The sequence below is a fragment of the Cyphomyrmex costatus genome, unplaced genomic scaffold (assembly GCF_001594065.2).
Source record: "Cyphomyrmex costatus isolate MS0001 unplaced genomic scaffold, Ccosl1.0 scaffold449, whole genome shotgun sequence".
NCBI lineage: Eukaryota > Metazoa > Arthropoda > Insecta > Hymenoptera > Formicidae > Cyphomyrmex > Cyphomyrmex costatus.
In genome coordinates, this window is record NW_017278737.1 from 79,603 (window position 1) to 130,159 (window position 50,557).

The 50,557-nt window shown below is 33.2% G+C and overlaps 4 protein-coding genes across 6 annotated transcripts; 2 read left to right on the forward strand and 2 right to left on the reverse strand.

The window, feature by feature from the left end:
- Positions 1-10,357: 10,357 nt before the first annotated feature.
- RhoBTB (Rho-related BTB domain containing) lies at positions 10,358-18,418 on the forward strand. The gene is made up of 13 exons (XM_018544527.1): positions 10,358-10,633; positions 11,174-11,277; positions 11,341-11,538; positions 12,814-13,021; positions 13,416-13,658; positions 13,738-13,823; positions 14,242-14,368; positions 15,033-15,167; positions 16,317-16,470; positions 16,544-16,674; positions 17,265-17,507; positions 17,596-17,744; positions 18,021-18,418. The coding sequence occupies exons 1-13, from the start codon at positions 10,454-10,456 to the stop codon at positions 18,259-18,261; spliced, it is 2,199 nt and encodes a 732-aa protein (XP_018400029.1). The 5' UTR covers positions 10,358-10,453; the 3' UTR covers positions 18,262-18,418.
- Positions 18,419-27,967: 9,549 nt separating this feature from the next.
- Positions 27,968-28,935, reverse strand: NHP2 (NHP2 ribonucleoprotein). Of its 2 annotated transcripts, none has more exons than XM_018544540.1 (4): positions 28,812-28,935; positions 28,558-28,717; positions 28,293-28,365; positions 27,968-28,227 (listed from the first exon to the last, which is right to left on the reverse strand). In XM_018544540.1, exons 1-4 carry the CDS (start codon positions 28,830-28,832, stop codon positions 27,996-27,998), a joined length of 486 nt encoding a protein of 161 aa, XP_018400042.1. In that variant the 5' UTR covers positions 28,833-28,935; the 3' UTR covers positions 27,968-27,995. The 2 variants fall into 2 exon arrangements, with proteins under 2 accessions (XP_018400042.1, XP_018400043.1); XM_018544541.1 differs by having other exon boundaries at positions 28,777-28,848.
- Positions 28,936-29,340: 405 nt separating this feature from the next.
- On the forward strand, positions 29,341-31,468 carry LOC108777603 (RING finger protein 37). Of its 2 annotated transcripts, none has more exons than XM_018544533.1 (3): positions 29,341-29,388; positions 29,634-30,302; positions 30,601-31,468. In XM_018544533.1, the coding sequence occupies exons 2-3, from the start codon at positions 29,665-29,667 to the stop codon at positions 31,448-31,450; spliced, it is 1,488 nt and encodes a 495-aa protein (XP_018400035.1). In that variant the 5' UTR covers positions 29,341-29,388; positions 29,634-29,664; the 3' UTR covers positions 31,451-31,468. The 2 variants fall into 2 exon arrangements, with proteins under 2 accessions (XP_018400035.1, XP_018400036.1); XM_018544534.1 differs by lacking the exon at positions 29,341-29,388 and adding an exon at positions 29,537-29,564.
- A 1,468-nt stretch (positions 31,469-32,936) lies between these two features.
- Vps13B (vacuolar protein sorting 13B) lies at positions 32,937-48,395 on the reverse strand. The gene is made up of 38 exons (XM_018544518.1): positions 48,309-48,395; positions 47,827-48,004; positions 47,667-47,745; positions 47,317-47,492; positions 47,121-47,224; positions 46,753-46,933; positions 46,500-46,687; positions 46,207-46,416; positions 45,993-46,131; positions 45,801-45,918; positions 45,585-45,727; positions 45,304-45,476; positions 45,058-45,234; positions 44,702-44,990; positions 44,430-44,592; positions 43,962-44,346; positions 43,687-43,813; positions 43,390-43,557; positions 43,096-43,313; positions 42,790-43,003; positions 42,523-42,727; positions 42,214-42,391; positions 41,757-42,080; positions 41,481-41,684; positions 41,225-41,340; positions 40,795-41,146; positions 40,591-40,710; positions 40,346-40,465; positions 39,977-40,240; positions 39,280-39,909; positions 39,110-39,205; positions 35,147-38,717; positions 34,492-34,896; positions 34,239-34,415; positions 33,982-34,152; positions 33,724-33,917; positions 33,287-33,628; positions 32,937-33,208 (listed from the first exon to the last, which is right to left on the reverse strand). Exons 1-38 carry the CDS (start codon positions 48,393-48,395, stop codon positions 32,978-32,980), a joined length of 11,217 nt encoding a protein of 3,738 aa, XP_018400020.1. The 3' UTR covers positions 32,937-32,977.
- Between the last annotated feature and the right edge of the window lie 2,162 nt (positions 48,396-50,557).

The following is a 50,557-nucleotide window of genomic DNA, read 5'->3' on the forward strand; positions in this document are numbered from 1 at the left end:
TCATTCGACGGAAACATACGTTGGAGAGAAATGTCATCAGCGCAAGAGTGTCGGGAAGACACACTTAATGCAAATTGATCACGCTTAGATATCCACCGTACTCCGACAGAACGAAGCCGTGTAATCGTTGTCTTCCAGCTGCACTTCGCGCGACATACGATATTCGCGCCGAGTCGAAGATCACTCGTTGTCTCGACGAAAACTCTCCCGCGACGTCCCGCATCCCACGCTGATATTCGAGAGGCAAAACGATCGCAACGGGATTTAGGTGGTCAATTGAGCGTCACCGTGCTTGGCGTCGCGTCGTCGGTGCGCGTTACGCGCCTCGTGGTCTCGTTGACTATTATTCCACCTATTTATCTCTAACTTCTCTATTTCTCTCTCTTCAGCTATCTGTCCGTTTCGCTTTTGACTTATATAAGAGAGCACTGTCTGCAATGTGAGTGCGAACGTCCCCGCCGCGATACAGAGGCGAGCCTCGGACTTGCGGCGCCCCGGCCTCCCGATCGTTAATGTTGCTGTGAACGTTAGGATCGTTAACGTTGCGGCTAGAATTAACATTAGCGCGTGTTAGTTAATATGCCGCACACACGTGCCACGCGAAACGTGGGCATATACAACGTGTCATTTCGTTATATACACATATCATGTACGTTCTACATCATATATACACAGAAAGAACGATATTATTGAAGTATTTAAAAATTTAGATATTGTTCTGAAAATAACTTGGACTCCAAAATAATTTCTTAAGCAGAACAAGTCACGATAATGTCAAACTGATATTAAAATGAAACGTTATTGATTGAAAAGTAATTTTTAGTAATGAAGGTTTTAACATTCTAGCAACTTCTACATAATTATTTTTATAATCCCATAAAATAATTTTCACATTTGTGCCTATAAGTTAAATTTTTAGTTATTAGTTGACAATTGAAAGTAACATAACATAGATGTTATAATTGCAAAATCCAAAATATTCTTTAAACTTTTAGAGACTTATTTTAAAAAATTCTATACTGTCAAAAAATTTGAAAAAATTTAGAAATATTTACATATTATATTTACAAATTTATTCTCAGTATTAAAATTTTTATATTATGTAAAAAGACTAGAGAACTTGCTTAAAAAATTTGACAATTGCAAATTAAAAGGTGATGCTATTTTTGCCAAACGCAGTTAATATAACTATTTCGTTAAATATGTAATACCTAAATAGGTACGTAATACTTTTCGCGTACATTATTTCATCGAACGATTTGCTACCTTTATTCTCGCCATTGTGAATGGCTAATATATTTTGTTCTCATCGTAATAATCTTGTTATTGCTCCAACAACCTTATTGTACCTGCCTTTCCTCTTCGCCACGGTCATTTCCTCAAACAATTGTATATATAATGCGTTTATTTCCTCATAATTGGTTATTCGCGACGATACATGGAACCGATTATGCTCCGAGTAACCGTCCGCTGCAACGCACGGCGTACCAATGGAGATCGGAACTCGACCGTCGACCCACAGCCGCGGCACAGTTAAAAATTGATTTATGCCTCCCTCTAACATTATATGAGACGCGTCGTATCGCTCGGCGTTGCGGCATATTCGTGATCATTTGCCCTAACGACCGCCACCGATTGTTGCGTGTATCGCGATTTAAGCGGCGCGTGCCAATGCCGTTTGCGATTGTATCGCCTGCGTCGCGAGAGGAGTGTTTCGGTTTCTCTCGATTGACAGCGATATTGGAGAGACAGGCACAGATAGGGACGTCGGAAATGTGATAGACGCCACGCGACGTACTGGTGGATGCAAGACGTTATCGACAGGTACACGTGATATTATACACGACACGCGATATGCAATACGATTTCCGGGTATATATAACATGACACCGATCTCGATGCGGTGATATACCATGTAGAGGAGCTGCGTGCGAGTCCACCGTCGCAGAGAGAGAGAGAGTTGTTCCGTGATTAATCGTTGAAAGAGGTCGGCAATAAGAACACCGTTTACCTAATTAATACGGCCGACGGACGCGGCTCGACCGTTGCGCGGCTCATTGACCCCGCGTGCAATTCTTAGGGTGCATCCCGTTTCACGCATGATGCGCATGTCGCGTCTTTTTGATATTCGATGAATAAAACAAAGTCCACTCTTCTACTTGGATCGTCCTTCGACCGCATTGATTTACACTAGAGACCTGTAATAGAATCTAGCCGCGAGATGACAGACTCTTGATTGGCTCGTCGTTTTTGCCAACTTTCAGTAAGTTAGAATGACTAAGATAGCACACTGAGAGAAAAATGTACTAAATGTTAATAAATATTTGATCAAACAATACTAGCTAAATATTTATACTAAATGCGAATATATTTATTTAGCATAGGAACCATTAATTTGAGTCAACACACACACTATCATTTTTTATTCAGTAAATATTTTTTCTAAATTCTTCGAAGAGTGGAATCTCTCTAAAGAGTAAAGAATGAAAATTGAGCCAGTCTTGAAAAGAGTGGCTCAATTTTTATTCTTTATATGGGTAAGATTTCACTCTTCGGAGAGTGACAATAATTTATTCTAAAAATTTGAGAGAGTCTATACCATAAATAAATGTTAAATTAATATTATTTAAACAAATATTTATTCAAATTTATTACATTTTTTCAGTATATAAGTTAAAATGTGATAGCACATACAAAGAGACAGTACACTCTTCTTTCTCGTTTTGACAAAATTGTTCGTGGCCAGACTCTGTTATAGAATCTCTAATTTATAACACGTCGTTCGACGTGGCGCGATATAATGCGACGGTTTGAAAGTAAAGAAAGCGAGTAAAGCGGAGTGAGACCAGGCGAAGAAGAAGAATGGAAGAAAGTATAGTGGAGAATAGTACGCCGACCCGAGCTACCGCCTACTCGATTTTTCCCATTATACTTGGCAGCGACAGCCCAGTCTTCTACTCGTTCGCGATTGACCTCCCTGCGACCCGTTCTGCAATGCGTCAGCAACGGCTTCTACCGCCGCCGCTGGCGCGCGGTATCTACAGTTTGCTCCCGCACGTTCTACATCCGTTCACCGCTCCTCTCGTGGCTAGCCAACTACAATGTGGGTATATTAGGCGTCATATATACCTCACCGCTCACTGATGCTCGCTGAATCGTTTTCTAAAGGCATTTCCGGAAAGAACGCGTCGCACCTATAGTTACCATAAATCGCAAATACCTGTGATAAAAAAAAAAGCAGGCAGGAAAGTAGCAACGTAAAAGGGTACAATCCCTTATGGAAATATAATATTGGAAAGCAGATGATTGTGATACTTATATATATATATATATATTAATAAGTTATATATTAATAAGTTCTTACTAAAACTTTTAAATACTTGTATATATAATTAGTAAGTATCACAAAACTTCAAAAGTTTTGTATATTTATTAATAAATATTAAATAATAATGATAAATACTAAAATCACACAGTATTATTTATAGTGCTTTTAATACACAAAATGAATAATTTCCACATCCTGATATTAAATTAGTCAATATTAAATGGGATTTCTATAAGGGATAAAATTAACAGCTCTTAAAATCTTATATACCGCAAGCTAATTAATTAATGACTGTAAATAAATGTTGACATATTCAATATTTAATATTAAGCGATAAAAGAAATGTTACTGAACATTATTAATGAATTAATAAGGAAATTATTGACAAGGTTAGGGATATCCGAAAGCGACTTCGGAATCACAAATCCGTTGAATTTGCTATTCATTGCGAATCTACGAAAATATCCACCAAAGCTATTAGGATTTGACTATTTAAAGCGGACTAATAGTCGTTTCTGCTATGTATATCGATGACGTCAGGACGATATTTCTCTGACTAAATACGCTCTTGTAAATGCATACATAGGACAGTGAAATAGAAACTAAAATCAATTTAAAACCTTGGAAATAGCTTGTCTGGCGCGTCATTGATTAAAGTTTCAGGATGCGTAAAAACAGGGTAATCACATTGAGGCATCAGCTATACGTCGCACTGATTGCGTATTAATTTTTTTGTGTTCTACAGCAGGCAGTAAATAAATATCGCGGTATATTTTTCTAAAACTTTAATCTTATTTCACATTATTTTGCGTGATTCTGCATTATTTTTAAATGCGGAAACTTTCAGTATAGGTTTTCTGTTTTCTGAAGTAATTGGTATAATTATACTGATTATATTTCATCATTTTAATAGCATAACAGTAATTTCCGAATAGAAAGTAATTATTAGGCTATTTTCGAGATTAATAAACTATAGCTGTGTAATATATAAAAATTTACAATTATATTGATAAAATTTATGAAATATTACAAATTTTTTAATTACTTCAGAGAGGTGTATCATAAAAACACTTGCTTAAATATCTAGCCTTTTGTATATTATATTGCATATTGATTTTTTTATAATAAATAGAATATTAATAGCATTAACTAATTTCGAATGAAATATTATTAGCTATTTCCGAATTCATAACACAATAATATTGATTTTAATAACAACGTGTACGATATTCGATCGAAAATTCAGAAATAGAATTTATTATTATATGATTTACGTTCTTGAAAAAACAGAGGGAGACATATGTATATTATTTATAATTAATGTTTTAAAAAGAATTATAGCATTTATTATTACTTTTAATGCTTAAACATGTTATTGAATTTGTACTTTTCATCATGTTCATTTTAATGTCTGTCGCAATTGGTGCATAGCATAGCAAGAAGTATGAAAACAACTTAACGCCATATTAGTAAAGATCGATAGACCTTGCTAAAGTCGATGACGACTTTTGTTACTGATTTTAACTGACATAACATTCGCTACATTAGCCTGTTTTGTCATGCAACTGCATTACTATATAACTGCATAATAATAACTGTATTATTATATACTTGGTTTACTGCATATTGCTTGAAACACTGTTGTAGTAATTCGTTCATATACATTATAGGTACTGTGTTCACAAGCGTATTAAAGCCATAAGGTGTTCGCAAGAGAGATGACGAAAAATGTTGCGTTTAAAAATTTCAAAAGAAATCATCATAAGCCACTTTTAGAACACTACATAAACTCTTCTCGACGTAACATTCGGCAATTTAAACAAATTAAAGCCGATTTTAGCTCGAAGATTGGCTATTTACGACTCATAATGGATCAAAAGAATTGCGCTATCTATAGCACATGAGTGATGATTGTCGCATAATATCTTACCCTTGCTAGCAATTTGAACCGAGGTACGGTTTTTGTATGACCGATTGATGAAAAAAATCACAGTAATAATAATTCCAATGAAGGGAACTTTGTTTAAAGAAATTCTGTAATAAAATCTCGCTCGATTTAAAATAATAAAAAATCAAGCTCATTAGATATACGCAAAGTATGGAAAAAATTTAAATGGCCAAGAAAGAGTAATAAAGATTGTAAGGTGAAACTGGACCCGCCTGTATTATCAATAAAGCGTTTTTGACGTTTTCGTTCCTGTCTAATTTCTTCGAAATAGTTCGAAATAGGATACAAAATAGACCAGAAGCAGGTACATTAGCCTGAATATTTAAATCGTGGAAAAGAAATTTTTATTCTGCGAAACTATTTCAAAGAAATTAGACAGGAACGAAAATGTCAAAAACGCTAGTTTTATCGATAATACAGGCGGCTTCAGCATCCCGGTAATACATAGATAACTACTTTAATCTTTTATTATATAGACGTTTCGACTTTATAAAGTCTTTATCAACGAAAATATTAACCAATACATAAATAAAAGTAAATATAACTAAGATTCAATTATCTAACATGTACTGAGAAAAATGTTTGGTTGAATTAATTGGAATTTTGTTTGAAAATGAACGAATCAGAATTTTTTGGTTAAATTAATTATAATTCTATTTGAGATAATTGGAATTCTGATTGATATAATCAGAATCTTCTGATTTTTTCATTTTTAATATTTTTCTCAGTGTGTGAATACGAAACAAGTAAAAGTATGAAAACGTAAAAAGCAAATAAATTAAATCACAAAATAAATTTAATCACAAATAAATTAAGATACAAATTTCAATAACAAGCTAAATTAAGAATTATAAGCAATGTCGCAAATACAATAAAGTACATAAAATTAATGTTCAAAAAATTTATAACTGATTCTTGGTTCAAAGGCGAGAACTAGTTAAAACTCGATATAAATACCATATATAAATATCGAAATAAAGATATAAAGAAATAAGTCAGAAACAAACGATTAGTATTCAGACGACAAATATCAGCGTGAAATGTATAAGTCTAACAATTTTCAGTAACTTAATTCTTATTTGTAATAGAACTGTAGATGATCATTCGATTTATTTATCGACACGATAATAGTGTTAATGTCCGGTAAGATAAAGGAATCGGTAATATTTGCGCATTGTATGATATCTAAAAGTTCGAAGTTAGATTGACATGCGAAAAGCCAGATTGTAACTAATTATCCACCACCTTTTTTGATCAATAATTTTATATATGAAACGGTTTATCGATGCGATTACTTTGACACGGAACGGGCGGATTATACATATTCCATTTCCAATTCATTTTTAATCGCAACATGCATGATTCGCTGAATGAATGGAGAACGGACACTTGCCACAAATTCCATTTCATGAAAGTAGGTCTCGTCCAAAGACACTTCCCGGAAAACGTCAGCGAAACAGGCGCACTATTGAGCGACGAGTTTCGCATCGTGACTCAGTGAATATTACATTTTGCATATCTTGAGTAGTTGTCACCTGGTATTATCGACATGTTTCCTCTAGACGCATAATATTATCATAACAAGCGGATATTATAACATTATTATAACACCCGCCGCATGGAGCGAATGTTGCCTTGAGATGCGTTTGACATGAAAATCGCGAGTAAAGTAATTCAAGTTTTCTTTATATTACGTAGCGCTTTTACTCATTTCGCTTGAGACTAAATCTGCAGTTATTCTAATCGAATGGACTTTAGATAGTTGACAAGAAGAATGGAGTTTGACTTTAATTATTTACAAAGCCGGGATTATATTCACTTTATTTTTAACGGTATTTATCAATTTAGGAAATTGTATTCTCATGAATTTTGAGAATTTTTTAAACTATATTACTATATACTTACAGACTCGAGCTTTTACTCTTTTTTTGAAGGAAAATATTGTGAAAGAATTTGAATTCATGATTGCAACTCTCTAAATTATACATATATTTTCTAAATTCGCATTCTATATTAATAAAAAATGCATAAAAGACTTACCTAATTGAATTTATAATACTGATTTATATATAATATAAAATATACAGTGTAAATGCAAAATATTTGTATAAGGAAAAATTAAAAAAGAAATCTTATTGTAAAAAAAATAAACATTAATTGACAATTTATTAATAATAATGAATACGTTTTGTCCTAATATAAACTAAAGAGCTTTGTGAAAATAATCATATCTAAAGTTGCATATTTAAAAAAATTGTGTATAAATATTAAATGATCAATTATTTGACTTTAATATTTCAAAGAAAAGAAATGTGCAGGACATGAATAACTCAATATATACTAAGGACTAAGATAATAACATATTATTAAAATAAATACGTATTATTAAAATAAATGAGGTTAACAAAGTGGCTTAATAATTCAAAATAATAAATAGAAGGAGTATAGTGACTGTGTTAGAAAATAAGTAAATAAAAATTAAATTTTAAAATAAATTTGTTTTTGATCTATGAAAGAGAGAGAAGGAGGGGGAGAGAGACGTACTGAAGATGTATTGAGACTGAAATGTTTATGATTATTTTATCGTTATGTATTAAACTAACGAAATAATTTTAATTGTTTGACTTGCGCTAAACGTATCTATAGTGTTGTGGTACATGTTCCTTCAACATATTATTAAAATAATATATCTTTATTATTAATATATATATATGTTAATTGTCATATACCTTTTTGGATAAAATAATTTTGAGAAATATATAATCTATTTTGTCCTTTGTTAAAAATTTATTGATTAATATGTACTTTCCAAAAATAAGGTTGTTTTAAAAAGATATTTTCTCTGTATGAATATTTTTTGCACTCACTGTACTTGGTTAATGTAGACTTTCGTAGAAAATAGATAAAATTGAATTTATCGGTAATCGCGAATTGGCACGTTCTTTAATATTAGGAAAATCGAATAACATTTAATATTAAATTCACAGACATGACTTTAACGTTAATGAATATTTAAGTGTATACGTATATATATAACATTGACTATGGAAGTTTTTAAACATCTTTAGACATGCTGCATCGTGTTCTGATAAATTCATCTGCATAAGATCTGTATAGATCTGTGTAAGATCGAATGTAACGATGAACGTATAATTTCCTTTGTACCGAAATTAGAGCTACAAAGGCAAAACCGAGATGTTGAATGGAAATTCATAGAAGGAGATTTAATTAGCGTGCGGTCGCCGAGAATGAAGTTCACCGAGCGCGGTGAGGATTTTGAGAATGAATTAGTCAGAGGAGTGTGATGTGTACATATATCTACGCGTTCGTTCAGGGTTAAGGCGAATGGAAATCGAGATTGAGATCTCGAAGCTTCGGTTCTAAATATAGAAGAAAACCTTTTTCAAGGGTCAAATCATGCTTCCACGTATACACACGTATGAGTACATATTTGGAGTGACTAAACGTTTCAGATTCTTATCTTTTCCTCCGACGTGTCTAACATACACCTATAATATAAAACGTTTAACACAACTATGTTTTTTTGCGAATTATCAAATTAATTTTTTTTGCGAATATCATGTGCAATCATGCCATCCTCGCAATTTGTTAAATTATCGTTTTAATTTAACGTAATAGATGATGGCTTCATGTCGTAGATTATTTTCGACACGATATGATTTCCGTCCCGCTTTCCGTATCTTTAATTGTCCCAAGGCGTGATCGAAGATATTAAGTTTGAAGGGACGTTCTCGGTCATACACGAGTTATACACTCCGATTAATCGAATATTAAGACAAACGTTTATACCTGATTATTTTTCAAGCAATTAATTAAATTTTACTCATAATTGTGATTGATTATGTGTACATAAACAGTTCATACTTGGCGTCAAAAATTGAATAGACCTTGTATCGAGGTATATGAAGCTATAAATCGCTAAATAATTCATAATCAGAAAGGTAACAGATTATTTAATGTGTGCATATTTATATACTTAAAGCCACGATATTATGCAACGAACAACCATCGAAACGGTATAACACATCTATGTGTCCTTGTGCTAAGGCTAAGTGTCCACTTAAGAGCTTTATTGTGACTTCGCTTACGAAGAGCGAGCGTAGTTCTAGATACATTATAGGATATTGAGACATTATCGGGAACCACTCTCGAGAGTGGAAAAAAGCTGTAAAGTGGATGAACATCGCGTTCGTCGCGCACTCTCTTACAGAAATCTAATACTGATCTAATTTGATATTAGTCAATTTATTACTGAAAGATATTAATTAATTAATAAGTTAAATAACTAAAAATAAAATGTATAGCCTTATTGGAACTTATCGGTTTTTAGTTTATTTTTATTAGAGTAATTTTAAAATTACAAATAAATATAAAATCGCTCGATTGTTCGAAGGTAAAACAATTGTTAAACTGTAATTTTAATTACTTATTTATTTATTATATTGAAAAAACTTCATAATAGTGCTTTTAATATTTAAAATATTAATATTAATCAATGTTTTTATATATTGACTAGTATTAAATTTTTGTAGGAATCTTAAGCATGATGAGCAATGCTCCAAAAAAATTTGGATATTCGAATAATAGGTTTAAGCGTCCTACATAATTATTTTAACAGTTCAACGTTATTTTCAAATCTATATATAGCTAAATATTTTTAATTTAATTAAAATTGTTCTTTTTTTTACAATAATTTAATACTAGTCAATATTGAAAGACAGTAATTAATTATTTTAAGCATTCAAAGTACTATTGTTCTGTAGTTTTAGTACTAAATAACTTTTAAACCGAGTGAATAATTAATTACTATCTTTCTGTAATAAATTGATTAGTATCAAATTGGACAGTATTAGATTTCTATAAAGGAGTGCACGACGATCTATACTTTTTTATAGCTAAATTTTTAGATATTTCAACAAAACCAATTCTTTTCGATGGCTGACGCATTGTTTTTATATGTTTAGTTTTAGCGCTTATCTCATCAACGACAAGGTCGAGGACGTCGTGTTCCAGTCCGATTATCGGATGTGGTGCACGCATTTGGTGGCTACGGAAACGACAACGGTAGCATCATCAGTGACGGAGACAGCGGTTGAGAACTCGAGCGATCTGGCAGGTGAGAGGGCATATTGTATGAGCAGGGGAGACTGCCGGTGATGGACAATGAGCAACCGCACCAGGAACTGGTCAAGTGCGTGGTCGTGGGTGACACGGCAGTCGGAAAGACCAGACTGATCTGCGCCAGGGCCTGCAACAAGCACGTGTCACTGTCACAACTCCTGACTACTCACGTGCCCACGGTCTGGGCTATCGACCAATATCGGATCTACAAGGATGTGAGTCTGTCTACGCCTGATTACGATTCCTTCCTATTTAATTTCTTTTAACTTGAAAACACATTTCGTGCAATTATTGATTAAAATTAAATCGAAATATGTGCATGGAAGAAAACGGTTTAGTTAAGGTATCTAAAAATTTAGCTATAGATATAGATTTGTGTGAAAATAATTTTGGTGAGTCATTAAAATAATTATGTAGATTATGAACAACGCAGCGGAAAGTTTTGACATTCTAGCAACTAGTTTGAGTATTCTATTTTTTAAACATATTACAAATTTTGGAAATATATCAATAAACTCATTCTATGTATAATAATCATAGTAATAAATTTAAAATTTATGTAACATTAAATGGGATCATAATTATGAAGTGATTTTACAATAAAAAATGGATTCAGAAGTAAATTTAATTTTTTGTATTTCGATTTTTGTTAAGATGGAAGCATGCTCATTATTATCAAGTTAAATATTATCATCATTATTAATTTTTCTAAAAATATGTAGCAGTATTAGATAACACAGTGTGATATATGCCAGGTATTGGAGCGATCTTGGGAGGTAGTAGACAATGTAAACGTGTCGCTACGTCTCTGGGACACATTTGGCGATCACGAGAAGGATCGGCGTTTCGCATATGGCAGGTAAGGCATCCCCGCCAAACGAAATTTTTACACAATCGATATTAATTAAAAAGGTTTTACTAGGTCTGACGTCGTGTTACTATGTTTCTCCATAACCAACCCCGTTTCCTTGCGAAACTGCAAGGTGATGTGGTATCCCGAGATAAGGAGGTTCTGCCCGCAGACACCGGTTCTCTTGGTCGGATGCAAAAACGATCTGCGATATATGTATCGGGACGAAACTTATCTCAGTTACTTTCGCGATCGCAGTCCTTTTGTAAGGTAAATTACTTCTTTAAGAAATTAACTTGTAGAATAAAAATAGAAAAATTGAAAGAATTTAACGAAAAACATTTTGTGAAATTAAATTCCGTAAACTCAAAGCATTAATTTTTTTCGAAATTTTGAAATTTAAACGTTTTCTCAAGTTAAAAAAATTTTTTAATTTTATAATTTCTATTTCTCTTTGAACACTTGTATAATATAAAACATTACATCTTGGATTAATTTTTTCACATATTTGTTAATTTATTTTCACAAAATAAATTTTAATAAAGGTGATTTTTCTATAAAGCGTATAAAAATATTATTCCAAAAGTTAGCTAAATTTGTTTAGTTATTTTAATCGATCGCGTCTTTTTTTGGCGACGAAGGAAATTCGTGTTCGACTATCAGATTTTTTTTTAGCTTGGTGTGAAATTCATTCACTCGCATCGGTGCTTCTTCAACGGTGGTCAGTTTACCGAAGTGTGTCGAAGTATTGATTTTTCAACGCGTCTCCGTAAGCTTCCTCGAAATCTTTTACCGACAAAAAAATATTCATTACGATCAGCTTATGCGGTATCGCGCGGCATATGAATTTTATAACGGCGCTGGGTGATCGATTAAAAAGCTTAAAATTCCCGATAGTTGAGTAATCGGGTCAAGTCAAAATTAACCGAACCTTGACACGGCGATTACTCCCTTGGGAATAAGCCTGAAAGTTCTTCTCGTGACTTTTAGCTTCTTTTTACAACAGTCGGAATGACTTTATCTTGTCATTTCAGTTTTACCTTTCTTTATTATTAACATATTACGAGATACGTTTCAACGAAGATTACATTTAAAACATATATACTTACCTATAGAAAAGATTTCCAAATCCAATGCTATTATTTTTCGATCTATTATAAAATAAGATCGATATAAGAGTAATGATATTTATTGTTAACGGAGGAATATTTTACTTTATGGAAAATTCTTAAAACTAGAATAAAGTGATCTTTTTGTATCAAATATTATGGCATTAGCGTTGTATGCTATAAAATCGTAAAGATTTATTGTAAGAATAAAAAAATACTTAAATTTATACATGTCTTATTTCAAGACAATAAATCAGTTTTATATTTAACTCGAGGAAAGAAAATTAGAATTTGATTTAATATAGATATTGCGATTCAATTTTATATTATTTTATACTGCACACATAAAGTTGTAATAAGATTAAGTGCGTCAAGAATATTCTTTGTTTCGTTATTTCGAAATTCTTTCCGAGAGGGTGGTCGCAATTATTTGCAGGGCTACGAGGAAAAGCGATCTGGTTATGCCGGATCAGGCACGAGCGGTGGCGCGAGAACTCGGTGTGTGCTATTACGAGACAAGCGTTTTCACTTATTATGGCGTGAACGAGGTGTTCGAAAATTCGATACGTGCCGCTCTAATCGCACGTCGTCAGCAGCGTTTCTGGATGACGAACTTGAAAAGAGTGCAAAGACCTTTGTTACAGGTAACAAATGATACATACAAACGATTTTACGACAAACTTGTCTTTGTAGAAATAAATATGTAGAAAAATAAAAAAAAGCTTCCGTTCTCATAATTTTTAATGTTGTTTCTGAATAAATATAAAATTAAGATCACGTGGTTAAAAAAACAAGCTGAAACATACAATATTGGAATGACGCTTGAATCGCCTTGCAGTAAACAGCAACTACAATAACTTAACACACATCAACGTTATAATTTTACACTTAACAATATAACAATGTTACATACGACATGTGTAAAATTGTAATATTGATGTTATACTAGTAAAGTTAGCGTTGGTAGGTTCCTATTGAATTTTTTCGCAGGTGTTGAACTGTTGATAATAATTAAGGTATGATGATTTAACTTGACAGGCACCATTCTGTCCACCAAAACCTGTACCGCCGAAGGTATGCTTGGCTGCAAGTACCTATGAAGAGAACATGAAGAGCCTGTGGACGAGGCCGGTTCACACGGACGTTACCCTGATAGCGAGTAACTGCACGTTCTCGGTTCATCGGTGCTTGCTCGCCGCCGCTTCGCCGGCGTTTCACCGGCTCTTCTCGATGGAACTCGCTCAGGAATTAACGCCGCGCAGCTCCAGCGAGTCCAGCATGGTATATGCCAGCTCTATCAGGTTCGGAGGTAGTAACAGGATAACACAATAACACATGTTTCCCTTATTGTCTCGTCAAGGTGAGCACTTTCGGCGAGGCCACCGTCGGTGACTTCAACGACGATACCGAGTGCCTAATTCGTATCGATCAAAGCAAACCCGCAAAGTGAGTTAATCCTTCCTCGTATGTTTACTCCTGCATCGATTAACCCTTTATTTGGCAAGCCGCAATTAACACGTGATGGAACATGTCTAATCCTGCAACGGGTGTTGCTTATTTACTAACATGCATTAACATAAGTTGAATGTCGCTTAAGCTTGATACTAACAGAAGGGCATGCAATTGAAACGCTTCAATCATGCATTAAGTATATCCAATACGCTGGCATAGCTTAAGGATGATTATTGCCAAATAAAGAGTTAGATGCAGTCCCCCCTTAGCCTTTGCACGGTCTTTAAATATCGGCACATTCGACTTTATTTACGTAGCGACGGAACAGAGTTTGCAATATTTTTTAAGAAAGAATTTGTATATTTTGTTGTGCCCTGATAAACTCTGCACAAATAAGTTACGTACCTTGCAGAGTCTGGGAGCAACTTAAGCGACGATCGAGTTTTCAAGTACTGCCGACGATGGATAATCAGAGGAAAAGTAACAGCGCGACGAGGGAGCTGAATCATCCTGCCTTCCAAAATATTCGTATATGTATGGTGAGAGATTTTGACATCGTTCATGTGCATATATTTGCCCATTGTTCATGGGCGTATGTAAAAAGGGGAGCAAGGAGGGTACTTGCCCCCTTCCCTAAATTTTGGCAAAGAAAAACGATTAAATTATGAAAATAATTTTTACAATAAAAAGTTAAACTTTGCATTGCTCAATTCATGGTTGACGTATTATTTTTAAAAACATTCACTAAAGATTCTCGAAAGTTGGCTTTAAGACCATTCGTTGTCACTACAACTGTGGGGTCAAATAGACCCATGATTCAAATTTCAGGCTATATATTACGAGTATATAATGAGGCTTCGTGAGACGTTTGTCGAAAGCTTAAAAACTCATACAACAATAATGTTAATACTTAGAATAAATAATTAATTATTGTCTTTCACAGTATTGGTCAGTATTAAAGTAAGGGACATCAATTTAGTATATGTATGGCAGCTGTTTGAAGAGGATCATTTTCAATCATGGGTAATTTGACTCCCCAGAGGTGAGGCAACGAAGGAATAATATAAATATTTTAACAAGTTTTAAAAAAAATGTTTATTGTTTCCCTTATTGCGACTGAAATCCTTGGTATATCCATAACATTGTCACACAAGGACTCGTTATCGTCCCGGGTGCTTAATTATATCATCGAACATTTTGCAGACTGAGAATGCGAACGGTATGCAGCAGCCCATGACTGTGATCACGCTGTCGAAGTTGATCACGCCGCAGGCGATGCAACAGTGCTTGCAATTCATTTACACGGGCAGCTTGGACAAACGGTATCACGATCTACAAGTACGTTGGGTCGGTAGAAATTATCATAAGAGAAAAGGTATATTCGAGAATGTAAGAAGACACCCTCTTTGTTTATCTGCCGCGAAAATAACGCGTATGAATAAGCGAACGGAAATAGGCGCGGTATAATCTCCGGGCAAAGAGAAAACGAACGAGGAGCGAGTTATGTATCTCTCGGAGGTTTACAACTTAAAGTATAAACTTCCTTTGCGGTTGCGCAAGTTCTGCCGTCTTAATATCATAGGTATAATTTTGTAACAATGTTTACGTTACGTAACTTATACAATTTGAGAAAACACGACCGAGAAACCGCGAATGCTACCGACGTATATCACATCTGATAAGAGACACGGTGTGTACTTGTATGATCTCTTAAGAGCGTGAGCTAAACTCGCAACTGTTGCAGAATATACAAAGTAACTAACGCGGCTCTATTCTTTCAGACAGCTCCTATCGGGCTTCTACTGGTTAGTACAAAGCGAAATGCGTTTGGAAATTTGGCAGTCGCATTAATACATACGTACACGTTTACATGCGCACGCACGCACGCACATAGTAGCCTCATCTAGCTGATCTGTTTCGACGTTTGAAGATTTAATTGCGTGATCATATCATCATACGAGCATGTGCCTTTCTATTACGACTAATTACGAGGCAAACGTGACTAAAAATTAATCTTTCAATTGAGCAATTGAGACAAAAGTTAATCAGACAGATAAATATTAGAAAGCTGAGTTCGTTAAAATGGTTTACGTATACCTTGAAGACACGTTTAACTGTCTTTTATCTAATTATTTGATATCGAATAATTTGACGATCGGCATAATTTAACCGATCTTTAACGTTTAGCTGATAGGCCATGCTCACATTAAGCTTATAGCGAATCATCGCTTCCGTAGTATCGTGCGATCATCACGAGCGGGGGGATCCTCAAGGAATCGACGCACAGTCGACTTCGGCCGAGGGGGTGCCGTGCATGGATACGCTTCCAGTTGTTCTCACATTCTAGAATCATTGCCTAGTAGGATAGGTCCTAGCGATCCGGAAGCGATCAAATATCTCGTGTCTTTTTTTTCTGATCGATCATTCTACGTCAGTGGAAGTCGCGATGGTGCATCGGCATGATGTCTCGGTTGCTCTTGCCCGCAGGAGATCAGGCAAGCGGCCGAATTCCTCGAGTTGCCGCAATTACTCATGGTGCTCGGTAGCATACAGACGCGGGAGCAGTTCGTCAATAGCGATCTCAATAACCGGTACAAGCAAGTGGTTAGACAACGACTGGAAGATATCTGCTTGGAGCAAGGTGGGTACCGTTTGCGATTAAAAAAGTGAAATGATGCTAGCTTTTGACTAACTAAGAAATGTGATACACTTAGGTCTCTTCGCTGATGTGATGTTTGAGCTAGATGATGGCAGCGTACCGGCCCACAAAGCGATTCTCACTGCCCGATGCGACGTAATGAAAGCCATGTTCTCTGGCGATTTTCGCGAAAGTAGCGCAAAAGTCGTAAGTAAAATGTAACAATTTTAAATGTCATATAACTGATCGTAATTCTATGCGTGATTAATTCGGTATAAATTATAAAATTACTCCAATGAAAAAAAATTCTCGTAACATCTCATAATAGTTTTAAATATATTAAATTTATTAGAAAATTCTCTACAAAAAAACTTCTTCAGATTTTATAATTTTTTGGGGGGAATTATAGAATGTGTATGTGTGTGAGATTTTAGAATATATATACATATATGTATTTCGAAACTCATATATAATATAAAAAAAAGATGTTCTGTAGAAAGATTTCCGGATTTAATACTGTTACTTTTCGATTTATCATAAAATAAAGATCAATATAGGGATAATCATATTTATTATTTTAATTTTGAATAAAAAATTCTTAAATCTAGACTAAGATAATTTCAGACATTGTTTTGCATCAAACATTGGCATGATTATGCGTAATAGTATTGGGAAAAGATTTATCCTAAACATATTGTACGTTTATTTTTCACCAAAGTAATTTTAAAGAATTCATTTAAATTAGGCATAATGGTTCGTCATACAAATAATAAATACGAATCATATCGCAACGACAGATAGTCTTTCCTGGGGTTCGGGAGTACACATTCCACAAGTTACTCTGCTATCTTTACACGGACGAAGTGCCAGCGATCTCTTCGGTCAGATGCCTGAACCTATTGGAACTAGCCAATAGACTCTGCCTTCAACGATTGGTCAATTTAGTCGAGAGCAGAGTGATTGAAGATCTTGAACGGCTTTCGCAAAATGAGGGGAACGACGCTGTGGAAAACTGCCTGAGGCTGTTGGAGCCGTGCAAGGTCGGTTTCCTTGACGTGTTTCACATCAATTAAGACGCGATAATAGTGGTAGAGCGGTACCCGTTTAACGCTCAGTTATGATTTCCAGCTGCATAATGCCGATCAGCTGGCCGACTGGTGCATGAATCATCTGTGCGTTAACTATAATAAGCTATGCAAAATGTCACCTCGCAGCGTGCGGCTGCTTCATCCGGAGAACCAGGAGTATTTGAACGAGCACCGATGGCCGCCGGTCTGGTACGCATCACGGTGATCTAACAACTCTTTCTACTATTTGCTTTCAATAGAAGAAAACTTTTTTTTCCTTATAACTTTTTCTTTACGATTCATGCTATTAACATCGTTGCTTCTATTTTTATGTAAGTAAATTTCTATATAAGTAAACAATATAATTTTTATATAATAAATTCCGTCTATTATTCCGAATCAATTAAATATTATGTAATAAGTTCAATCAAGAAACATTATCGATGAGTTCTTTATTTTGATACTATCACAACTTGTCTCTAATAGGTATTTGAAGGACTACGATTACTATCAGAAGTGTTTAGCGGAGCAGGTACGCGAGAACAAGCCGACGTTGAAGCGGAATCGCAATCAATCTGGCTGTCTGTGTTTCTCGGGCTCGAGTAAAACCAGACGGGAGGGTAACGCCGAAAGCAGCGGAGGCACAAAGTCGACGACGTCGAGTGAGACGCCGGCAGATCGGCCGCTCTTCGACGCCTCGACCGAGTCCGGTGAGCAAGCTGTATGACAGGAACCAAGCGGCCTCAGCCGCTCCGTCAGATTCATCCTGGTCCTACCTGTGCTCATGGTCTTCATATGCACTATTTTTACCATTTTGATACTGCTACAGATTTATACTTAAGCGGACTGCAAGACACCAAAGAGACTACGCGTAAACGCACGAGACACACATCTAAATATATGTATAATATACATATATACATTTATTTATTTGTATATATATAATATTATTATATATATATGTAATATTATATGCATGGAAATAAATGTATATACGTATAAATAAAATATTACAATATATATATGTATGTGTATGTATAATATATATATTATAATATTTTTATTTCTATATATATATATATATGTGGGTAAATAAAAGACACACACACACACACACACACACACACACACACACACACACACGCACACACACACGCACGCACGCACACACACACACACACGCACACACACACACGTACACGTGAAAAACACGCAATACTAATAATCACGCGACGAAAGCCGATTATTAGGGCTAGATAAGGGAAGCATTCGATTTTAGCTCGTCAAGGTCGAGTCTTGAGTCCTACTCCCTATCTCATATGTGATTTCTCTTTTTTTCTAACGGAATCATTCTTCGCGCCGTGCATTTTTAAAAAGCTCGATGCCGCCGATAGACACACCGAGTTCATCGCGAGTATCCGTAAATGTTTCCACGAATTTTTTATACGTGGATCTGCGGAGTTTTCGCGATGCAATTCACATATACTTCTATCTTCCGCAAATAAAACGAGCACTTCGTGTTTTGAGGGGAGACTTTGTACTTTCTCTATTTGCGCGTTGATATTCCGGAATGTATATGTACATTCAGAAACAAAATAGTGTGGATGCCAATATGAATAAAGATCAATTCACTTTCATTTAATTCGTATTTTTCCTTATCAAAATAACGATTGGTGCGAATAAACATATCCATAAACATAAATTAATCATTTCACGTATGTACAAACATCTCAAAGAAATGGCAATCTATAAGAAGTAGAAAAGATAAACAGAGTAGAAAATGTATTATTTCTTTGTCGTATATCAGAAAAGAAAAAAATATATGTAATGATTAAAGTCAACTATTCCTATTCTATTTTAGTCATAGAATTTTAAAAGTACTTCCATATGAAAAGTATAAAGTCATATCAAGACACTAGATGAAAGACATGAAGAATAATGAATGTGAAGAGACTAGTTAAAGTATAGTAGTTATGTAGGAATGCTTAGGGTTAACGAAATCACATTGTATATGATAAGCTTGTATATGCGTACGTTTGCCGATATTTAATGTCTTTCCACATATGTAATTGGGATCGTCGATTAAGTGAGGAAATAAATTATTATAGGCTTGAGCGTCCACACTTTGTTGTCTCTGATTGTATGTACATAATTTTAATTCGCGAATACAACGCAACGCGCTTGCATCATGCAAGTATCACCGCCTTCGCCGATGCAAAATTTCAATTTCGTTGTTAGAGAACACGGCGACGGTCGTGTATTTTAAGTCCCCATTCTGTAATTTTTAACAACAGCATCGGTGTCATTACATTGTCGTTGCGCGCAGCATCTTTACCATATATACTCTCTTAGAGTGAAATCTGTTAAAGATTGAAGATTGAACCGTTCTTTTTTAAGATTGGCTCAATTGTCACTCTTTAGAGAGATTCTCCTCCAAATAATTTAGAAAGTAAAAAACCTGCGCAATGACAATATAACGATGTCGTTAAGTTACAGAATAAGAGGCAAAGAGCATCGATCACGGTATGATTGTCGTTTCGGTATGAATCTTTTGCGTTCCCTCCGTGGACCAGCGATTATTACGACAATCATCCGCGATCCACTGACGATTGCGGTAATTATTATGCGTACGTAATATTTCGAAAGCGAGGAAAGGTGAAATTCCGAATATTTAAACAGAAATACGCGCGATGTCTGTTTAAATTAAGAGAAACGGAACGCACGGCATGCGTAAGGTAGTCGTTTTGTCATCGATGCGTGTTAGACTGAAGAAACGAGCAATAGCTTTAGTTAGTAGCGCAACTAATAAGCGGTATTGTGCAAACGCAGTCAAACTCAACAAAGTCGATCACGTTCCTCGTTTCAGTAGATCTATTCGCGTTATTTGCACTTTCGCACTTAGAATCTTCTTTTTTTTCTTTTTAATATTCGAATACATTTATCTCATTTAAAGCGAAAAATTTTTGGAAATTTCAAGCAACGCGAATAAAACATAATCTATTATTGCTATTTATTATAACTACACTGAAAAAAAGTCTGGTAATAGCTACCTAAATGTATTTTATTTAACGAATTGGAATACAATATTTAAAAAGATTAACAAATATATATATAATAATAGTAATTAATCGAATTAGAAAAGTAGGATGTTTAAAAAAGTAAAATTATATAGTATTTAGTTAGGTTTGGTTACATTAATTGAACGTTTGATTGACATTTCATCAAAGCTTTAATAACTGTTATTTAGAATTGATATTACCAGACTGGATTATCAGACTTTTTTCAATAATGTCAATAGGACAGGGAGTTATCAGCAGATTGTCAGACTAGTGCTTCACGGCAGTCAATAGCAATTAGCCAAAATGCTGTCGTATATGTCACAAAATGGATAGAACGTGATAGACTTTGAAAGAGTCGATCGATTCTTCGCTATTTTACGGTATAACAGTGTTGGGCATTTACGGATATACTTAGGTAAAACGACACATTTCGAGATGCATTGGCCACTTAGGAGATATTCATTTTTACAGAACATGTTTGATGAGAGTCTCGTAATTATAACGTTGGATTATCTTACTATTTTGTTCATATTTTCTCTCATGCGTCACAGAAATGAAATTTGATACCAGTTGATGTAATATATTAAAAAGTAGTGATTAATTATTTTGATTAAATGTTAGTATTAAAAATGCTATTGTTTAGTGCTCAAGTTATTAATTACTACCGAAATTTAATACCTTTCTGTATTAAATTTCTATAAGGGCCTCGTAAGTTGAGCTTTATGTTAAAAGTAAGCGAAAATATAAATCTATTGACGCCACTTTTATTGCATGAGGAAATTCGTGGCATTTTATTCAAGAGAAAATATACCGCGGAGAAAGTAAACGAAGACTCTCGTTAAATAGAAAACTTACGAGATGGTCAATATAAATTACATAGTGGTCAAAAAGTGTAAGTAGCACTTACACACATTAATGTACGTAGAATACTGAAACTGTCACCTTATAGATAGCGACGACTAAATTAATGCAAGGAAGGACGGAGACATGGATTATTAAATGTAGTTTGAAAGTTATTGTAAGGTTGTCCAGGGGTCGTCCTGCTCTATCGCGACGTCCTTTTTAAACGTCTCCGTGTTGTCCGAACGATAGTTTAATTATATACATAAAGTGATAGTTTAGATATTCTACACCGTGATTACTCACTGTTTACTCGAAGACGCCCAAGACTGGTAGGTACGTAGTGTTTAAGAGATACGCGATGCAAATGTTCCGCGCCGTGTAAAAATTTGTGCAAATTTGTACTCTTTACGAAGAAAGTGCGCGGCGATAAGTTCTGCCTCTCCTTCGTCCCATTTGTACGATCTGTAATAAATAAGAAGATCGTTATTTCCTTTTTTAAAGTTTCACATAGAACTTCTCACGCCACTTGCAATGACGACTCGCAGTTGCACGCATTAGATCGCTGTAACTTTATTTGTTCTCGCGAAGAGAGGGAACTGATCAATGCTAAATATCGCTGCAGTCGCATCAACATATCGATTATGATAATGAGTTACTGCTGCGACGACACTATCATTATTGTCATCGCGGCAGCGACGAGATCTATCATACAAATAGCGACAGAGAAAGAGAGAGAGAGAGAGACGATTATGTTTGTAAGGAATGTGTACTAGTTTTTTAGGGACCTAGATAAGGTAATGCTTCCTATTTTTCTCGCCCACGAAAGACATCCGCGTTTCGGTCGGCAATATTTTATCTGATTGCGAGAATTATTTTATTAATTATCTTTACACGTTATTGTAAGATGAAATCTCGCATCGAGATAACGTAAGTATAAAACTGTTCCAAGCAAAGTTGGATTCTAATCTAATTTTGTTGTGCCAGCCGAATTAATGAAGTGGCAAATCGAGAAAGAAAGAGGGAGATAGAGGGTGGGAGAAGATGAGAGATAAATTTGAATTTCTTCGCATGCTTTTTTCAGGGAGTATTTTATAAAAATAATTCTTGCGCACATTCGAAGAAAATGTAATTCTGTCCGACCGTAACGATCGGATTAGCGTAATAGTGATACTAACATTAATAACAATGTTAACGACAATGTTATTAACTAACAATGTTTACGATAGTCGTAACATGTAATAGTTAAGCTATAATCGGTGTTAAGGATTACCGTTAATAATTTGATACTCGTTAGCTCCGATCGTTCGCGTAATTATTCTTATATTTTTCGATCGACTCGCTGTCGTTTCTTGACGAAAATAAAAATCAAAATGTAACTCGGATCTAAGAAAAGAGTAACAGAAGCGTAAACGAAATTTCTAGGAAATGAAAATTGAGACAGTAAAATGTATTGTAAATGAAGTAATACATTTCAAACAATGCGAACTGACAATTAACACACATCTTTAACATATTTTTTTGTGCAGTTTGACAGATATTTGTCATCGCGCAACACTAATTAAACACATTTCACTTTGGATCATGCATGTAGGAGTGATTAATCATTTAACAGTCTTACGGGGAATGTAATTTGTTATTTGAATATCTTATGTTCACTTCTGAAAGAGAATGACTCGAAACGTACAAATAATTTTATATTTAAAATGTATATATTAATTTTATAAATTATTATTTGTTAAAAAAAAATTTACTACACATTACGATTTGCGTTTTACTCTCATTGGCCTGTTTTTTGTTATGTAAATAAAGCCTCTTATATTACATTCGACTTACGATCTGATTTTTATTTTTGCTAGGAGTGGACATGGTAGTAAAAGGATGAATGAGTTATGCCTTACGAAAGCATATATGTAATACATATATGTACGAAAGAAAGGTGAAACAAAAACGAGACAGATATTAAAAGAAAATGCGGAAAATGAATAGAGAAGAAACCCAGATAGCACAGAGAGTCCGAAAATAATTCTTCTTTTATTTCCAATTTACGAATGAATTCGTATTTCGTTTAAATATTTAAGTATTTCGTTTCCTAAAAGATTTCATTTTTACATCACCAATTGTGAGCTCTTTTCAGATTTAAAAGGTTTTCTTTTTCTAGGCTTTTTCTATTTCTTAATTTTGTATAAGAATAAATCATATTTTGATTTTTAAGAGTAAATGAAATAGTATTTTTATTTACTTTATTAATTACCTTTATTATTAAAGATAATTAAAAATAATATAAACAAATATGCATATAAATATGTTTGTATATGTGTATTTTTGAATTCTTTTTAAGTTTCTTTTGAACAGATTACGCTAATTCGTAAAAAATTTAAGCAGGTGAATATATATAATTATACTTATCGAATTTTCAAATAAATCAGTTGTGCTACATGGGAAGTTTTAGGGACGTAACACAATGAATTAAGAACGAGAAGGTTATTCTTTCTTATCTATAATCAGTGAGCCAAGTCTGTGGAAAACAAATTTTATCAAATACAAAAATTTTACTATCAAATTTAATGCAAACTGTTATATACAACGATATTATTAAATTGATAGTAGATATACAATAAAATTTGCTGAAAATGGATTGTTGGCCAAAAACTGTGTAAAGTTTTATTGACAAAAATTGATAGTAAAAACTTTACTTGGTTTTTATGCCTTGGTTTTTATTTGCTTTCACATTATGTGAATAAGCTTTATCAGGAAGACACAAGTTTAATACGGATATAGTTGATGCCAATTTACTGAAATGTTTGATCGAAATTTGCTAGCAAATTGTAGGCAATTGCTAACATTTTGCTAACTGGGTTTCTAAAGGTTCTGAAAATATAATAAAGTGTGCTTTTCATTTCCAATTTATTTCAATTCATTATAATTCTTCTACGTGGAGGCCGAAAGGCATTTCGTCGCTGCACACGCATTCGCAACAAGTCGCGCTACTGCCCGATCTATAACAGAATTATGTTTAAGCGAAAAGAGATGTGGAAGAGTAGGAAACATCTCCGGCGTAACTGGAGGTGAGATGCGATGAGAATACAACGTCCCACTTGTACGCTACGTCAATTTCGATGTCAATGTGTCCTCTTCGTCGCTAATGTGTATATATATATATAATATACATATATACGTATATCTAGCCATAAGTGTGTACATTTTATACTGGTAATGGAGGAGAGTAGGATTAATAAGCGCGATCATATTGATAGATTAGTCGAAATACACCAAAGGATTCGGCGCGTGATTTCCTCGCGAGCGACAGCGTGAAACAGGAAAACGAGAAGGATCAGAAGCGTATTTCTTCGCAAAATCAATTTAATCAATTATACCCTCGACGTTATCGAAGCAATATGAGATGAGACAGAACGATATAATCAGTTACATAATCAGATACATATAATGCTTTAATTTTTACTTTAATTATTTTCCTTTGTTCTTTTCCCTCCAACGCTTCAATGACGTCATAGGCATGAAAATGTATGAGATAATTATAAATAACCGGGCATTATTATATATGTACTGAACGAATAAGTCAGGGCTCGGACATAATGAAAGAGAAATAAAAAATAAAGAACATGATCAATTTCAACCCATCAGAGCTACCGAAATATAGATAGATTGCTTCTGATAGATTGAAATGCTATTTTTTATTTCTTATTCCTTCCATTGTGTCTCAACCGTTATAATGCAAAGTGTCATGTAGTCTATTTAATGTATAATGCGGCTAAGCTTCCACTTTTTTTTTTATATATTAGGACTGGCATCAAACCTTTCAAATATCGTCCAAACAAAATTTTCAATTTATATTTATACTGAGCTATGCTTATTATTTGCTTTTCGAAACTAATTTCAGAACAAATGACTTGAAATTACTCCATGCGGGAAATCGACAAGCGCGAATTTCATGGATTTTTAGATACATAAAAATACTATTCGTAGTGGAATCGCGGCTATAAAAACAATGTTACATTATTGAAATGAATTCTCGACAAAAAAAATTGATAAATCTAAATTTTTCTCGCGCATATCATACACTTACGAGATTTATCTATTTCACTAAACTTAAAATCGTTTAACACCAGAATTACAGCGATGACTACCATATTATTTCTACTCTATCTAAATTATATTGTCACATATATCTATTTTTGAAAAAGAAATAAGGGAAAAAGTAAAAATTGATCTCGATTTAATAATTTACATATATTGCAACAAAAATCACGGAAATCTTTTAGAAAATATATTTAAAAAATTACGATTTCAAAAATTTGAGAAAAGTTACGAACTAGTCATTTTAATTACTTTGGTTCTAATGTTAATCAGATCATCCGTGTTTGCTTTTTGATTCATTACTCCTTGCGTTCATTTTGCATTCCTTTTTACGTGTTCCTATATGCCAACCATGTGTTATGTTTTAATTTTAATTTATAAATTGAGATAAACTATCAAATTCATAGATATATTAGTATACTTTTTCTTAATTTTTTCTTTTATGAGAAACAATAATCTTCTGATGAATGAAGTTCTAACATCAGGCACCAAATACCAAATGCTTCATTTTTCTAAACTCGCGTGTTCCTACATAATAATTGTTAATCACATAGCAAGATATATTTGTCTGTGATATTTTGTTTTTGTATGATTGGGAAAAAGAGTTTAACTCATTCCAATTTAATTGAGAAAGCGAAACAGGGCTTTTCGATCTCATGACGAATAAACATTTTATATGCTATATTGAGACTGCTCTAGATTAGAATTATGAATGCGCAGATTCTTTCTATCTATAAAAATAATATAACATTTTCTTTCTTTTCTTTATTTCTCATACTAATAGCTTTTACTCTGCGTATACATATAATTTTGGTTTTCTTTTTATATAGTTTTTTTTTATATCTTTCTCTTCTCATGAAGTACAAAGTATGAAAAAAATTAATAGAAAAATATTTAATTGTCTGGACAAATAAATTTAATAAAAATAAAAATAATTAATTTAATAATAATAAAATAGGGCTATGTGAACAAGGTCTTAATGCCAAGAAATTAATCTATTTTAATTAGAAATAACTTTTCAAAAACAAAAAATGGAAAACGTGAATGTGAATATCAAAATTTATTCATTTTTTGCTTGAAATCCTTTATAAAAGTGCTGCTTGAGTGGTCCAGAAATATAAAATAGATAAACGCATATTACGACATATTTGTGTTTGCATTACAATTTTAAATCTTCTTCCGAACTAGTACATTTCATATTAATTAATTTTTCCATCACTCTATATTTATAATTATCACACGACTTGCAATATTCTGCTATTACGCACGCTACTATGCATCTATGATCGAAAGAACATCCATGCAAATCCAAAGGAGAAATACAGGTTTTTATAGCTGTCGATGTAACGAGGACAAGTAACATTAGCTACTAAATACGACTTATATCCCGTAATTGTAAGAGAAAATTTAGTTCAGCGATATCTTAAGGTATATAAGAACGCGAGACGAAGACGCGAAGAACGTAGTTCGAAAACGATCGGCCGACAATCCACGATTATTAAATTTCGCACTTCCCTAATCGATCGAACTGTACTTCTCTGCGTTTCGATTCAATCTGTGCGCGCGAATGCGAATCGTCGTTCTACGCTCATCTACCTTGAGGGGTGATAATAGTCTTTTCACGATATGTAACATATATTTATACACAATACCACGCACTATTTTTGCGTACTGGCGTGATAAATATCTAGCAGATACGACTGTGTTATTTGTACGAATAATCTCATTCGAGGCACAGGATGTCCTTCCGCATCATTCATGAATAAATAGATTTCTTTACAATATGCTGCAACTATAATTCAGAATCACTTTACCATGCAGATAGACTTTTAAATAATTTTAATTATATGTCATGACTATAAAATTTTACGTTCTTTCATTAAAATGTGAACTATTTTGCATAACTATTATGATGCTGAGTAATCTACATTTTTTGAAGTAAATTTTTTTAATGTATGTTTTTAGATATTTATATTTTAATATGTAAAATATTTTGTAAACTTCGTATTGTGTGAAGAATTATAACATCAAATTAAACTTGAATAACTGCCTTGAAAGATATAATTATTCAATGTAAATTAAAATCTCAATTATCTGCGCAATTATTATCTTAATTATTTTATCTTACCACATTAGTAAAATACTCTCAAGTATTAATATATATCTAAAATAGGGAATTTATGTATAAAAACATTTTTTACTAATCTATAATCTTAAATAATAAAATCTTGTGAATAATAGAATATTAAGAATTATTTTTTTACAATCTTTATACACAAATAAAATTATCATTAATATGACAGTTAGAATTTCAATTATAAATATTTTCTCATATTGTATAACTGTTTTTGAATAACATTAAAATTTAAAGCTGTTATATATATATATATATATATATATACACATATGCATATAATAAAATATCATAAATGCTTATTATAAACATATTTATTTTATTAGAAATCTATAAAGGCGAAGAAAGTGTTTTCATTGTAGCTTTAATTTCATCATAGAGTTCCTTATAGTCAGGATGTTCCTTTATGAGTACCATAAGACAACCTCGTTTCATACTCATCGCTGTACCAATATCCATTCTTGATGGAATAAAACAGTAGGGAATGTTTTTGTCTTCACATACAATTGGTAAGTGGCACATAATATCTATGGGGTGTACATCTCCAGCAAAGACAACCAAACTAAAATAAGAAATTACGTAATATCTCAACATACAATATTCAATAGGGTAAATAATAAGGCTTACCCTGTTTCACCTTTACGAAGATGTTTCTGTACGTCCTTTAAACCATTACGCAAATAAGTTTTATGTTTGGATGCTATATAAAATAAATAAAAATTGTTCACATATAATTGCTCATGTCTAAATATTTATCTTAATAGATATACTTTGTACAATAAAATTACTTAAATTATTTTATTGTATACTATAAAGTATATATATTATGAATTATGAAGTTATTGTTGTAAAAAATATTGACATTATTAAATAATATCGAAGTAACACTCACCTTTCTTTATACATTTATAAATCTTTTTGGTTAACTTCTTTGGTGCCATGGGTTTGGAAATAGCATTCACAAATCGTAGCTTTTCTTCATAACTAATTTCTGGAACATCGATGTTTTCGTTCTTCACCACGCTACAATCGATCTCCATTTTAACAGTTTCCTGCATATTTTGTAATACGTTTAATTAAAAGAAAGAATAATGCACGTGTTTCAACGTACTATCGTATGCTATCGTAAACAATTTTTCACCGTACGCGTCCAATAAGCGGCGCCATATTGAGAGTTAGACACTAAGGCCGGTATTCATAGTCAGTTCTTAAGCCCATTCTACATTGGTCGTATCGTAGACGTTGCAGGTCACAAATTTGTTGCAACCAGGCTGCGTTCGGAAACATCACCCGAGTGCCTCAGTGTATCGTCTTATCCTCGTTTAACATGGGTGAACAACAAGGATAAGACGATACACAGAGGTACTCGGGTGATGTTTCCGAACGCAGGCCAGGAAGTAAGATATAAGGAGACTGACTCCACTCTGTAAAATCAAAGTGGACTCATTTTAGGTTTCGAGTTCAGTTTCCGATTCTCGACACTCGCAGCGCTCGTGAATTTAGTAGTGTTGCGCATAAATGAGTGCGAATGAGAAATGATCATTTCTCTTACTCGCACTCAAACACTACTAAATTCACGAGCGCTGCGAGTGTCGAGAATCGGAAACTGAACTCGAAACCTAAAATGGTTCCATATTTTGTAGACTGGCGAGACTGAGTCACAGTATTGAGTGGAGTCTCCTTATATCTTCCTTCATGGATAGAACATAACAAAGAAGAACACGTGAGTACTATGTAGTAATATCTCACTAATACATAATGTGAATGAAAAATGATAAAGAAAAGTTGTGATATTCGTAGATAGATATATATATATATATATATATACACCTGATCATCACATCTGATCTATCTGATTGTATTTACTACATTGAAAATTCATGTTATTTAAATTTGAACGTATGTATGATGCTGTCGGTGATTTGTTTGTGATAATTGATTGAACGGATGCATTTTATAATATTGTAGATATCATCAGTGATCTACAAATAAACGAAAGATGCTTCTGAATTTTTGTGATCCTCGCTTACGTCCAGAAATTAAATGTAGTGCTATCAGCACGGATGGGCATGAAGTGACCAATTTGATAAATGGTTCCTATAAAGGATATTTGGCATATTCCTGCATCAAGCCACCCATTCATATAGATATCACGTTTCTTTGCAACGTGTGTATCAATCATGTATTAATTTGGCCATCCGTCGGGTCACAAAAGTCGTCGGGCTTTCAGCTTTCTCTTAAGAATACCAATGATGATAACACTCCATATACCTGTGTGTCTAATGGATGCCTGAGTTCTCATGATGCTGGTTTGTTGTTTTACTCGAGTGACATTGACCCTACAGGGATCCCCACGCCACCAAATTTCTTGAGATGTTGTATTAAAGTTTCTAAAGGATCTGTAACAACTAAGTATGTTCATGTTTTACGTATAACAATATATAAAACAGAGAACTCAGTACCAGCATTGGGAAAAGTTCAAGTATGGGGAACAGTATCCCCACGTTGTGGGAAAGATATTACAGCAAGTGTACATGTTTTATGGGCTGAACAACGAGTTTCCTCAACATTGCCTGTAACTGCATCAAAAGCATATGTGAATACTGTTTCTGTAGATACCAAAGAGAAAGATAATAGGTACATATATATAAATTAGAAATTATATTGCTTATTTGCAATAATGTAATTAAAAAAAGAATAGAAACATAAAGGAAAAAAGAAAAACATTTTTTTAAAATATACATTTTTATTCCTTTACAATCATTTTTTGTATCAAACTTGTATTTCAAAGTTAAAATCACAAAATTTTAATAATTTAAAACATATCATTTTCTGGAAATCTTGTTTTTTGACTTATGTTGTAGCAAGTGATATAATTATATAATAAGTTACATAATATTAACTATTAATATAAATATTTTTTATACATATGCAGATTGAAGAATAATACAACCATTGATATTCCTGAAAGCTTCCTAGATCCTATCACTTGGGAAATAATGACTCAGCCAATTATATTACCTTGTGGACAAATAATAGATCTAACCACATTAGAGAAACATGAAGAGAATGAAGCAACTTGGGGTAGATCGTTATCAGATCCATTCACAGGCTTGGGATTTAACGATGAACGTAGACCAGTCATGGCATCTGCACTTAAGTCAAGAATTGACAAGTTTTTAATGGACAATAGCAATCAGAACGAAATAAAGAATATGCCAAGAGTCTTAGGCCGCGATCCAACTTCAGCTATAGCAGGAAATAGGAGAATAATTGAAATACCAAAATGTGTATTAAATAGAAATTTAAAAAGAACTGCCGAAGATATTAAATCGAATACATACAAGCAGACAACAAGTAACAATTCGCAGTCTACGAAAAAATATTACCATAAATTACCTATAGCAGTTATGCCCAAACGACCTGCCATTACTATAATGAAACCAAGACAGCTCACAAATGTTTCAACTTTCTCCAAATTAACTCATAACAATTCTCAAAATCATAAGGATGATGAATTAGTTGATGATAATTTCTTAGATAGCAATTTAAAGACTCAATTATCCAACATGAAACGCTTTACCACACCAGAAAAAGTAGAATTACATAAAATATGTAATAAATGTGAATGTTGTATTAACAGTATTTTTTATAGACTTCCATGTAAACATGTAGTATGTAGACAAATATTATTATCTATTAAAAATAACCGGTGTAAATCTTGTGGATTTTCATATAAATCATGCGAGATTGAACGAATTTATGACAATATTTTAAATGAATAGAGAAAAAGAGAGAGAGAGAGAGGGAAATGTTTATAAATCAATCACGTTTGTAACTCAATTTTTTAAGTATTTAGTTTATGCCAGATTTTGTTAACGGTATGTAAAATATATTATTATAATACATTAAATCGCGTTAGATCAATATTACATAATTTATGACAATTTCGAGCGATAGAATTAGTTTGCAATATTTTGGCACATCCAACATAACTTGTATTCATGTACAGTTATGCTGTCATTATATATATATAAGTGTATATGTACAATTATATGTATAAGTAATGTATGTAAAGTTAATTTTTTGTATCGTTCAAATGGTATGTGATAAGTTGGAAATAAAGGTAATTTTCTTAATTTGTGTGTATGGTCCTGAATTTTTTTTAAATAAGTAACATTATTATAAATATTTTACATAATTTATATACTTTGTTTAGTTCATATGCTAAAAAAAAATTTATATATTATAAATTAGTAACATACAGAGTGTTTTACAACATGGGTCCCACTTTAGCAGCAGATGGAAGGTTTTAATGAAACAGTTTTTAATGAAAAAAAAAATATAAACATGTATTTGACCTTGTTTTAGAGTTATAGTTATTTTTGTATTTCAGTAATGTGTGCAATTGTTTGTCTTTGTAGAAAATGTTCATAATGGCTACCTTCTGTATTTATCTATACTTATAAATAATGCTCGCGATATGTGCTAGATATTTCCTAATTTTATTGATTTCATATATTTTGAGTGTACTTAATTCAGTTTGTTCTCTTGCTGGAGCACTTAATAATTCATTAAATTGATGTGAGTTTTGAAAGTAATTATGAATAAATTCAAATCTTTCTCAAGAAATATAGTAAACATTCTTTTGATATATGGACTTGCCGAATGTAATTCATTCGAAGCAAAACGTTTATACGCGGATCGTATTTTATAAATAGATATTTACTAGATAAAATAGTTCTAAAATTACATGAACGCCTACGAGATACAAGTTTGTTTAAAAAGCAAATATCAGATAGCAATGTTAGAACTGTAATCATTTCGAACATCTCTTAAATAGCTGCATATTACTGGAGTACAAAAATGACTATAGTAAACTCTAAAACAAAGTCAAATTAAGATACATATTTATATTCTTTTTCATTGTTTTTGTGTCCCCTGTTCATTGCTAGAATGTGATCCATATGTTATAAAGTATTCTGTATATTTCTTATATACAAAACAAAAATGCCAGTCGTGCAAATATATTTTAATAAAAGTGAAGATGGGCATTTGAATACAAACATTTTGAGATCTTAATTATGTTTACGTTGGAATTTTGGGAATTACTTTCTTTTTAATTATAATACTGTTTGCGCGTATTATAATATTACTGCTTCATAAACTTGGAACATTATTTTAAAAAGTAAGATGCACATCAATATTCAAAAGACTATTAAGTTTGAATTCATTTGTTTTGACATACAGTAATATTTGGAATATCTTCTCAGTCATTGTACTTAATTATAATCGTCTGAAGATACGCTTGATTATAAAACGGTGAAACCAGAACCTTGATTTTGTCGCTTGGCAACGTTGAATAGCGATAATAAATAATTACGAGTGTCTGGGCAAACGTAAAACGTAAGTGTATGTTCTGGGTGTGGGGATGTTCTCTCAAAGGTATCAGACTGTTTATCGCTATTAGTTGATACACTGGCCAAACCAGTGCTGCTTGTCCGCACATATTCCTCAACTCGTGCTCTCATTTCTTGATTCATCTTAAAAAAAGAAAAAAAGAAAAACATTATAAAACCTATTATATTTATTTTGATTTGTTCGTGGATTCAGTATTTTACCTCATGTTCAGCTGGTGATAATGGTCTGCTCAATTGTATTGCTGTTGGTGGACAATATAAGCATAACATCGTCGATTCCGAAATATGATCGACGCTTGTCAGTTCTTTCAGCGAAAATATCCGTTCTACACTGTCCTCCGCCATATTAACGAGTAATAAAGCTTGTCGTGTGAGGACGAGCGTCACTGCGCGATTACTGCCCTGATGAATCACATAGTCTGCGCTGGTTACGTGAAGGATACTGTCGTGACTATGATCGAGTAAAGGTGATAAGCGCCAGGTATACCGTACAGATGTGCTATTATTGCCAGTAGTGTACTGCACAATTGGTCTCTGACGTGGCTGCAAAAACAGGAAAATTATTATGAAAGAGTAAAATGTAAAACTATAGAAATATAGTTTCACATTTTACTCATCACATTTTATATATCTATTACCGTGGGTAATGAATTCCATCCAGCTCCCTGCAGTAATCCTTGACCTGTAAGAGCAACTAACTCCGCGGCACCACTCAATGGTTTAGTAACGACGCCAACTAAGCCGAGTCCGACTCCGGTAACCAAACTTTTAGTCGTCGCTTCGCCTGACCATACTTGCTGCAAAGGATGATGTGCCAAACCCGCCACAGCCGCTGATTAACAATTAACATTTAGTTACTGCATTCTCTGAAAAACATTTTTTAAGCAATTACTAACCAAGCAGACTCATTCCAAGACCAGTTAAGCCTTGATAAAGTCCTTGTGCCATGCCTTGTGGACGCATTCTGCGTGACTCTTCTTGTCGCTGAAGGTGTTCTTCGTCTAATGTTAGTCGATCCAAGTTTCGTGCGACACTAGACGCCAATTTCGTCACGGAATTTACTGTACCTGTATACACAAAGCGAAATATAAATTGTTTATTAAGGAACAAATAATAAATATAAATAAGAAATAAATATTAATAGTTTGCATACCTGCTGTAACGTGTTTCATTAGACTGGCTGATCCGTGTGTAATTCCAACGATAAAACCCCATGGACCTTGTAATAGTCCTTGGAATGGTAGTGAAACAAAGTCTCTAAGACCGGATCCAAGTGCTTGCGCCAAACCTCCCGGTGATCCAAGTATCTCTAATGATCCAACTACCCAACCTGATAAATGAATAATGATCGTTACTTAGTTTGTTATTATATCAAATTAATAATGTATAAATAATATTATACTAACCTGCTCCGAATATAGCGCCAGATAAATAATGCATGGTAAGTGCATTGCCAAGCCTGTAAGGAGTGGTCAGTAAATTTTTTCTTTCGAAGGTACCGAAGTACAGTGGGGAGTGATCTAAAGCAACGTAGAGTCGCATAGAAGTGTGAACGCTCAACAAAATTGATAGCGGTTCTATTACAAAGTTTTGCAATCTTAGTGGCTTGCTTAAGATTTTTGAATCAATCATGATATACTCTGGTATGTACATTGCGTTCAATGCAGCTATTGTTTGCATCTTTTTAAGATTGTCACCCAGAACCAATCGCGGTGGTATCATCGAAGTCGTGTAATCTAATAATTGCGTTATGTACGTGTCTTCAATGTATGCACTAATAGGTGCAATCTTCATGCGATATTCCTTTGATGCTGCAACAGAAAAAATATATCTACTATTAATAATGAAATAAATAACATATATATATTTCTATCATTGATATGACTTCTTTATAGAATTAAGCGTTATTACATAACTAGCATTAAAATTCAGCTCAGTTTACAGTCCTTTGACTTTATTATTTAAATTTAAATAACATTTATCTGCTTAAAAACATTTTTGTTATCCAAATATTTCTTTTTTATTAAATAATGTAATTTTGTGTAAATATAAAATATATACCTATCATATTTTCGTTTATTTCCCAAACATATTCGATGACTATTAAAGAATCTTGTTTGATCTTCTCCATATTCGTCATTAAACAATTATTGCTATAAAATGCCATCTCTCTGTTTGGTAATGGATTTTGATTTATTAATACTACGGGAAAATCGAAACCTCCCTGATCGAATAATTGATTATCTAACTGCAAGTCGCCTATGTAACAATTGAGATTAATAAATCGGGCTTTTGAATTTACAGTCATGACTAAGTCTGTCATAGATAGGCTGGCGACTTCGATCCTTTGCGCATTTTCATTGATATCATGAAGAATAACGATAGTGCAAGCACGTAGGTAAACAATTGCAGAGCCTTCCTTCGAATCAGTTGAATTAGTATCATCAGTAGATTTCAACTGATCTTCATTAGTGCAAGTTTTGATATCTGTCACCTTCGGAACTAATTGCTTTGAATTGCTCAAGGGCATTTGTTCCGTCGTCAAAATATCTTCTTGGGCCGAGAAGAAGCTCGTTAACGACGTTGAACTACTCGAACTTTGTACGTACAATAACAGCTTATCTTCTTCTAATCTTTTCAATAAAGGAGGATTATTGTATATGATGTCGTGATCCTTCGCTGTGTTTTTTTTTCGTAATAATCTGCTCCTAATGTCTTGAGCAGATATTTCAATTTGGGAGATAGGCACGATGCTTATGTGAGTGGTGTAGCAGCGATTATGCATTATAAGCTTTACATCACCATACGAAGGTAATCGCAGATATTGATCTATTGGTGTAAATGATAACGCGGACAGATTTATGCCTCTCGACCACTTTAAATTTGCCTTCCCTACTGCTTCATCGTTTTGCGCGGTAGAAAATAACACATTCGACGTGCTCGGTACCGCAGTGTCGGGTAGTCTGTTACTGACACAGGGAAGAGAATAGTGGGACGTTGCTCCACTGTCAACTTCGCATATCCATGCGAAATGAACACTATCCGATAATATCTCATTCCCTTTTTCATCGGCCTGTCCCAGCAAGATCTTGAAGCCGCAGGCGTTCTCGATTAACAGTTGCGGATGATCGTCGCTGTGTATCACGACGAACGTGCTGCCTTTGTCTTCCTGCGTTGTCACGATGACCGGCATGGTGGAGGAACCATTTGGAATCACGACGGATTTACGGCTCATAGTTTGGTCCACTCTGATCGGGCAGGACCACTTGTGACCAAGACTAAGAGATATGTACAAAACGAGCGGCTCGACGTTACTCTCTGTGTACAACGTATACCATTGCACGATCGGTGTACCTTGTCTCTGATCCTCAGATGGTGAGATATTTAGACTATAGGGAGTAAGGTCATGGGGCAACTGGAGATTCCGTGCTTCCTCGTGCACTGCGAGCGTGGCCACGCACAATTCTTGAGGTGTCAGATTCGCGATCACATGGCTGCTTGTGATTCGCACCAGACGCATATCCTCGTGCATCGAAGAACCGATGTTTAGGATAGACACACTCATACCGCAATCCACGAATGTCTTGATGTTTCCCTCCACTGGCACGAGACCGCAGATTCGAGGCATGTAGAAGCTCTGGCTCCAGTCGGGTCGCGCCAATTGCAACGTTTGAGATGTGTAATATGTATCACCGATTCCTACACCCACGTGAAAGGTGCTCTCCAATTTGGGCGGCGTGACTATGCCGTAGTGAGGAATCTGACAGAGCTCTGTATCCTCCGATACCAATGAGATATGACAGCCTAGCGAATTCATTACAAAACACCAAGGCTGTAGTTCTAGCAGCAGCGTACTAGAGACCAATCCTGCATCCTGATATTTCACTTGTACATGCGTCTGTGGCTGTTCTGCAGATATCCACTCTTCGGTGTCATCTCCTTGGAAAGGCCATTTTACTTGATCTTTTCTATCCTTGAGTTCTCGCAGAATTTTATCGATATCTTCGACCTCGGGTCTTCGGAAAAATTTCCGTTGATCCACGGAGCTATACGAAAGCGGCACATAAGGATTTGACGCGGAGACTCCAGATTCTAATTGAAATGTTAGTTGGTGGAAGTGCTCGAATGTACCGGGACAGTACAGCTGTTGACATTCGCCACGACCGTTCACCATTGTACTAGATGACATCTTCAGAGACGGTGTTTCCATCTGTACTCTTGCCGGTACTGGTAAATGCGATCTGATCATGTAGAGGGGACTCAGTACTGCAAGGATTTTTATTTTGTCTTGTATCATCTGCGTTACAATCCGTACCCAAATACTCAAAAATTGACCGCGTTCTTGTAGAGGTACTTTGACGAGCCACGGTTGACCCCATTTAATATTCGGTTGCAATGGAATGTCCCCGGTCCAAGATAAATGCGTTAAATTGGTGAAACGTAGTCGCATAGCCATTTTTTTGTTATTCTCGAGCATAATAGATGATGGAAAACTCTTGCCCGATATGGGATATACTTCCTTAGAGACTGTTACCTTAGAGCCAACCTCTTCCTCGTATTTTACTAATCTCATTTCGAAATTATCTATTAGTTGATTGGAAATTACGAGTTGCCCCGAGAATGTTACGAGCTTCTGTGTAGCAGAAAGTGACGTAACGTTTACGAAGATCACCGTACCAGTCATTGAATTATTGAATTCTATCACTTGGACTCCATCCTTGTTAACGGGAAAAGGCCGGCTCCATATCCAGGCGTTCTCCTCGATCGATATCCTTATCGTCTGATTGCCAATCTGTCTCCAAGAATAAAAATTACATTGCCTGCTCTCGAGAAGTATGCTATCTCCAGTACCACTTTGACCAAAACGTATAGATATATTGCTATCGTTGGCTATTACATAACGCGTTAGGACAATCACGCTCTTTTCCTCTTCGTCGAAAGATGCTAGCCACAAACGAGTAGAAACTGCAAGAGTGTGAGTTATTGCTGGTCCCAATTTCAATGTAAACGGGTTGCAAGTTAATGACGAGTCTATCTTTTCCGACAACGATAGCTGAAATCTTCCTTCCAGAGCATCCAGCACTTCCTGCATAGTTAAATGACTATAATCCAATACATGTACGCTTAAATTGCCACCGATGTCGAATAATATGGAATCGTCCATCCATTTGTTAAACACTAGAACAGCTCCTTTCTGTTCCACGGACATGAAACATTGTATCTCGGGAATTTTTCCATTTAGAGTATACTTGTCCAATGGTGGCGGCAAATTATTATATACACTTGTATCGATATGATTGTACAGAGATACATGAAGAACGCCGATATTTAAAGCGATCTGAACATTCGGTATTAATAAGGGATTAAAGTAAGAGTCAATGCGCAAGCAGGCAGCGAGAGCACGAGCGGAAACGATGCTTTTTGAGAGCGGTCGTTTACCGTTTGACAGAATAACTACACGCCATACGCAAGCTACTGCTCGTGCCGGTGCTTTTTCCGGCAAATCCAATCGATAAGAATCCGTTTCCGATAAATAAAAATCGGCGTAACGCTGATACGACATGTGACTATCACTCCAATATTCGAGAACGCAGGGAATTTTGTCAATGTAAGTATCATCAGCATCCACTGCCTATAACAGAAAGAATTAAGAGGATAAAAATACAACCTTGACTAAAAATATTAGGCAATTTATTATCCGTTATTTTTAACATTTTAATTAAAAAATTCATTTGTTATGAATTATCCTTTATTTTAAGAATCTTTTAAACTTGCATATCATTTCGATAATTAATAGGATATACTATACAGGTAAAAGATTTGAAATCAATAAAAAAAAATTAAATGCTTGATATCTTTGGTCAAGATTGTGCTGTTCCGCGGCTTGAAATAAGAAAAATTTGTATCTTTAAACATTTTTTAACAAAAATAAAAAAATTATATTTTTAGACATAAAACATTTGTCTTTTTGTATTCAAACTAAATACTGATATTATTCGCTTGATACCGAGCATTCTTACTTACTTCAAATGGAACAGGAGATATATGTATTCTTGTTAACATACGCGATTGCGGATATCTCCAAGCCATAGCTTGCTGAGGATAAACAAAAAATACCACCTGTAAAAAAGAAAAAGGATTAAGACTTTGATTTCCACGCATTTTATTTATGACTTTTATGTAATCTAACTAACTTGATACGGAAAAGGTAACTCATCTGCGGTGCCATCAACGAATTGGAATGCACCCGCCTTTAGGTCATCTTTGTAGTGTTGTTCAGTCAATAGCACAATTTGCTTTTCGTTTTTATTTTCACTCGTAGATACCAAAGCGAGCTCGCTTAAGAGTAACTGGCAGTCTTGCATAACCATTTTCATAATTTTTATTTGATCCGGTCCGAAATCGAGATACAGACTCTCACTATCTGCTTGTATTTGTATTTGTGGAATGATTTCGCTATTGTATGAAGACTCCCAAAGTAAACAAGTTGTTACATTGCAACACCATGGATTTAATAACACTTTGATATTCCCGTTTAAGATAGCAGATACAATAAAAGAATCTATGGACAGATTTGAATATATCCTGTCTGGTCTGAGAAGTGTCAACAAGTTTCCATTTAACGATGCTAAACTGATAATAATTTCTGCTCCAGCGTCAGTCTTTAAAGATAATACAATTTGTCTGGTATTTAAATGTAGATCAGGTACACTAAATTTCTTCGATTTTGTCAACGATGCTAAATTTTGAGAATCCATATGTGTCATCTCCTGTTCGTCTGTAGATACTTCCGTAATATTGTTATCAATAAAACACGATAATAGCTAAAATATAGGTACAATGTAGAACTATTGAACACATAAATATGTTATACATTCTTCGTTAAGTTACCTTATTTCGTATATTATAGAGTTGATTGAGCCGAGATAAAGAAAGATGTACTTTTGTCGGTCGTCCCATTTCAATAAAAAACTGACGGTTTTTGCCTAAAATCATTTCAGATTTTACTGTCACAAAAGAAGGCGGGATACCCGTATCTGGATGTGGATCACCATGCTTTGTTTCTATCACATAAATTTTGAAATCTTTTTCAGTCGGTATTGCGTTTAGATTTTGTGCATTACCAAGCGCTGTTGTTATATCGAAACAAGATATCTACAAATTGTACAATTGAAATAAAATATATAAAAACTAGTAATAAATCACATTAATATTAAATAACATATTAATTTTTTATGAATAAATAATAACAATGCATACTTGTATTTTTTTAGATAAATGTTGCTGAGAAAAATAAATATTTGGCTGATTGATCATTAAATAAAGTAAGGGCTGTTTTACATTATTATTATCGTCTTCACCGTCAGTTTTATGTATATCCTGTGAAAACAATTATTATATTTATATTACAAAAAAATTAGATAATGTTAAAATTATAATTAAATATATTAATTCTAATTAAATAATTGGATTAATTATTTTATTTGAAATTAATTATTACTCACTACATTATCCTCTAAATCAACAAACGTACTCTGGACTTCATACAGGATAAATGTTATTTTTCCACAATTTACTAAAAATTCAAACGGTGGAAGTATCATAGTTTCAGCTGTAGGTCTTCCCTAACATAACAAAATCATTATTTTTAATATAACTCTTCTGAACTCAAAATCATAAACCGCTATTTACATGCATCAAAAACTTACAATTATTGTTGAATGTATGCTGGACATTTCAAAATCGACACCACTGTCTTTTGTAAAATCAATATCTGAATCATCTGATGTTTGTTTTAACCAGCTAGTAGGCTTAATGCTTTGAGATCCTGAAGGAAGTCTTTGAGTTATATTATTAGAACTATTTTTATCATCTATCCTTTCGAAACTTCCAGATAGTAATGTTATAAATTCATTGTTGAGCGCCGATATTAACTTAATTTGATCTAAATTTATTGTCAATTCTATGTCTGTAATACAATTTACTTCAACAGCACTCCCGCATACTATTGTGTCTCCTTTAAATGTGACAGCTGGGGCAATAATTAAGCAAAGATCAAATCTAGGATTAAATATTAAAATTAAAATACAATTAATTATCAAATTAATTTGTACACATTCATTGTATCAATTGCATTACTTTGTTAATACTGGAGATGTTGAAAAGTATGGATCTAGGCTACTACCATTTCCGAGCTTATTCCACTCCAATGCTGGATTTTCGTTCATTGTATACAAGTACGATTGAGACATTCTCTGAAAACAATAATGCATCACTTTAATTAATCTAATCAATTTACACAATATTAATGTTTTAAAAAAAATTTTATTTTTTAGGTAATGTCTACAATATTTTATTAAGAATTTTTTAAAAAGAAAATGATTTTATAGTAAACCTTATTAATGCTTAGCTGATAATTCTTCCATGTGGTAGTATATGCACACACTCCTTTAACACTAATTTGATACTGACGATCTTCTACAGCCGAACCTGGTACGTTTAATATATTTGCTCGAGCAGCCAATTGATATATATCAGTTCGCAATGGAATTCTACAAATTGGATTTTCTGCATCCGGCGTAATGCGAATCCCGTCCAACTATATAATATATAATATCCACGTAAATATTATATTGCTAACAAAATTATATAAAAAGTAAAATAGTTTTACCTGAAGCATCAATAAATCATGTTGCAATTTATTCATATCAGTGAAAGCTGGCATCATAAGACGAAAACCTTTAAATTCCAAATGTATCAATGGCAATAATTCATTATTTAAGTTGGTTATACCAACTAATGGTGCCATGTTTTTCTTAGGGATAGATTCTGCACTTTTCTCAATAGATAAACCAAGGCACGTAAAAGGTTTCACCAATTGAACATATTTGCTAATTACACTTATTGGTAAGATTATATCGACCATTTGCATTTTAATAAATATTTCAGAAATGTAGCCATTCGTAGATAACGTAGAATCAAGCAGCAATTCTTTCTAGATATTTGAATATCAGAATTTTTATCAATTTTAAAAGTAAATAGATGATATCAATATTCTACATTATAATTTAAGTAAGAATATGAATAATTATAAGTAATTAAGTATAATAATTAAATATTTATTTTACCTTTTGAGGCTTGTAACGTTTATGAGTACCCCAACGTGTGTATACATTTCCAGATTTCGCACGAGTAAGTGTAAAACTTACAAAACCAGAATCTTCACCTTTCTCCAAATTATCTTCCCTTCCGCAGAGTACCAGCCCAGCATATTCACCAACATCCCAGTTTAATGCATGTGGACCTCTATTAAATCACAATATAAATGTAACAATTAAACAATCATTGCACATAATAGGAATGTTTTTCAAAATATTTCTTATTAAGAGTTTATATAGCATATATATATATATAAACATTTATAGAAATGAATTTACCTAACGTAGTGAAATATCGTGGCTGTTGTAATTTTATTTTTTAATTGCATATAAACCGATTGCAAATCTAATGATGTTATAATATCTTCCAGTTCTAACATTAATTTTAAAGAAGACGTGTCTTCTCGTCCCATAATGTATAATTTAACTGCTACCTTTGTTATAGTCCACTGAATCCAAGCCGTAACAACTAAACCATCTTTTTCTGTAAAACTTGGATATTAATAACAAACACATAAATACAACAAATAAATACATTCCGCTTACCATGTCCTAGATCATCTTTCGATGTAGACATAGTAGAATTGGTAGTATCTTCTTGATACATTATTTGAGTTGGAGTGGACGGAGTTTGAGGTATAGCAGGAAGAACAATTTGCATTTCGTTGCTCTGTGGTACGATTACGTTGTCTTTCCGAGAACCGTATAAAGTTTGTAATATTTTTATGATATTTAAAACTATATTGCTCATAAAAATAACCTGAGATACATAGATGTGAAATTTATATTCGTTTTAATACAAATTTTGTTGCATTAGATATATATAAAGCGAGAATAAACAAAAATAAATACCTGATCCTCCGAAAATGAAATAATGATAGGCGAATTATCAATATGTACACAAACACTCAGAGCAGTAAGTGTATTTAATTCAGTCGCAGCTGTCTTAGTTGTAAGAGCTACTGTAGCATTTAACGTAACTTTCCTTATAAAATTCTTTTGTATCTGCTGTTGCAATGTGTAACAATGAAAATCGATAAGACTCAATGTCCATGGAAAACTTTGCATTTCTGAAATAATAATAAATTGAAATAGTTTTTATTGTAAAACAATAATTTTTTTTTGCAAATTATAAAATAAACTTACGATATGTCCATATAGATTCTGGTAATTTAGCAGGGAGATTTTGTAGATATGGACTCAATATCTCAGCATTCAGATTAGATGAGTGAATGAAAAGACTCGGTAGTTTTATTATCATTATTTGTAGATTTTGATTTTCTGTGAAAGCTCTATCTTTAGCTTGTTCTATGCCTTGTAATAAATTTTATTAATTATTATTATAAATTGTTTTGATAGTTATCAAAAAGCAATAATGAGATTATGAACAAATTAAAAATAATTTATTTTCTACATTATCTGGCATATAATTAGAATATTTACCATCAGATCCGATACCACTCATTGTGTTAGACGGAATATATATTATAATATGTCCTATATAACCATTCAGCACAAGACTACACCACCACGAATACAATTCTGCTAATCTGACCAGTATTTCCGATTTCTGTAAGTTCTACGCTACTTATTTCTATCTTTAATGCATATAATATGTTTGTTTTGTAAAGAGTTTTTTCTTATCAATTTAAACAGTAATCAAACTATATAAATACAATCGTGATGTGATAAATAATAATTGTAAATAATCGTAATACCTGTTGTTCTCCTTCCGTTTTAAATTCACTTTTCTTTTGTATTTCATCATTTCGTAGTGTTTTCGATTTTTCTGTCACAGCTGATCTTTTTTTTTCTTTATCCGATGAACTATGCACGCTTTCATGTAGACTCGGAAATGTCTTTTTTCGCGTGCCTGTATCAGATGATGTACCTTCAGTAATCAATTGTTGGCTATCTGAACGCAATACATATACATTTCCCGATTTGTGGTAAGTAGCACGATACTCCAGCCATTCAAAAAAAAGTGGGTCTAGGGAAGCTCTAATTTCAGAAATTTTAAACGAAACAAGAGATGGGTGTGTTTGTGTTTCGATACTTTTAGGAAATTGTACTACAATAGACATCAACGGTACATTTCCATCGCTAAAAATATAAATATCCAATTAGTCAAAATTTTCCGAATACATTATCTAAACTATACATTATTAATATACATATATGCAAACCTGTTATCACGATTTTCTGGACCCGAAAGAATAAAAGCTTGTTGAGAATCATTGAATGCAAATATTTTTATAGAACTTATATTGACTTCGTTCGATATTGTAACTGAAGACGATACATTCTTGCAATTTATATTTTCTAAGCATAATTCTAAGTACACTGGACCTGTAATGTGTATGAAGAAATTTTTTATAGCATATATATATATTTTTTATGAAATAAAAACTTAAAATTTTTATAAAATGATAAAATATAGTATTTAATACTCGCATACATTTCTCTTGACACGCATCATTAAAAAGAGTAGAACAAATAAGTGGATTCGTTGTATCTGCAGGATTAAAAACGGAAGTCATTATAGCCGCAGCAGCCATTAATTTTGCTTTAGTTCCCGTGATAGTAACACTATCTGATTGAAAAAAATATGATTTTTTAATCATATCTATATCTCGCCAATATTGAGGATACAATAATATTTTTGAAGAAGCTTCCACCGAATAAGGCATTACTATAGAAGTGTCGCAACTTTTCGTTAAGTGAAGTTGACTTTTCACTCCAATCACCTATAAGTATTGCAATATCAATCATGGTCGTGTATGTGATAAATATTGTGCATAAAACTTTGCTCACTTGTACATCGGTAACCGCATGGCACTGAATAAACATTTCTGGTGACAGTTCTGTTAATTTTGATGCACAAGATACGAGTCTAAAGGGATACATAGGCTGTACTATAGTGGCAATTGCTTCATCACATTCAATGCTTACAAAAAGATCGTCTGTTAAAGCTGGAGGTAATGGTGTAATCTAGAAAGAGACATTATTTATAAATCTCTAAAATAATTAACAAAAAAAAGGGTATAAGAGATATCTTACTCGAGTTTCGATAATTTTACGTTGTCGTGGCACTCCAATGACACAATGGTCTGCTAATTGTAGCTGTAGTGACGCTCTTTTTAATATAAATTTTGTTTCTATCATTGATACGTTTTCCCTAAGTGCTTCATATTCTTCCAGCGTAACAGGAGGCAATTCATCGATAAGAGGATCTAAAATTCAAATTTAGATATAGCGCATCTACTTACAATTTTTATTTAATATAAGATTAGTAGTTAAACCAAAATGCATTTGGACTAGACACACGTTACTGTATTTACCTGATTTCATTACAAGATAAGGATTATAATCGTATTTTGCGGCAGCTTGTTTGATGGTATCAATACGATGAAAAATACCGGAACATAATCTGATTGTCAAATCTCCAGTTACATATCTTATTACTCTGCGTTCCTGAAAATTGCTACAAAAGGTAAGTTGTTTATAGGAATTCTTTTATTTTTTTATGTCTAATTATTTTAAGATTTTTCAAACACCTGTATTCAAAATTTGAACCAAATTCGAGTAATTTTTCAGGCGTTATGTCATCAGGTAATTCTACATAATAAACATAATCCATCACAAACGCTGGACATCTTTCTAATAATTTGTCAACTAAAAAGAATATAAGTTTTATTATTTCCTATGTATAAGGCATGTATACATGTTTCAAACAAATTATATTATACCCGAAATTGTCGTCAAGTGATGATCTATTCCTTGCTTATAATCTCTTTTTTTCCCTTTATTTTCCGCAGCTTCTTTGTCGAATAATGAATCTTTCAAGTGATCAGTATTCAAGTTCCCAGCTGTTACGTAAAGAGGTGGCTATAATAATAATTTATTTCTCAGATATTCCATCTAATTGTATACTTTTCTGACAATAATAATTAATTACATTACCTGTACACCATCAGCAACTTCTACATGTCCACAGCTGCACGTTCCTCGTGGATAAAGTTGTACGCACGCCACTCCAACTTGGAAAGTTGTCATTGCAATTCCTTGAATTAAAGTATCTATCACAACTCCGTCTAACCGAAGCGATAAAAAAGATTTGTACCTAAGTTTTCGAGATTTATAAAATAATTGCTCTTTGACACTTTCAACAGTCTGTAAAAATGCATAACATTAAGTCTTTTATTTCCATTAGAACAGGAACGGTTTTTATTAAAGTATATTACATTTAATGTTACCTTAAATGTTAAAGTAGCATCATCTATATAAACACCTAAATGTACAGTATGACCAGAATATGCCATTTGTTGCTCAGCAGACCAATTATTGTCCCAGTCAACAGGTAGAACAGATGACACTATATCCCAAGCCCAACCACCCCATCCAACTACATCTGTGGAAGTTCCTGCTACCTGATTTGTATCATCTGAAATGTTAATATTATATATTTCCAAAATAAATATTTCAGGCAGTATTTAAATAATATTAAACCTTGTGCAACATCCTCTCTCTCATCCACTGTAATGGAGGATTTTTCCTTTATTGGTGGAAATTGCTTTGTTTGTAACGCCATTACTAAGGCAATTAATCTTAGGAGCATCGGTATTTGTTGTTCAGTTATACTAAATTCCATTTTCTCACAATGAAGATCAAGTCTCGTAATAGATGCTCTCTTTAAAGTGTTGTTATGATAATTTATAATCATTCGGATTGTCATTGAACATCGATACAAAACAGGATCCTATAATATTAATATTTATGCAAAATATCAAAATACGCGATATCTTTTCAATACAAGATATTTTTCTTATGTCTTTAAGATATCTCAAGATAAATGTAAAAATACATTTCAGAAATACCTGATATATCTCTATCTTTCCTGATGCATCCATTTTATCTAAGCACAATGTCAAGTCTTGTATTGTAATAATTTTCCTAAGCATCACTTCATGAGTGTTGACCTCTAAACATTAATTAAATTTATTAAAATACTTTAATTATAAGCGTAATTGTAAGATAATTTTGGCTTTGTAATTATGTATAAAAAATATATACCGGTAAACGCTGGTTCCCATTTATTGTCGACAGTTTGCATACTTAAAAATCTGACATTTATGCTAAGAACAATATCTTCTTCCACATATTTTAAGATGAGATTGTTGCAATGAATGGTGATATTATTAATAACTTTTGTAACTATACTCTTTATATATCCAGGCGGAGCTTCTTCTCTGTAATGAAAAATTGAGTGTCATTGTACATATATGTTTTATGATACTAAAATAAATATTAATAACTGTCAGACAAATAAATAAAAATATAGTTAATAAATAATACTAATAATTATCAACAATAACTATACAATAAAATTTCATACAACTTAAATTGTGAAAGACAATACTTACTGTACCATCTCCTTCTTCTTTTGTAACGTTGTTGTATTGGTTTCTGTGATATTTTCATCTTTTAATTTTAAAATGCATTCTATAAAAGAGATATGGGTAGTATATCAATATATCTCTAAAAAATATTTCTAATTTATTAAATGATATTATTACTATCTACCTATAGTATTAATGGTAACAACTATTGGTTCAGACGTAATTTTTACCCAAGGAACATGTATCAACAATTCGTGTATATGGCCACTAACAAAAACGAATGGAAGATTCAGTTGTTCCTCCAATACCTCTAATCGTAGATCCAGATTTTGAAAGGACGCATCTCCACCCCACAAAGATACCTGAAAGAAACGTTTCTTTGTCTAAAATATCTTGAAGAATTATTTTCTTTAACAATAATATCATTAAGTATGTTTGCTTAATATATTATTAATTCGATATTTTGAAACAAGCTATCAAAACTTTGTGTTTGGAGACAACACAATTATTTTATTCACATTTATTTAACCATACATTCCCTTCTTTTATTTCAAATTATTGCTCATGAATAAAAGAAAATGTGAAAGTAAATTTAAAAAATATAATTTCCAATAAAATTAATTATAAATCTAGCAATAATTTTCTATGTATGTATATCTATTTTACCTGTGATTGTTCTGGCTTAAAATTTTTTACATATTTTTCTACATAGCTGAGAATTACTGGTGTTATGTAGGATTCCAATTTAAACATCGTGCTTGGTAGAGAATATGTAGCATATTTTTATAATTCCTTTAATTAAAAATACCATCAATTATCTTATCAAGAACTCCTTCTTTGCTTTTTCATAATAATGACATATTATCTGATTTATATCATTTCTTTCTGTTCAATCAAGTATCAGGTAACAATTTAAAATAAATATTATATATTTTGATATAGACATGTAGATTTGTCTGAAAATTGTAAAATAAATTCTGTTTAAGTTACATATAGATCATTGTGTAATATTAGATTATAGATAAAAACTAATGATATTGTTCATATTATTATATAACGTCTAACATAAAGAAAACTTAAAAAGAATTTTGTATATTTAAAAAAATTATGTCTAACAAAAAAGATAAAGATATAAAAAAAAAATTGAGTAACAACTGCATTATTTTTAGTGTAATATATCAACGAGAAACAATTTATAGAAATGTCAGTCATACGAGAGACATGACTGAATTTGTAGAAAAATTTTACCGGCGTAAAATTGATAGGAAATATATTTTATTATCAATGTTATCGTTTACTCATACGGTAATCACACGTGAAGGAATATTGGGTTAAATGGAATCATCGTGTGAAGCTTCGAAGAAAACAAATTTATTCGCAATCGAGACACTCTCAACGGATGAAGCGGATGGAGACGTCTCGTTTACAATGCAGTTCAGGACGCGGTTACAAAATATCAAAGCGTGATATATACGGAGAATCTCACAGCTGATTCGTACCTGCCAAACAGCGAGCGACTCCAGCAAAGACACGTCACGAAACTATTACTACTGTGCTATTACACGAGCCCGTTTCGCGCCACGAACGCAACGGGCGCTGTGACAGCATCGATTCTGTCCGCCGGACGCAAAACTCTCGAAATTTGAAATTATTTAGCCTCAGTCGTAGAGCTATCTTGCGATCCGGTCACGCATACGACTTCCGCTAACCTCAATATACCATTTGTGTCCAAGGCAAGTGTCCCAGACACAAACCGCCTCAGCATTGATGTGAAGTTACATACGGAGTGTGCGCGCGTTATATGTAAATATTTATCTATTATGACTGCACGCTCCGGATACGTTCCGATATTCACTACCAGTACTGAAACTATACAGTATACGTTACGTGCGCTATAGATTTTCAGTACTGGCACATTGGCGAATAACAAAGATGTACTGATACCTGTGTCATACCGTTATCTGTGTCGCTTGTTAGAAGGCACGCAATAAGTACTTATAGTTTTCAAAATTGAAACGCTTGGAATTCCTGTTTTACACCAGATTTGTTGTTGATCTGACTATTATTTTCTCCTTCATATTGTTACTTGATTATACCATACAATCGACAATTGAAAAATGTTTAACGTCGGTAATGACGGTAATGTTGGTAATTAAACGATATTGATAATTACAGATAAGATAATCAGCTACTTTACCGACATTGTATATTTTATAAAAAATAATTTAAATTCTAAAAAATCGAGGTATAATTTTTTAAATAATTTTATTTTGATAAAATTATTACCAAAACATAAATGTAAATTGTCATAAAAATATTTATATAAAGCATGTCAGTACGTTTTTTTTTTCGATCGCAGTTCCACCATTTGCTATTTGCTAGCAACAACAAGAAGTTGGCAAATCAATCTATAGAGCATTTCACGTTATGACGTCATGCAGCAAGATGGCCGAATACTAGAGGACAAGGTTGCGTTCCGTTTCAGGCATATGCGCGCATTTTAGATAGTGAGCGTCACGTATACTATAGGGGAATGCGCGCATATGCGTGAAACGGAACGCAGCCCAAGTGTATACAGAAACCTTATGGGAAGATAGCTTATTTTTAAAATAACTCCGTAAGGAAGGGTTTTTCGAAAAAGTGCCAAGTTATAAAATAGTTTTATTTTTTTGAAAGCTGTTAAATAAAATAATAATTTCGACATAAAAAAAATGATTGAAAATTTTTATGTCTTAAATGTTCATTAAATAGCTTTCAAAAAAATAAAACTATTTTATAACTTGGCAATTTTTCGAAAAACCCCTTCCTTACAAATTTATTTTGAAAATAAGCTACCGTCCCATAAGATTACTTATATATGCTTGTCCTCCAGTATTCGGCCATCTTGCCGTATGACGTCATAACGTGAAATGCTC

Excerpts from the sequence above, each read along its gene's own strand:
- RhoBTB (XM_018544527.1), top strand. The coding sequence starts at position 10,454 with ATGGACAATGAGCAACCGCACCAGGAACTGGTCAAGTGCGTGGTCGTG. Across the intron at positions 10,634-11,173 it reads AATATCGGATCTACAAGGAT|GTATTGGAGCGATCTTGGGA; the intron begins GTGAGTCTGTCT and ends GATATATGCCAG. Across the intron at positions 13,659-13,737 it reads GCTCCAGCGAGTCCAGCATG|GTGAGCACTTTCGGCGAGGC; the intron begins GTATATGCCAGC and ends TGTCTCGTCAAG.
- NHP2 (XM_018544540.1), bottom strand. The coding sequence starts at position 28,832 with ATGGCGCCGCTTATTGGACGC. Across the intron at positions 28,718-28,811 it reads TGGCGCCGCTTATTGGACGC|GAAACTGTTAAAATGGAGAT; the intron begins GTACGGTGAAAA and ends CAAAATATGCAG. Across the intron at positions 28,228-28,292 it reads CTTCGTAAAGGTGAAACAGG|TTTGGTTGTCTTTGCTGGAG; the intron begins GTAAGCCTTATT and ends TTCTTATTTTAG.
- LOC108777603 (XM_018544533.1), top strand. The coding sequence starts at position 29,665 with ATGCTTCTGAATTTTTGTGATCCTCGCTTACGTCCAGAAATTAAATGT. Across the intron at positions 30,303-30,600 it reads ACCAAAGAGAAAGATAATAG|ATTGAAGAATAATACAACCA; the intron begins GTACATATATAT and ends ATACATATGCAG.
- Vps13B (XM_018544518.1), bottom strand. The coding sequence starts at position 48,395 with ATGTTTAAATTGGAATCCTACATAACACCAGTAATTCTCAGCTATGTA. Across the intron at positions 47,746-47,826 it reads TGTTACCATTAATACTATAG|AATGCATTTTAAAATTAAAA; the intron begins GTAGATAGTAAT and ends TCTCTTTTATAG. Across the intron at positions 34,153-34,238 it reads AATGAAACACGTTACAGCAG|GTACAGTAAATTCCGTGACG; the intron begins GTATGCAAACTA and ends TTGTGTATACAG.